Genomic DNA, 67,623 nt, shown 5'->3' on the forward strand with positions numbered 1-67,623 from the left:
AGGTAATAAAACTTTAGATTTTCTAGGATAACAATGTAAGAAATAGTACATAAAAGAACAAATAACTGCATAGTTTTCTAAGAACCTGAAGCGAGGCGACCATCTCTGTCAGCGTCATTTCACTGGAGGTATGTTGAGTGTGTTGGGTCATTGTCCTGGGTCATTGCCCTGTTAAAAACAAATTATAGTCCCACTAAGCCCAAACCAGATGGGATGGCATATCACAGCAGAATGCTGTGGTAGCCATGCTAGTTAGGTGTGCCTTGAATTCTAAATAAATCACAGACAGTGTCACCAGCAAAGCACACCCACAACATCACACCTCCTCCTCCATGCTTCATGGTGGGAACCACACATGCAGAGATCATCCGTTCACCTACTCTGCGCCTCACAAAGACATGGCGGTTGGATCCAAAAATCTACATTTGGACTCATCAGACCAAAAGGACAGATTTCCACGGTCTAATGTCCATTGCTCGTGTTTCTTGGCTCAAGCAAGTCTTCTTCTTATTGGTGTCCTTTAAAAGTGGTTTCTTTGCAGCAATTCGACCATGAAGGTCTCCTCTGAACAGTTGATGTAGAGATGTGTCTGTTACTTGAACTCTGTGTAGCATTTATTTGGGCTGCAATTTCTGAGGCTGGTAACTCTAATGAACTTGTCCTCTGCAGCAGAGGTAACTCTGGGTCCTCCTTTCCTGTGGAGGTCCTCATGAGAGCCAGTTTATCATAGCGCTTTTATAATTTTTGTGACTGCACCTGAAGAAACTTTCAAAGTTCTTGACTGACCTTCATATCTTAAAGTAATGATTGACTGTCATTTCTCTTTGGTTATTTGAGCTGTTCTTGCCATAATATGGACTTTGTCTTTTACCAAATAGGGGTATCTTCTGTATACAACCCCTACCTTGTCACAACACAACTGATTGGCTCAAACGCATTAAGAAGGAAAGAAATTCCACAAATACATTTTTAACAAGGCACACCTGTTAATTGAAATGCGTTCCAGGTGACTACCTCGTGAAGCTGGTTGAGAGAATGCCAAGAGTGTGCAAAGCTGTCATCAAGGCAAAGGGTGGCAACTTTGAAGAATCTTAAATCTAAAATATATTTTCAAATCAAATGTATTTATACAGCCCTTCTTACATCAGCTGATATATCAAAGTGCTGCACAGAAACCCAGCCTAAAACCCCAAACAGCAAACAATGCAGGTGTAGAAGCACGGTGGCTAGGAAAAAGTCCCTAGAAAGGCCAAAACCTAGGACGAAACCTAGAGAGGAACCAGGCTATGAGAGGTGGCCAGTCCTCTTGTCACGTTCTGACCTTTATTTCCTTTGTTTTGTCTTTATTTAGTATGGTCAGGGCGTGAGTTGGGGTGGGCAGTCTATGTGTGTTTTTCTATGTTGGGGTTTTGTGTTCGGCCTGGTATGATTCTCAATCAGAGGCAGCTGTCAATCGTTGTCCCTGATTGAGAATCATACTTAGGTAGCCTGGGTTTCACTTTTGGTTTGTGGGTGTTTGTCTTCCGTGTCAGTGTTTGTTGCCACACGGTACTGTTTCGTTTGTTCATCGTTTATTGTTTTGTTTAGTGTTCTGAGTTTGAATTAAAAATCATCATGAACACTTACCACGCTGCGCTTTGGTCCGATCCTTCTACCACCACACAGTGGTGGGCCGTCAGGGCCAGCAAGGCCTTCTCTGCTGGCCTAAACATCATCAGAATATCTAATTTTTTTTTTATTCATTCATTTCATAGCTTTCCTCTTGGTTGCACTGCTTCCAGCCCCAGGTTGAGATTTGGAGGGCTGGTCTTTATGTTAGATCTTTTATCCAATCATATTCAGCCATCATGTGTTGCCAGGGGTCTAAAATCTGCCCTCAGGCCTTCAGAATCAACAGTGCGGGCGCTTGTAGCTTAAAGTGAAAGGAAATGAAAATTTAGTGTCAACTAATCAGCTTTAGAGTTGGCTATTGTACGCCTGCTGGCTGGCTCCAGTGTTACACAGGAGCCAGCTAGCAGGCGTAGTGCGTGCACGTCTTTTGATTTGATTACCAATATTGAGAGGGAGGTCCTATGGGCAGGTCTATGCAGAACCTCAGAACTAGGAAACTGAATTTGATAAACTAATTAATTCGCGTACTACTAAGCTGTTTTTTCAACCCACAATGGCGGAAGGAGGAGAAGATATCGATTTGGTCGAGGATATAATTATAACGCCATTCTCAAGACGAACTTTTCAAGAAAAGTTAGACATTGTAAGGAGAGGTCGCCCGACGCCGACGCTACAAAGCCTGTCACAGGCGGGAAAGGGGTTCATTCGCCACTTTCAAAGTTCCAACTACGAGCGCTATCAATGGCTCACAGGCTCCGAGAAGCACTGCAAACTGTACTGCTGGGAATCCCTATTATTTGCAAGTGATCGATTTGGTGTTTGTAGCCACACTGGCTTTGCAAACTTGAGTTGTCTAACCAAGGCAGCAACGAGACACCAAAGTACGGCTGGGCACTTACAAGCAATGGTGCTTTTGAAAACTTTTGGGGACACCCGAGTGGATCTACAGCTCAACGAACAAGCGCGCAGGGCAACGGAGCTGCACAATGAAAATGTGAAGAAAAATAGGGAAATATTGAAAAGACTCATTGATTGTGTCGTGTTTTTGGGTAAACACGAACTTTCATTTAGGGGACACGATGAAAGTGCTGACTCCACAAACAAAGGGAACTACGTGGAGCTTCTTTCTTTTCTTTCTGAAAACTCTTCCCCTGCAATTCTCTGAATAAAAATGTCAATTTCAAGGTGACGCAACGCCTGGTTATACTGCGTTTCTGTCTAAATGTATAGTGTCTAGAGCCATGGCATCATAATGATGGTAATAAGAGGTGGATTAATTCGGGTGGGACTGTGTAGGACCTCACTGAAGGCCCAGGCCCCAGGCCCACGGCACGCCACTGCCACCACAGATGATCGTTACACCTCTTCTGGCTGTGCCAGGTGGAGATTATAACAGAACATGGCCAAGATGTTCAAATGTTCATAAATGACCAGCATGGTCAAATAATAATAATCACAGTAGTTGTCGAGGGTGCAACAAGTCAGCACCTCAGGAGTAAATGTCAGTTGGCTTTTCATAGCCGATCATTAAGAGTATCTCTACCCCTCCTGCTGTCTCTAGAGAGTTGAAAACAGCAGGTCTGAGACAGGTAGCACATCCAGTGAGCAGGTCAGGGTTCCATAGCCGCAGGCAGAACAGTTGAAACTGGAGCAGCAGCACGGCCAGGTGAACTGGGGACAGCAAGGAGTCATCATGCCAGGTAGTCCTGAAGCATGGTCCTAGGGCTCAAGTCCTCCGAGAGAGAGAAAGAGAGAAAGAGAGAATTAAAGGGAGCATACTTAAATTCACACAGGACACCGGATAAGACAGGAGAAATACTCCAGATATAACAGACTGACCCTAGCCCCCCGACACATAAACTACTGCAGCATAAATACTGGAGGCTGAGACAGGAGGGGTCAGGAGACACTGTGGCCCCATCCGATGATACCCCCACCCCCGGACAGGGCCAAACAGGCAGGATATAACCCTACCCACTTTGCCAAAGCACAGCCCCCACACCACTAGAGGGATATCTCCAACCACCAACTTACCATCCTGAGACAAGGCCGAGTATTGCCCACAAAGATCTCCGCCACGGCACAACCCAAGGGGGGGCGCCAACCCTTTTTGATTTGTTTAACACTTTTTTGGTTATTACATGATTCCATATGTGTAATTTCATCGTTTTTTTTATCTCTTCACTCTTATTCTACAATGTAGAAAATAGTAAAAATAAAGAGAAACCCTTGAATGAGTAGGTGTGTCCAAACCTTTGACTGGTATTGTAGGTTTGAGGTAGAACGTCCTTGTATGTGTGGTTGAGTGTATTTCTGTCAACCATCCTCTTTAATTGATTCATTAGTCCAAGCAGCATTGTTATGCATCACCATGATGCAGATGATGTCATTTCAGATTAGAAAGCACTGAGATCCACTGATGCAGGCTGACCGATTGACTCTCCATGGCTTTTACACCCCATGGCTTTTGGAAACTTTACCTCTGAAATGGTCATTATTATTTACCATGCTTATGTTGCACTCTGAAACGTCATATTAGTCACGGTAATGTCCTTGGTAGGAAAATTAGAAAGTGTTTATTGATTACATCATACATCACTAGACTTGACCTGGTCAAAACAATTTGACATACTTCATCTGGTAAATCCCTTCCTCACAATTACAAGATGTTGCATATTACAATAAACAATTGTTAAATGGAATGGAGGTCACTCATATGGAATTGTTGTCATTTTTATTATAAATATAGAATTGATTTATTATGATTAAGTTTTGTTTGAACAAAAAGGCCCATGATTATGTAGTTATTACACTATGATAATGATGGAAGACTCTTATAGGAAATTGCTACACCATCATGTTTTTGGAGTATGACAAAACGTTGTTTTGGGTAGGGTTGAAATACATTCCCTGGTTTTCCGGATGATTCCTGAAATTAAGAGGGAATAAGCAGGAAATGGAATCCGCCTTCCTGGATTTCTAGAAAACCTGGAAATTTCTGGAAAGTTACTAGAATTTTGCAACCCTAGTCTCGGGGAATTGCGCTTCTCAATATGTCTACCGAATCACATTGCATACACGCCATTAACAAAATAGACCTATGGGGTAACATTCCAGAAGAGAATACATTTGAACATTGATATAGGCCTAAACCTGAATGGCTGGAGCAGTGAGAGTTCCAACAGACTCAGACACCGTCTTATGGGCTGAAGGGAATGTGGAGGATTCTCTCTGAGCACTTCAGCTCACTGTCATAAACCTCTGGTTCAATCATGCTGAATTTATGAGGCCCACCACAATGCTAGCTGGTACAGTAGATAGAAATGTGGCGGTGCTGGGGCTGTGGGGGGACAAGCTCTTAACCTAACAGAGTTATGGAGCCCTGTGCTCATGACGGAGTATTGAGAGGCAGGCCTTGGTGCATCAATCAGTTTGTCAGAGTTTCCATCACATTTACCTTGCATGTCCGAACCTTACTGTCAAAGAGAATTTGGGTGCGTGCTTATGGACTAATTTACACCCAGTTTGCCATTATATAAAACCATATAGAAATGCATAGCTTGCCCAGTGTGACAATTATTTATCTTCCATGTACTTTAATAAACATTGGCCCCCTCCAGGTCTCCCTTGTGAAAGAGATCTTTCGACCTCAATTGGTCAACCTGGTTTTTCAAGTTTACACTGCTCCCCGTACAGAAATTTAAAAAGCAGATTATGTCCTTTACCCCTCTGATGTTCTCCTAAAACTCAAGGAGAATTTGTTTGGTTGGCATCATATGCTCCTGCCCTTAGTTGATATAGATGTGTTTTGACATTATTTGGCCTGGTAGGTTGCCCTACAAGCAAACCCTTCGAGGCTTAGTTCCAAAATAGAGGAACCGCTTTGTTTCAAAAGTTGGGGAAGTTTCCAAAATGATAACATGAAGAGCAGAGAAGGGAAACATTAAAACATTTAGAAAACATTTGACATATTTTACAGCTTGATTCTGCTGTATATGAGTAAGATTGTACAATTCCTTTACACAATAGTAACATGTCTGTGTTTCCTGACACCAGTTCCACCCAGGATGTTGTATGCACTGGCATGGCCATTTGCTGCCTGGTTACCGTTGACAAGATCAGGAATCTGGTAAACAAAAGCAAAACATAGTTTACAGTGTATACACTTCCCTAAATGTGTCCCAAATGATACATGTGGTTTACAGTTTATGTTTAAAAAAGAGCACAGTAACACTTTACAGCTCTCTCGCACTCTCTCTTTTAGGGTTGTTGGTTCAATTCCCACGCGGGACCAGTACGAAAAAGTACATATGCACTCACTATTGTAAATCGCTCTGGATAAGAGTGTCTGCTAAATGACTAAAATGTAAAATGACTAATAATCTTCAGCTGAAAATGCAATCACCTTGAAATTCTTAGGTTATGACGTATTACAGTTGACTTTAATATTACATTTGTTAAGTTTTATGAGGTACTTCTTACCAGACTCATTACTGTAATGAAAACTAATCAATTACACTGTAAATAAATCATACAGAATAAATTGGCATCTGAACAAATTAATAAATCCACATCTAAATCTAGAGGCCACCGCATGTGTCAATGTATTATTACGTACCTCAAAATGTTTTGTATAGTTAGTCTGGATGTAACCACTGTCGTTGAATTCACTGTGGGTGACACCTGCTGTAAGAAAGATACATCTCAGTATTTTACCATTGGAGTGTTTCCAGGGATAGAAGAATGTGTACACATGTGACAGCATGGCTGTGAACATGTGACAGCAAGAGGCTTATATAAACATACCATGACAAAATTAAAGAATTTTGTTAACATTAAAAATGTGTTCTGTTAATCGAAAAGTCATTATAATCTGTGTGTAGGCATAAGTGCCTATGCGGGCGCATGTGTGTGCATTTGTGGGTGTGTGTAAAGACAGAAATGATAGCTCCTACTTGTTTGGCCGTCTATCACGTATGCAGGGTTTTCCTTGCCCTGTCTCTGTCCCACTGCACCACCACTCATCTGGATCTGGGACCCCGTTCTCCTGGGAAACATCAAACACTTCACTGCAACAATCACACTATAAACCTCACATAATGATCAAGGTAACTGATCTGGTAATTGGGAACAAAATGGTAGCAGAACTCTCTTACCCCATTTCCTTCTGGTAGCTGGATTCTGAAATGAACCCCCGAGAGAAAAGAATAATAAATCAGGTATAGACGTGTTGCTTTAGTTGAATTTAGATGAATCTAGTAGGTCAAACTTTATTTGGATAGTCCATCTGTAGATGCTATCTACAGACTATCAGTAACATTTCAACTAACTATCTACTAACCCTAACACTAGCTCTAACCCTAACCTTACCCTAACCCTTATTCTAAACCTAACCCTAACCTTAGCAAGCACTTGCTTATCAACAGATAGTTTGTTGATAGTATGACCATCAGTAGAGCATCTACAGATGGAAGATCCGGACTATCTAAATAAAGTGTGACCGAATTAATTCTCCAACATTTGTCGCCTACTGGTAGGTGTTATAGACCTATAGTCAGAGTTTTGATATTAGACCTCATGTGTACCCTTTCAGACAGTGAGTAATCTACATCCACAAATGATCATACATTAACCTTTATACTCATTAGAAAGTTTACTGCAAGTCAATCTCTTTGTTGGCATCTCCTCTGTTGCTTGTTGAGCTATCTTGTATGCATCGGACAGATGAGAGGCAAGCAGCGGGAGCCAAACAGTCCTAAAGTCACTATATTTTCTGACTGGTGTGTCCTGTATTTAGATGAAGGCCTCTGCATATATCTCACACTGTCATTGTCCTAATAGAGGACCTCAGTGAGACCTGTCCTGACTCAGTCTACTTGTTTTCTACTTTCTTCAGTGAAACAGAGCAAGAGGCTCGATTTGGGCATGACTCCTGCTCCTTGGACTACATGGGGGTTTGACAAGCTAAAGAAAGGCTTCTTACTTGCTTCTTTTCTGCGTTTGCAGCAGAAGACGATTCCAAGGATGAGCAGCACCAGCAGAGCGAATCCACCGATGGAACAAACGACAGCGATGAGCACAGTCCAGTCATGGGGCTCTGGTGAAACAGTGGTCTCGAGATAAGTAAGAGTTAGTGAGTTAGTATGTATGGTTAGTAAATATCACAATGTAGACTGACATCTTAGCCTTAAACTCAGTTGGCTATTGAGACAGTAGGTTCTATTGTAAGTCCAACCTGCCACTAGTTGTTACAGTACTAAAGTAATCAAATGTGTGACGGAACTACAGAAAATTATAAATGGCAATGTATGGGAGTTTTTCATATACATATAATATGGAGCCTCTGTGCTCTTGGAAGAAATACACAACTTTTATCATGTAAGTATCTACCTGCATAAACAAAGAATTCATTCACTTATTTATTAATGTAATAAGTAATTATGGAAAAATAATCACGGTCCCACAGAACAGTACAAAGGCATATGTTAAGGGAGGTAGCTCTTATCCTTTCTCAGAGGATTTTCTCATATTTTTTGCTCTACAAATTGTAAGGCCAGCCAGGATCATCAGCTTTTAATTGTGATTTTTGGCAGCACCTCAACTTGGCCAGGAACCCATAAAATCCCTTTCCTGACTTCGCAAGGGTTCCCATTTCTGACAGTGTAAGCAGACCTCACTAAATCCTATCCATGTTGAAGGTACTGTCCAGGCTACTGGAAGTGACCAGACAGCTCCGGCACTATGGGCTGGCCGTAGGGGGAATGGCCCGCCCTACCTTACCTCCTTCCCAAATAAAACATTTCAACATTGATCATTTATTTGATCGAGAAGCAAACAGAAAAACTGATCAATCTCAGATAGGTTACCTTCGCACATACCTCACCGGAGAAAGAATCCGAGCGAGCAAAACAGCGCCCCTCTGTCTCAGTATGTGTAGCCAACGTATCTGATGCTGCCTGGCCAAAAAGAGTATTGCATATCATACTATTTTTGGCCAGACAGCATCAGATACATGGGCTACATACAGTAAGACAGAAAAACACTGTTTCGCACGCTCGGATGCCTTCTCTGGTGAGATAGTATTAGCCACTTGCGAATTTAAGGAAAGTTGGCGGGTGCACAGTGTACTGTTTGGATGCTGGAATTATTTTGGACAAACATGCGAAGGTAACCTACTTTTGAAGTGATTTGTTTGACAATCAGATTTAAAACATCAGACTGGTTGTGTTCATGCACATTAAAATGTAAGATCATCAAGGACAACAACCACCTGAGCCACTGCCTGTTCACCCTGCTACCATCCAGAAGGCGAGGTCAGTACAGGTGCATCAAAGCTGGGACCGAGAGACTGAAAAACAGCTTATATCTCAAGGCCATCAGACTGTTAAACAGCCATCACTAACACAGAGAGGCTGCTGCCTACATACAGACTCGAATCCTTGGCCACTTTAATAAATTGATTACTATTCACTTTAAATAATGCCACATTAATAATGTTTACATTACTCATCTCATATGTATATACAGTTGAAGTCAGAAGTTTTCATACATTTAGGTTGGAGTCATTAAAACTCGTTTTTCAACCACTCCACAAATTTCTTGTTAACAAACTATAGTTTTGGCAAGTTGGTTAGGACATCTACTTTGTGTATGACACAAGTAATTTTTCCAACAATTGTTTACAGACAGATTATTTCACTTATAATTCACTGTATCACAATTCCAGTGGGTCAGAAGTTTACATACACTAACTTGACTGTGCCTTTAAACAGCTTGGGAAATTCCAGAAAATTATGTCATGGCTTTAGAAGCTTCTGATAGGCTAATTGGCATCATTTGAGTCAATTGGAGATGTACCTGTGGATGTATTTCAAGGCTTAAAACTCAGTGCCTCTTTGCTTGATATCATGGGAAAATCAAAAGAAATCAGCCAAGACCTCAGAAAACAAAATGTAGACCACCACGCATCTGTTTCATCCTTGGGAGCAATTTCCAAATGCCAGAAGGTACCACGTTCATCTGTACAAACAATAGTACACAAGCATAAACACCATGGGACCATGGGACCGCGCAGCTGTCACACCGCTCAAGAAGGAGATGCGTTCTGTCTCCTAGAGATGAACGTACTTTGGTGCGAAAAGTGCAAATCAATCCCAGAACAACAGCAAAGGACCTTGTGAAGATGCTGGAGGAAACAGGTACAAAAGTATCTATATCCACAGTAAAACGAGTTCTATAACGACATAACCTGTAAGGCCGCTTAATAAAGAAGAAGCCACTGCTCCAAAACCGCCATAAAAAAGCCAGACCGTTTGCAACTGCACATGGGGACAAAGATCGTACTTTTTTGAGAAATGTCCTTTCTTCTGATGAAACAAAACTATTTTTTTATGGCCAAATAGTTCTAACTATAGAACTATTTGGCCATAACGACCATTGTTATTTTTGGAGGAAAAAGGGGGATGCTTGCAAGCCGAAGAACACCATCCCAACCGTAAAGCACGGGGGTGGCAGCATCATGTTGTGGGGGTGCTTTGCTGCAGGAAGGACTGGTGCACTTAGATGATGGAACCATGAGGAAGTAAAATTATGTGGATATATTGAAGCAACATCTCAAGACATCAGTCAGGAAGTTAAAGCTTGGTCGCAAATGGGTCTTCCAAATGGACAATGACCCCAAACATACTTCCAAAATTGTGGCAAAATGGCTTAAGGACAACAAAGTCAAGGTATTGGAGTGGCAATCACAAAGCCCTGACCTCAATCCTATAGACAATTTGTTGGCATAACTGAAAAAGCTTGTGCGAGCAAGGAGGCCTACAAACCTGACTCCGTTACACCAGCTCTGTCAGGAGGAATGGGACAAAATTAACCCAACTTATTGTGGGAAGCTTGTGGAAGGCTACCCGAAACGTTTGACCCAAGTTAAACTATTTAAAGGCAATGCTCCCAAATACTAATTGAGTGTTCTTCTGACCCACTGGGAATGTGATGAAATAAATAAAAGCTGAAATAAATCATGCTCTCTGCTATTATTCTGACGTTTCACATTCTTAAAATAAGGTAGTGATCCTAACAGACCTAAGACAGGGAATTTTTACTAGGTTTAAATGTCAGGAATTGTGAAAAACTGAGTTTAAATGTATTTGGCTAAGGTGTATGTAAACTTCCGACTTCAACTGTACTGTATTTTATACCACGTATTGCATCTTGCCTATGCTGCTCGGTCATCGCTCATCCATATATTTATATGTACATATTTTTATTCCATCCCTTTAGATTTGTATGTATTAGGTAGTTGTTGTAGAATTGTTCGATTATTTGTTGGATATTACTGCACTGTCGGAACTAGAAGCACAAGCATTTCCCTACACTTGCATTAACATCTGCTAACCATGTGTATGTGACCAATCAAATTTGATTTGATACATTTCTACAGTTATATTACATGTATTTACTATAAAAACGCATTTAAAATGTGTGCATGCCCTTGTCCCGTAAACAAAACGTGCCCCCCTATGGAAATCAAATGCCTGTCTAACTGAAGAGTCAGAAGAGTTCTTACCAACCACCAGGTAGAAGGAGCTGGACAGTGGGGTGGTCAGGGCAGATACGCTGGCCAGGCACTTCACTTGGACACTGTTGACCCCACGGACAGTCAGGAGGCTGATGGAGTTATACAGACCGTCCAGGGCCTCACTGCTACTGTTGTAGCTGTTCTGGTCCACCACGACCCCATCCACCACCCAGCTCACTGTGGGCTTAGGAAACCAACCAGAGGCCTCACACCGGAAGATGGCCTGGTGGCCCTGGGCCACTGTCATGTTACCTCCCACAATCCTTACTGTGCCGCTCTCTGTGGAGACAAACAGGAGAGAACAGTCAGCAACCGTGAGGGATGACATCTTACATGAAACACAATGAATATACTGTAGTGTTAATGTTGGACCACCTACAGAGTGGATAATTCTACAAATGTAGGATCTTTTAATTTGAGCCAGTCTGCTACAGCAGGAAAATAATCCTGCATCTATGTGCTAGTATGGTAAATGCTTCCTGAATGTCCTGACTTAACACTGGTCCCAGCTGAGGGTTGGCCACAATGTAAACAATCAATGTAATATCGACATCCATTCAGTTGGATATTACTACTGTCTGCCTAGGAGTATTGATACATGGAGGGGAATATGTTTGTAATCAGGTAGGTCCAAATCAGGGGAATGAGAAGTCCATCCATGCACCATACTGTATATCAGGTGTGAAGGTACAACCCAGATGCAGACCACGTCAAATAAACAATAGTTTAATATTCCAACAGGGCAGACAATGGACAGGTCAAGGCAGGCAGGGCTCAGACAACCAGAGGTGGGGCAACGGTACCGGGCAGCAGACAGGCTCAGGGAGACAAAGGGCTGTGAGACATGGGTTTGACTCTGGAGACATGAAAGGTGGGATGAATACGAAGGGTACGGGGCAACAGAAGATGAACAGCAGAGGGGCTAATGATCTTGGAGATGGGTAACGGGTCGATAAACCGGGGGTAGAGATGGCGAGATTCCACCCGGAAGGGCAGATCCCGGGTGGATAGCCATACCTTCTTGAGGAGTGTTCTCTTCCAGGTACGACGACAGCGGTATACAAACATCTGGCCAGAAGGTATGCCGACCTCCTCTTCCTGCGCAGAGCAGGGAAGGGTGTTGCGGGCGTACTCCACCCACACCAGCTGCTGGCTCCAGGTGGTGGGGTTGGCGGAGACCTGGCAGCGCAGGGTGGTCTCGAGGTCATGGTTGGCTCGCTCCGACTGGCCGTTAGACTGGGGGTGGAACCCAGAGGACAGGCTGGTCGACGACCCAATGAGGGTGCAGAACACCTTCCAGAACCGGGACGAATGAAGTGGGCGGCCTTGGAAAAGCGATCCACCACGGTCAGGATGGCGGTGTTGCCATCAGACGGGGGGAGACCCGTGATGGAGTCCAGGGAGATTTGAGACCTGGGGCGATAAGAAATGGGCAGAGGTTGGAGGAGGCCAGCCGGAGCTTGTCGAGGGGTCTTGTTCCGTGCACAGACCGTGCAGGTGGCGACAAAGGCGGCAACGTCCAGAACCATGGTAGGCCACCAAAAGCGCTGTCGCATGTAGGCCAGGGTCTGCCGGGAGCCCGGGTGGCAGGCGAGCCTGGAGGAATGGGCCCACTCCAGGACCGCTCGGGCTCCGGGTGGTAGCTGAGGGGTTATAGCGGTGAGACAGGGCATCCGGCTTGACGTTCTTGGACCCCGGCCGGTAGGAGAGGGAAAAGTTGAACCGGGTAAACAGCAGGGCCCATCTCGCCTGCCTGGAGTTGAGGCTCTTGGTGGTGCGGAGATACTCCAGGTTTTTGTAGTCGGTCCACACAATGAACGGGTGTTCCGCCCCTTCGAGCCAGTGCCTCCATTCCTCCAATGCCATCTTCACCGCGAGAAGCTCCCGATTCCCCACGTCGTAATTCCTCTCCGAGGAGGTGAGGCGGTGGGAGAAGAAGGCGCAGGGATGTAGCTTAAAACTTCTTTCTTTGTGATAGGTGGGACGGTAGCGTCCCACCTGGCCAACATCCGGTGAAATGGCAGCGTGCCAAATTCAAATAAATTACTATAAATATTAAACTTTCATGAAATCACAAGGGCAATACATCAAAATAAAGCTTAACTTGTTAATCCAGCCAACGTGTCAGATTTCAAAAAGGCTTTACGGCGAAAGCAAACCATGCGATTATCTGAGGACAGCGTCCAGCACACAAATGCATAACAAATCATTTTCAACCAGGGAGTTGCGACACGAAAGTCAGAAATAGCGATATAATATATGCCTTACCTTTGAAGATCGTCTTCTGTTGGCACTCCAAAAGGTCTCAGTTACATTACAAATGGTCCTTTTGTTCGATAGATTTCTTCTTTATATCCATAAAAACTCAGTTTAGCTGGCGCGCTTCAGTCAATAATCCACTCGGTTTCCATCGGTCAAAATGCATACAAAATGAATCCCAAACGTTTCCAATAAATTTATTCTAACAAGTCAATCAACGTTTATAATCAATCCTTAGGTACCCTAATACACAAATAAACAATACAATTTAAGACGGAGAATCGTTATTGTCTTTACCGGAGATAAACAAAAAGAATGCGCTATCTCGGCCATGCGCATGGAAACACTAGAGCCAAAATGGGAGCCCTTAGAAAAACTACTTCTTCTCCCTCATTTTTCCAAAAACCAGCCTGAAACTCTTTCTAAAGACTGTTGACGTCTAGTGGAAGCCCTAGGAACTGCACTCGGGAACGATTTTGCCCTATTATAAAAGTGCCAACCATTGAAATCAGTGGTAGGATGAAAAAAAACAATTGGGGATGGTTTGTCCTCGGGGTTTCACCTACCATTTCATGTTCTGTTATACTCAAAGACATTATTTTAACAGTTTTTGAAACTTTAGATTGTTTTCTATCCACATCTACTATTATTTGCATATCCTAGCTTCTGGGCCTGAGTAGCAGGCAGTTTACTTTGGGCACGCTTTTCATCCGGACGTCAAAATACCGCCCCCTATCCCAAAGAAGTTAAGGTCCAGGGCAGAATGTTGGGACAGAACAGACTCCACTTTGACATCCGAAGCATCGTCCTCCACCACAAACTGACGGGAATGGTCCGGATTAACCAGGATGGGAGCCGTGGTGAAGCGGTGTTTAAAGTCCCGGAACGCCCGGTCAGCGGCCTTGGACCACATGAACAAAACCTTGGTAGAGTTGAGGGCAGACAGGGGGGAGACCAGGGTGAGGTAACCCCGGATAAAGCGGCGATAAAAGTTGGCGAACCCCAGGAAGCGTTGCAGCTGCACCCTGGATGCAGGCTGAGGTCAATCCACCACCGCTTTCACCTTCTCGGGATCCATCTTGATGCTCCCAGCAGAGATGATGTAGCTCAGAAAGGGCACGGTGGAGCGATGGAACTCACACTTTTCCGCCTTAACGAACAACTGGTCCTCCAGAAGGCGCTGGAGAACCTGCTGGACATGAAGCACGTGTTCTTGTGGGCAGCGGAAGAAGACGAGGATGTCATCAATTTAGACAAAGACAAAACTGTTCAGCATATCGCGGAGAACGTCATTCACTGGAGCCTGGAACACGGCAGGGGCGTAGGTGAGGCCAAAGAGCATGACCAGATATTCATAGTGGCCGCTGGCCGTGTTGAAGGCGGTTTTCCACTCGTCCCCCTCTCGTATCCGCAACAGATGGTAGGCATTACTTAGATCCAGCTTGGAGAACATAGTGGCCCCCTGGGGCAGCTCGAAGGCCGCGGAAATGAGTGGAGTGGATGACTGTTCTTTACAGTGATGTCATTGAGTCCCCGGTAGTCAATGCACGGGCACAGGGTCTTGTCCATCTTCTCCATGAAGAAGAACCCTGTGCCAGTGGGAGAGGAAGAAGGACAGATAAATCCAGTAGCTAGGGAGTCCCCAATGTAGTCCTCCATAGCCTTGGTTTCCGGTCTCGACGGCGAGTACAGACTCCCCCGGCGAAGCGTGGTGCTAGGGAAAAGGTCAATCCCGCAGTCATAGGGGCGGTGCGGCGGAAGGGAAGTTGCCCGGGACTTGCTGAACACCTCCCGGAGATCCTGGTACTCAGCGGGAATGGTGGAGAGATCCGGAACCACCTTCAAGGACCCAGGAAGACATCCCGGGGCAGGTTATGCCGACTTCAGACAATGGACGTGGCAGAACGAATTCAAGCCCATGATGGCACCCGTAGACCAGTTGATGAGTGGATTATGTCACTGGAGCCAGGAGAATCCCAAAACCACGAGGATCTGGGGGGACTTGATGAGCAGGAACTGAACGGTCTTGCTGTGATTCCCTGACACACATAGGTGTGGTTGATAGGAGTGGTATTATGGCTGACCCGACCTATAGAGCGCCCGCTCAATGCTCTAACATCCATGGGAATGGAGAGGGGCTGAGTGGGGATATTCAGCTCGGAAGCCAGTGTGGCGTCCAAAAAGCTCTCATCGGCCCCAGAGTCAAGGAGGACCCAAATAGATTTGGACTGGTTTCCCCACAGCAGAATGATATAAAAAGGGTTGTGAGTAAGGAAAGGAGAAAAGTCCCCCAATGGCCCACCAGAGTACTCGCTCCTACTGGTGAGCCTGCGCTTTTACCGTGCACGAGGACACAAAATGACCCGCAATACAAACAGCTCCTTGTGCTGATACGATGTTGCCATTCCGCTGGCGACAGCCCTGCCCTGCCCTGCCTAGATGCATGGGCTCGGGAAACAGTGCCTTGGCCCTCCTCGGTGACTCTTGAGGAATGTATGGAAATCTCGTGTGCTCTCGGCCACGGGACCGTCAAGGACTTCTGGGAGGACTCGGAGGCAAGTTGGAGTCCCTGGACGTGCGAGTGAAATCGAATTTCCTCTCGATCTGTCATTCCCGCAATCGCCCATCGATGTGGATGGTCAAAGCGATGAGGGAGTCAAAAATCTGTGGGTAACTCCCGAGCTGCAAGCTCCTCCTTAACCTCCTCCGAGTTGCTGTGCAGGAACATGTCGAACAGTGGTTCTGGGTTCCACTCACTCTCAGCTGCCAACGTACGGAATTCCACCGCATAGTCGGCCACAGTGCAGGCATCCTGCCAGAGTTGGATTAGCTTCCGGGCAGCTTCTCTCCAGGAGAAAGGGGCATCAAGGACCTCCCTCACCTCTCCCACGAACCCCTCCAGGCTCTCGCATATGGCCGGCTGCTGTTCCCATACAGCGGTAGCCCAGGTGAGAGCCCTTCCAGACATCAGCGTGATGAGGTAAGCTATTTTGGAGCAATCCAAGGGGAAGGAGGAGGGCTGAAGCTCGAAACTGAGGGCACACTGAGCTAGAAATGCCTGAGAGGTGCTCGGCTCTCCATTAAAGCATTGCGCAGGAGGTAAACGGGGCTCCCGAGAAGGTGGAGTGGCCGGTGGGGCGGCGCTGCTAACTGCCAAATTGCTGAGGCGCGGTGGGGTTACCAGCAGCATGTCCAACGCCCGGTCATGGCGCTCAGCCAACGTTTGGACTCCCTCCCTCCTTGGGAGGAGATGGCGTTGCGCAGCTGGTCCGGGTCTGCTGGGTCAGTCATGGCCAGTTTGTACAATCAGGTGTGAAGGTAAGACCCAGATGCAAACCACGTCGAATAAACAATAGTTTAATATTCCAACAGGGGCAGGCAATAGACAGGTCAAGGCAGGCAGGGGTCAGTAAACCAGAGGTGGTAAACCAGATGTATAAATACACAGGGGATAATGGGGAAGATTGGCGACACCTGGACGGGGGTGAGACAAACTCAAAGACATGTGAAACAGATCAGGGTGTGACACCATAGGAAGAAGACCAAATCAATATCCAATAAAAGTAATCCAATAGAGCCAGCAGAAGCCGCAATAAGATAAAGCCTAAAACCAGGTTTAGACCCTCTGTATATTAAAGCACCTGGGTGGAGGGCTGGTGGAGGATATAGCTGGTACATGTTTGATTCAGTTTATAATTGAATGGATGAGGGATCATAATATGCTGTGTGGGTTCTGGGTTTATCATGGTTAACAAGCTTCCCTGGGGGAATGGAATAACGAACACTAAGATGAACAGTAAATTGTAACCGTGAATGTGTAAATGGCATACCATCACCCAAGCAACTAGAGCAAGGAGTATAAAACAGAGTCAACCAGGGACGACCACACTCGCATGATGAGTGCCCTTGCCTGAGATTTGAAGACTTGCATTAGCTCCCTAAGCAAATGCATAGGCTTTAGCTCAGCAGGCTAGCAGGATAGTAGTCATATGGCACACAGGAGATCAGGGTTCAAATTCAGGTCAATCACAAATTTTGCTGAAGTGCTAATAAAAACAGATGTCAGCTCTATAAAACAAAAAATGTCAAAAGAGTGTTCAATAAAGATCAACTGAATTGAGAATATTCATTCCCGTTGCGATTTATAATCAAATACCGAAAAAAAATTGACATCTTGTCTCCAGGCTGGAATCTTTGTCTCAGAACATCTGATGTCAAACTTTATTCCTCTCTTTTTTGTGTGAACTCTACCATGTGGAAATAGGCAAAGTCAAATTTTGCATATCAATGAGCCTCCCCTTATGCATGGTGCAACTCTTCAAGATAGTCCATAACTGCTGAGCCCTACAAGGCATTTGCATATCCACAGTGTGTTTCCCTTATGCTTGGTTGGTTCTTCTATCATTTTGGGGATAGAAAAGTCACCATAAGGATAGTAAAAAAAAGGAAAATTCTCCCTCGTGAGGGACATTTCCAGCATGCCCATGAGGACAAAGGCTATTTTGGTTTAGGGTAAGGGTTGCAATTAGGATTCGGGTCAGAATTTGGGTAAGGGTAAGGGGTTAGTGGTTAGGTTTAGATTTAGGGTTAAGGTTAGGAGTTAGGTCTAGGTTAGGGTTACGGGTTACGGGTTAGGGTAAGGGTTAGGGAACATATTAATTGTAGTTCCCCACGAGGATAGAAGAACATAACGTGTGCGTGCGTGCGTGCGTGCGTGCGTAGACTGGCCTGAGGCTGCAGGAGAAACACGCTGCTCTGAACTGTGCTGACCACTCTGTCTCCCATTCCATGTACCAAAATGCTGCCGTTGGTGAGGACATTCTCACCTTTACTGTTAAGGCGAGGCTGAAAGTTCTACCAACAAAATATAATCTGGCACTCTGGTACCCTGCAAACCATGACCAATTCAGTATTCTACATGAGTCACATATAATGGAGTCTATTGTCCATGTTGTTAATGTACACAAGCATAAACATTATTGTGTAAGGGGAAGCTGGTTTGATGTTGATGCCTTTGCCAGGAAGCTGCTTAAGTACCAGCCCATTGGGGAGATGCTTGGACAGCCTTCGGGTGTAGGTGCAAGATGCTGGTGCTGATATTTGTCAGTCTCGGCCACGTACACAGGATTGCAGTGCATGGCCTCCAGATTGCTGGCCTGACAAAAACAAAGGCAAAGCAGTTGGCTAGGTACTGCTCTGTTTTCGCTGTCGTGGGTGTCATGTAAAAAATCTTCCCAGCGTGAAATAGTTCCCAATCGTTCTGATTGTGAAGTCATGTTGTAACATTCCCAGTCAATAATTGCACGCGCGTCTGTGTGGATGGCTGAGCTCCTGCAGATGTTTCTCTCACACCCCCTCGCCCTTGATTTAGCTAGCTAGCTAACTAAGTAACAAATATATGCAGTGTCAATTGAAAAAGTAGCGCCCAAGTCTTTGCAAACGCAAAAAAATCTCTCCTCACGTCAACCCTCAGCACTTTGACGCGAAAGTCCGGGTATTTATATGCAGACCTCACGCCTCAACAAGCTTCTGATTGGTCCCTGGCCACCATTGATTGGCAGACATGTGAAGCAAATGTTTATGCTGGGAGAGATATTACACACAACCAGAACACTATCAGAATGATCAGAACTATTGGGAACTATTTCATGCTGGGAAGATTTTTAAATGACAGTGGGCAGAAGGAGGTGCTTTCTGTACCCTTGAGTGCCATTCATACAGGGACCTTTGAAATGTTTGGATCCTTTTTTAATGTAAACTTGATAGGTGAATTCAAATAAAGTATATAAAGTGCGTGTGCGTGTGTGCATGCGCACTTGTGTGTGTGACTTGAGGAGATCGCGCTTCAAAGAAATGCTTTCCATCAAAGTAAGCAGTAGAGTACAATTAACCATAATGCAAATCCTACGGCTCCCATCCACTAGTGTGTTTTACCTTACCCTTGTCTAGGAGCCAAAGCATACTTGCTGATTGGAAACAACAGATGCAAGGGTGGTGTACAAAGTATTGTGGTGTACAAAGTTTCTCCGGGATCCGTACACCAGCACTGTATTTTCCCTGCACAATTGCTATTGTGTAGATCAGACCAGTAAGATTTGTGGCTACAGCAATAAGTCTTACGTTACATGGACTTGGTTCATTGGTTATTTATTACACTAATCACCTTTGGCAACTGTGGCAAATTAGCTAGACAGAGAAAACTTGCCTTACCCACTGGGCACAGACGTCAGCTCAACGTCTAGTTTTGATTTATATTTGGTTGTGCTGACTGTCACGCCCTGACCTTAGAGAGCCTTTTTTATGTCTCTATTTGGTTTGGTCAGGGTGTGATTTGGGTGGGCATTCTATGTTATTTATTTCTATGATTTGTGTTTCTATGTTTTGGCCGGGTATAGTTCTCAATAAGGGACAGCTGTCTATCGTTGTCTCTGATTGGGAATCATACTTAGGCAGCATGTTTTGCCACCTTAGGTTGTGGGATGTTGTTTTTTGTTAGCTCTGTGTAGCCTTCAAGACATGACGTTCGTTGTTCTTTTGTTGTTTTGTTTGGTGTTCGGTTTTAATAAAGAAGCATGAACACGTACAACGCTGCACCTTGGTCTCATCCTTCCGACGAGCGTTACACTGACAATTAACGTGAACTCAATGTGAAATCCAACAAAAATGTCACCCTGCCCCAGTTACTCTGCAGTTTATTAATTCATTTAATTTAATCTCCTCAACAATGGTACTCTATCATTTCAGTAAAGGTGATTATTTAAATGAACTCCATATTCTAACCTTGGATTATATAGAAGCTCATCAAAAGTCTTTTAAAGAGTTATTTCTGTCTGAATCAGACTGTTCCATCTGCCTAATACATGGATCCTTGTTCCTGTGTTGGTGATTAGCCAGGACCTGCTGAGAGAACAGATTATTATCCCTTTCTATGCTCAGAGTTTACAGTGTGCTACCACTTCTCTACTCTCTGATCTTACAGTGTATACTACTGCTCTCCAGAGCATAGGTCGGTCATTACACTACTGTCATCTATAGTGATACTGTATGTGCACAGCCTATACAGTGCAGGATGAGATGGGAAACAGACATTATTTAACTACTCTGCACATTTTGATTCCAGTAAAGAGGCCAGTCTTCACTTCTAAGGATTAAATATTGAGGAATTGTTCCCAACCTTGGACAAAGAGCTGAGCGGTCTGGGTCGGCTTTTCCTGGACGCCACAGCTGACGTCACCAGAGTCGTTCCTCCAGACGTCCCGGATGATGAACTCCCAGCAGTATATGTCGGCACTGGAGTCGTTTTTAACGGCGAAACGACGGTTGTGCTCAGACACACCGGTGCCACTGTTGATGGTGAGGACCAAAACAGTTTTAAGCATCCATGACATGGAGTACCATTCCTCAGACAGGCTGATGTTAAACCGAGCCTCTGAGCCCCGCAGCACAGTCACATTCAGGGGCTCCAGCTGAGGGACTCCTGAGACTCCTGAAGAGGAGAGGAGAGGAGAGCAGAGAATCATGGTGTGGTTAGGGTTGGGGGTGAGAGGAGATAATGATTATCTATTTGTCATTTGTTATATTTGAGATCATTAAATGTGCTGACGACACAACAGTGGTAGGCCTGATCACTGACAACAACGAGACGGCCTATAGGGAGGAAGTCAGAGAACTGTCAGTGTGGTGCCAGGACAACAACCTCTCCCTCAATGTGAGCAAGACAAAGGAGCTGATCGTGGACTACAGGAAAAGGCCGGCCGAACAGGCCCCCATTAACATCAACAGGGCTGTAGTGGAGCGGGTCGAGAGTTTCAAGTTCCTTGGTGTCCACATCACCACCTAACTATCATGGTCCAAACATACCAAGACGGTCGTGAAGAGGGCACGACAAAACCTTTTCACCCCCAGGAGATTGAAAAGATTTGGCATTGGTCCCCAGATCCTCAAAAGGTTCTACAGCTGCACCATCGAGAGCATCCTGACAGGTTGCATCACCGCCTGGTATGGCAACTGCTCGGCATCGGACCGTAAGGCACTACAGAGGGTAGTGAGAACGGCCCAATACATCACTGGGGCCAAGCTTCCTGCCATCCGGGACCTATATAATAGGCGGTGTCAGAGGAAAGCTCATAAAATTGTCAGAGACTCCAGTCACCCAAGTTATAGACTGTTTTCTCTGCTACCAGAGTGCCAAGTCTAGCACCAAAAGGATCCTCAACAGCTTCTACCCATAAGCCATAAGACTGCTGAACAATTCATAAAATCGCCACCTGACAATTTACATTGACCTCCCCCTCCCTTTTGTACACTCGCTGTTTGTTTGTTACCTATGCATTCTCCCCCATAAACAACGATTGTTGACAAGTTTCCCCTTGTTGTTCAGTTTAGTCACCTTGGCTGGTCTCCTTGGAGATGGACGTTCCCCTGAACTTATACATCTGTAATGATTCCGAGCCACTGCACCGCTCAAAAGGAGAGCTCAGAGCCACTTCCACTACTGCTACTACTGGGGTCAGACTGCTGCCGCTACGACTTCTGCCGCTGCTACTTCCTGGTCCAAGAGGGTGGAGTGGAGTGGAGTGGAGTGGAGTGGAGTGGAGTGGAGTGGAGCCGAACCGATGGTGCTCCAATGCCCAGATGACTGATGCAACGCATGCTATTTCCCAGAAATGGGATGATTGACTTTCCTAACACTTGTGAGTGATTTGAGGTGCTCTGTGAGAGTGATCTCCTTACCTATGGAGCGATTTCAGTGCCAACAGAAATTGTATTTGAATTCCATAATTTAGAATTTGTATTAGAATATTGAATTTAATATTTTGAATTTGTAATACAGAAATGTAATCATTGAATTCATAAATTGAAATTGCATTTCATGATTTGAAGCTAAGTTGGATGAATATTGCATTCAGTTTTCAAATTCAATTTAAATTTAATTGTATATTCAAATTAAATATTTACATATTCAGTTTCAATATGGTAGATATTGCATTCATTGTCTGTGTATCAAGTTTAAAAACTATAATTTCAAGTTGATCAAAGTTTCATATATTCAACTTCTCAGATGTATTCAGATTCAGTTTTCAAATTCAGTTCTCTAAATGCAAATTCAAAAGCAGAGACAACAGGAAAGGCCAGGAAAGGTAGAGGAGAACAAATAGAATCAAACTCTCTCTGTGGAAAAACAGAAACCTCTGTTTCTAAAGCCAACACCCAAACAGACTCAAAAGAACACAGGGCAATCCAGAACAAACTGTTGGGACTGTTCTTGCGTATGTATCTATGTTGGTGTTTGTAAATGTGCTCACCCAGATGTCCTTGAACGAAATATAAATAAACTACATTTTAAAAACCTTGTCGGTGTGGTGGCCTGGGGCCTTAGTATCTGCATTCTTGTTTTTGCTGCAAGTGCCACACCTTTAGAACAGTAAACCTCGAGAACCCTCTTGACTCATTATTCTGTCGATAGAACAGGTTCCTAAAACAGTCTCAGCTGTTTGGAATGTTGGGCCTGTTTACACTCTGAGGTGCTCATTCATTACATAATAATAGATGTATTTTACATAGCTCTTTTCATAAAGACTACGTCACTTTAAAAAATGCATCTAAGGAGCCCCATGGAGCTCCAATGAGACATGGATAGGCTTTCAGCAAAGTGACTTTCACTTTTACTTGAGTCTTTTTCTATTAAGGTATCTTTACTTTTACTCAAGTATGACTATTGGGTACTTTTTCCACAACTGCTTGTAATGACAGGGTTGTGGGTTCGATTCCCACGGGGGATCAGTGTGAATGAAAACGTATGCACTCACTACTGTAAGTTGCTCTCGATAAGAGCATCTGCTAAATGACAAAAAATGTATGAGGATACTTGTGGCTTCTTTGAAGAATCTAAAATATAAAATATATTTTGATTTATTGCACACTTTTTTGGTTACTACATGATTCCATATGTGTTATTTCATAGTTTTGAAGTCTTCACTATTATTCTACAATGTACAAAATAGTAAAATAAAGAAACACCATTAAATGAGTGGGTGCGTCCAAACTATATAAACTCAGCAAAAAAAGAAACGTCCTCTCACTGTCAACTGCGTTTATTTTCAGCACACTTAACATGTGTAAATATTTGTATGAACATAACAAGATTCAAGAACTGAGACATAAACTGAACAAAAGACAATTAAAATAATGCATAGCTGAACACACTCTATCAGGTGTAAGAACACTAACAATCCAATAGCAGCTCACTTTGAGGAAGCTAACCATCCCATCTCCTCCCTCAAATATAGAGGCATTGAGCATGTTGCTCTACCAAGGAGAGGGGGTAACATGGAGATCCTACTACTACAGAGGGAGGCCTACTGGATATCCCATTTTAAACACATTGACCCCTAGTGGTCTGAATATTGACTTTGATCTCAGGCCCTTCTTATGACCAATTATATTTTCTGTGAACAGGTCTTGTAAATGAATGTATTCTTTCTCCACCTTATCAGAGTACGCCCAATATATTCCCTCTGTTGATCATGTTTATTATGCATTTTGGTTGAACCAAAAGATTACATGTAATAAAATGTTTTATGAAATTGGAAATATTTATAGGTGAAATGAAATGAAACAATATTGTATGTTGATGCTAATGTTATGCTAATGATAATGATAATAATGGCATAATATATTCAATATGCTGTGGGCTGTAGTCTTTTAATAGTTTAGCTCAATTAATTTTTATCAACCTAACAATTACAACACACCCCTCACTATTGTCATTGGTTGCACTAATTCCACTGTTTGTCTACAGTCGTGGCCAAAAGTTTTGAGAATGACACAAATATTAATTTTCACAAAGTTTGCTGCTTCAGTGCCTTTATATATTTTGACAGATGTTACTATGGAATACTGAAGTATAATTACAAACATTTCATAAGTGTCAAAGGCTTTCATTGACAATTACATGAAGTTGATGCAAAGAGTCAATATTTGCAGTGTTGACCCTTCTTTTTCAAGACCTCTGCAATCCGCCCTGGCATGCTGTCAATTAACTTCTGGGCCACATCCTGACTGATGGCAGCCCATTCTTGCATAATCAATGCTTGGAGTTTGTCAGAGTTTGTGGGTTTTTGTTTGTCCACCCACCTCTTGAGGATTGACCACAAGATCTCAATGGGATTAAGATCTGGGGAGTTTCCTGGCCATGGACCCAAAATATCGATGTTTTGTTCCCCGAGCCACTTAGTTATCACTTTTGCCTTATGGCAAGGTGCTCCATCATGCTGGAAAAGGCATTGTTCGTCACCAAACTGTTCCTGGATGGTTGGGAGAAGTTGCTCTCAGAGGATGTGTTGGTAAAATTCTTTATTCATGGCTGTGTTCTTAGGCAAAATCGTGAGTGAGCCCACTCCCTTGGCTGAGAAGCAACCCCACACATGAATGGTCTCAGGATGCTTTACTGTTGGCATGACACAGGACTAATGGTAGCACTCAACTTGTCTTCTCCGGACAAGCTTTTTTCCGGATGCCCCAAACAATCGGAAAGGGGATTCATCAGAGAAAATGACTTTACCCCAGTCCGCAGCAGTCCAATCCCTGTACCTTTTGCAGAATATCAGTCTGTCCCTGATGTTTTTCCTGGAGAGAAGTGGCTTCTTTGCTGCCCTTCTTGACACCAGGCCATCCTCCAAAAGTCTTCGCCTCACTGTGCGTGCAGATGCACTCACACCTCCCTGTTGCCATTCCTGAGCAAGCTCTGTACTGGTGGTGCCCCGACCCCGCAGCTGAATCAACTTTAGGAGACGGTCCTGGCGCTTGCTGGACTTTCTTGGGCGCCCTGAAGCCTTCTTCACAACAATTGAACCGCTCTCCTTGAAGTTCTTGATGATTTGGTTGATTTAGGTGCAATCTCACTGGCAGCAATATCCTTGTCTGTGAAGTCCTTTTTGTGCAAAGCAATGATGACGTCACGTGTTTCCTTGCAGGTAACCATGGTTGACAGAGGAAGCACCACCCTCCTTTTGAAGCTTCCAGTCTGTTATTCGAACTCAATCAGCATGACAGAGTGATCTCCAGCCTTGTCCTTGTCAACACTCACAATTGTGTTAACGAGAGAATCACTGACATGATGTTAGCTGGTCCTTTTGTGGCAGGGCTGAAATGCAGTGGAAATGTTTTTGGGGGATTCAGTTCATTTGCATGGCAAAGAGGGACTTTGCAGTTGATTGCAATTCATCTGATAACTCTTCATAACATTTTGGAGTATATGCAAATTGCCATCATACAAACTGAGGCAGCAGACTCTGTGAAAATTAATATTTGTGTCATTCTCAAAACTTTTGGCCACGACTGTACATAACCTGGTTCAAGCATTTATGACATTACCCTGAAGAAGGCACAGTGATGCCGAAACGTTGGTGTTTTTTTTAAATACTGGGAGGTTATACATATGGAGTGTGCGACTCTCTTTGTTATTATAGTAAAGTACTTAAGTAGAAATACTTTAAAGTACTACTTAGGTGTTTTTTTGAGGTATCTGTACTTCACTTTACTATTTATATTTTTGACTACTTTTACTTCACTACATTACTTAAGAAATAATGTACTTTTTACTCCATACATTTTCCCTGACACCCAAAAGTATTCATCACATTTTGAATGGTTAGCAGCACAGGAAAATGGTCCAATTTACGCACTTATCAACAGAAAATCATTGATCATCCATACTGCCTCTGATCTGACGGACTCATTACACATGGTTCGTTTGTAAATTATGTCTAAATGTTGGAGTGTGCCCCTGGCTATCCGTAAAAAAATATATATACAAACTGGTGCCGTCTGATTTGCATAAAATAAGTAATTTTGATACTTAAATATATTTTATTAATTACATTTACTTTTGTTACTTAAGTATATTTAAAACCAAATCATTTTAGACTTTTACTCAAGTAGTTTTTACTGGGTGACTCACTTTTACTATATATATATTTTTTTTTTTCTTAAGGTACAGTGCCTTCGGAAAGTATTCAGACCCCTTTACTTTTTCCACATTTTGTTACGTTACAGACTTTTTCTAAAATTGATTAAATTGTTTTTTTCCCTCATCAATCTACATACAATACCCCATAATGACAAAAAAAGCGTAATATCACATTCACATACTGTAAGTATTCAGACCCTTTACTCAGTACTTTGTTGAAGCACCTTTGGCAGCGATTACAGCCTCGAGGCTTCTTGAGTATGACGCTACAAGCTTGTCACACATGTATTTAGGGAGTTTCTCCCATTCTTCTCTGTAGATACTCTTCAAACTCTGTCAGGTTGGAAGGGGAGCGTCGCTGCAAAGCTATTTTCAGGTCACTCCAGACATGTTCGATTAGGTTCAAGTCAGGGCTCTGGCTGGGCACTCAAGGACATTCAGAGACTTGTCCTGAAGCCACTCCTGCATTATCTTGGCTGTGTGCTTAGGGTTGTGAACTTTCGCCTCAGTCTGAGGTCCAGAGCGCTCTGGAGCAGGTTTTCATCAAGGATCTCTCTCTGTACTTTGATCTGTTCATCTTTCCCTCGATCCTGACTAGTCTCCCAGTCCCTGCCGCTGAAAAATATCCTTACAGCATGCTGCCTCCACCATGCTTCACCGTAGGAATGGTGCCAGGTTTCCTCCAGAAGTGACACTTGGCATTCAGGTCAAATAGTTCAATCTTGGTTTCATCAGACCAGAGAATCTTGTTTCTCGTGGTCGGAGACCTATAGGTGCATTTTGGCAAACTCCAAGCAGGCTGTCATGTGCCTTTTACTGAGGAGTGGCTTCCGTCTGGCCACTCTACCACAAAGGCCTGATTTGTGGAGTGCTGCAGAGATGGCTGTCCTTCTGGAATGTTCTCACATCTAAACAAAATAAACTCTGGAGCTCTGTCAGAGTGACCATCAGGTTCTTGGTCACCTCCCTGACCAAGGCCCTTCTCCCCCGATTGCTCAGTTTGGCCGGGCGGCCAGGTCTAGGAAGTCTTGGTGGTTCAAAACTTCTTCCATTTAAGAATGATGGAGACCACTGTGTTCTTGGGGACCATATTTTCTGCAGAAATGTTTTGGTACCCTTCCCCAGATCTGTGCCTCGACACAATCCTGTCTCGGCGCTCTACAGACAATTCCTTCGACCTCATAGCTTGGTTTTTGTTCTGACATCACTGTCAACTGGGAACCTTATATAGACAGGTGTGTGCCTTTCCAAATCATTGCCAATCAATTGAATTTACCACAGGTGGACTCCAATCAAGTTGTAGAAACATCTCAAAGATGATCAATGGAAACAGGATGCAATGAGTCTCATAGCAAAGGGTCTGAATGCTTATGTGAATAAGGTATTTATTTTCTTATATACAGTGGGGAGAACAAGTATTTGATACACTGCCGATTTTGCAGGTTTTCCTACTTACAAAGCATGTAGAGGTCTGTAATTTTTATCATAGGTACACTTCAACTATGAGAGACGGAATCTAAAACAAAAATCCAGAAAATCACATTGTATGATTTTTAAGTAATTAATTTGCATTTTATTGCAAGACATAAGTATTTGATCACCTTCCAACCAGTAAGAATTCCGGCTCTCACAGACCTGTTAGTTTTTCTTTAAGAAGCCCTCCTGTTCTCCACTCATTACCTGTATTAACTGCACCTGTTTGAACTCGTTACCTGTATAAAAGACACCTGTCCACACACTCAATCAAACAGACTCCAACCTCTCCACAATGGCCAAGACCAGAGAGCTGTGTAAGGACATCAGGGATAAAATTGTAGACCTGCACAAGGCTGGGATGGGCTACAGGACAATAGGCAAGCAGCTTGGTGAGAAGGCAACAACTGTTGGCGCAATTATTAGAAAATGGAAGAAGTTCAAGATGACGGTCAATCATCCTCGGTCTGGGGCTCCATGCAAGATCTCACCTCGTGGGGCATCAATGATCATGAGGAAGGTGAGGGATCAGCCCAGAACTACATGGCAGGACCTGGTCAATGACCTGAAGAGAGCTGGGACCACAGTCTCAAAGAAAACCATTAGTAACACACTATGCCGTCATGGATTAAAATACTGCAGCGCACGCAAGGTCCCGCTGCTCAAGCCAGGGCATGTCCAGGCCCGTCTGAAGTTTGCCAATGACCATCTGGATGATCCAGAGGAAGAATGGGAGAAGGTCATGTGGTCTGATGAGACGAAAATTTAGCTTTTTGGTCTAAACTCCACTCGACGTGTTTGGAGGAAGAAGAAGGATGAGTACAACCCCAAGAACACGATCCCAACCGTGAAGCATGGAGGTGGAAACATCATTCTTTGGGGATGCTTTTCTGCAAAGGGGACAGGACGACTGCACCGTATTGAGGGGAGGATGGATGGGGCCATGTATTGCGAGATCTTGGCCAACAACCTCCTTCCCTCAGTAAGAGCATTGAAGATGGGTCGTGGCTGGGTCTTCCAGCATGACAACGACCCGAAACACACAGCCAGGGAAACTAAGGAGTGGCTCCGTAAGAAGCATCTCAAGGTTCTGGAGTGGCCTAGCCAGTCTCCAGACCTGAACCCAATAGAAAATCTTTGGAGGGCGCTGAAAGTCCGTATTGCCCAGCGACAGCCCCGAAACCTGAAGGATCTGGAGAAGGTCTGTATGGAGGAGTGGGACAAAATCCCTGCTGCAGTGTGTGCAAACCTGGTCAAGAACTCCAGGAAACGTATGATCTCTGTAATTGCAAACAAAGGTTTCTGTACCAAATATTAAGTTCTGCTTTTCTGATGTATCAAATACTTATGTCATGCAATAAAATGCAAATTAATTACTTAAAAATCATACAATGTGATTTTCTGGATTTTTGTTTTAGATTCCGTGTCTCACAGTTGAAGTGTACCTATGATAAATATTACAGACCTCTACATGCTTTGTAAGTAGGAAAACCTGCAAAATCGGCAGTGTATCAAATACTTGTTCTCCCCACTGTATATATATATATATATTTGCAAACATCTCTAAAAACCTGTTTTTGCTTTGCCATTGTGGGGTATTGTGTGTAGATTGATAGAATAACGCTGTAACGTAACAAAATGTGGAAAATGTGAAGGGGTCTGAATACTTTCCGAATGCACTGTGTCTTAGCTATAAGCTAGCTATAAGTGGTATATTTTCAAAACTCTATGTACAAAACTATGCCGATAACACTTGTAATGACCCCCTATCTTATGTTCAGAACCTTTGTGCATTCATTGGGGTTTCATATCTTTCACCCCTGAGTCATAGGCTCACCATTTAGTAATTTCAACAACCACTTAATCCAATAGCAAAAAACACAAGATACTCATTTCAAAACTGTTATTTTTGAAGTGCTGAATAGAAATAATAATTGATGGTCAATATAATTTTCCATACAGTATTTGACTATTACTTGACATGCACAATTATTATTATATATTTTTTTTAATATAACTTGTATCCAACGGCAGGTTGTGAGCATGTTGATAAGTATTTCAGTCTTAGTTTCATAATCCTTATACAGTAGGCTACACACGTAGGACAAATCATCAGAAATAGGGGCATTGTAAAGCAGTTGGCTACTGTAAAAATGTAGCATGGTATTGTATTCCATTTCTGCCCCATGCAACATTTTCAACTGATACAGTATCGCCTGTCTCCATGCTTGACAAAATTCATCAGCTTACAGTGAGTGTATCAATGAAATTCAGATAATGAGTGGAATATATTTTCATATATAACCAAAGTATTTCAGCAGTGAATTGTACACTACACTCCAAATGGTAGCACACAAGAGTGAAGCACACTGGCTGATGGAGAATGATGTACAGTATTTACAACCACATCCATATATGATTTGGTTTTACCTTCTAACATAAATTGATGTAAAATTAATACATTTATGAGGTACAAATATATAAACGTACTCAGGCAATCAAACATGTGCTTCGAGTTTTGAAACATGAGCCATTTTGATGATCTGTTTAGATTTCTGTGCTTAGAGTTGTGAAAATGTACCACATACTTATGGAAATTGCACCAAAGTGATTGGAGAAAAAAAACTGCACTATCCTAATGATGAGACCTGACTCATAAAGTTTCCTTTTAGAAGGAAGCAATATTATAGCCTGGTGTAGTCAACGTAAAGCCGTAAGCATTAGGCATGTTAAATCCAAGACCTGTATTTCTCTGCATGGCTGTGATAATCACGAGAAGGCCTCCATGTGAAATTAACAGCTTTAATCACTCCCAAACGAGACCAGTCTAACTAGGGCAAGATGAAGCCAGGGATAAATAATATGCTGAGCTGGGTTCTAATGCTCGTTCAGTGAAATAGAGTTTTGATATTTATTCACTAATATCTATTCTCATGAACAGGGAAATGTTTGGGTAATCCCAATTGCGACGTCAACTATGGATTTTGTCCCCATCCTATCATATTCAGTAGATTTGTTTCAATTGTGAGTATATGGGATAGCGCAATGTAGTGTGTCAAATGTGTATATGTGTGCATAAAATATTCAGATCTGCTCACCTGTTGCATAGAGTAAAAGCAACGTGAAGAAAACACTGGCCATGTTGCCCAGGTAACAGTCATGCTAATATTCCCTGCCTGTAATATAAAAACAAAAAAGACAATGGCATGGGAACAACCCAGCGGGCAGCAAAATACTGGACACATTCAGACAGACCTGAGCTCTGAACGCTACATTTTTCACCAAGGAATGTTGTGTGAGGAACTCCCCTGTTCACAAAAACACACACATTCTCTGATTGATCGCTGATCAAAGACTCACTACAGCCCAACCACAGAAACACTATATCTTAATAACTTATCTTCTCGAACAAACATTAATCAAACAAAATATATTATTGAAACAAAATATATTTCAATAAGTGCAGTCTCACAGATCCGTCCATTCAGAGTACCAACAGAATCATACTTCCTCCCTAAGTCTTTCCCTCAACAACAACAAACAAGATCATTCTTAAATTGCATTTTTCTTTAGGAAATATTCCTATTGAGATCCAATGTACATCGACATACATCATTCTAATAACTTACTTGTTGAAGACTCTCAGAGCGATGACTAAAATGGATCCAAGGTTAATTTCCTGTTGAATCAGACCTAGTAAATAGAGGGACTCCACCTTCAGGTGAAACCAAATGTAGCTTCACTCCCCCATATACATCTATCTCTACAGAGAGCAAGGTCCACCCATGTAACAGTCCCCTTATCAGTCACACTTGCATGAGTGAGTGCTTAAGAGTTTGTTTGAGTGTGTGTCACAGTTTCACCTTCTAGCATAGTTATTATTGGCATAGTTAAGCTTGCTGGTAGAGCAGAAGGTTACAAGAGAATCAACTGAGGTAGGTCGTCTACCCAACAGATTACTTTGGGGGGCTTTGACCCCCACATGACACATCTGGGATGTCGTCTGGGGTGATTAATACCACAGAGTGGTGGTGTTGTGACACAAACACACAACAGCCTTTAAGCAGACACACCCATGTGTTGCATTAGCTGCCATGTTTTAGTGTAAGTACAGCAGTTTCAATCTGAGGTTTTTCAACAAGGGGCCACATACTTCTGACCCACATACAGTGACTTTGCAAAGTATTCAGACCCCTTGACTTTTTGCACATTTTGTTACATTACATCCTTATTCTAAAATTGATTGAATAATTAAAAATCAAATCAAATCAAATGTATTTATATAGCCCTTCTTACATCAGCTGATATCTCAAAGTGCTGCCCAGAAACCTAGCCTAAAACCCCAAACAGCAAGCAATGCAGGTGTAGAAGCACGGTGGCTTGGAAAAACTCCCTAGAAAGGCCAAAACCTAGGAAGAAACCTAGAGAGGAACCAGGCTATGAGGGGTGGCCAGTCCTCTTCTGGCTGTGCCGGGTGGAGATTATAACAGAACATGGCCAAGATGTTCAAATGTTCATAAATGACCAGCATGGTCAAATAATAATAATCACAGTAGTTGTCGAGGGTGCAACAACTCAGCACCTCAGGAGTAAATGTCAGTTGGCTTTTCATAGCCGATCATTAAGAGTATCTCTACCGCTCCTGATGTCTCTAGAGAGTTGAAAACAGCAGGTCTGGGACAGGTAGCACGTCCGGTGAACAGGTCAGGGTTCCATAGCCGCAGGCAGAACAGTTGAAACTGGAGCAGCAGCATGGCCAGGTGGACTGGGGACAGCAAGGAGTCATCATGCTAGGTAGTCCTGAGGCATGGTCCTAGGGCTCAGGTCCTCCGAGAGAGAGAAAGAAAGAAAGAGAGAAAGAGAGAATTAGAGAGAGCATACTTAAATTCACACAGGACACCGGATAAGACAGGAGAAATACTCCAGATATAACAGACTGACCCTAGCCCCCCGACACAAACTACTGCAGCATAAATACTGGAGTCAGGAGACACTGTGGCCCCATCCGATGATACCCCCAGACAGGGCCAAACAGGCAGGATATAACCCCACCCACTTTGCCAAAGCACAGCCCCCACAACACTAGAGGGATATCTTCAACCACCAACTTACCGTCCTGAGACAAGGCCGAGTATAGCCCACAAAGATCTCCGCCACGGCACAACCCAAGGGGGGGCGCCAACCCAGACAACAAGATCACGTCAGTGACTCAACCCACTCAAGTGACGCACCCCTCCTAGGGACGGCATGGAAGAGCACCAGTAAGCCAGTGACTCAGCCCCTGTAATAGGGTTAGAGGCAGAGAATCCCAGTGGAGAGAGGGGAACCGGCCAGGCAGAGACAGCAAGGGCGGTTCGTTGCTCCAGAGCCTTTCCGTTCACCTTCACACTCCTGGGCCAGACTACACTCAATCATATGACCTACTAAAGAGATGAGTCTTCAGTAAAGACTTAAAGGTTGAGACCGAGTCTGCGTCTCTCACATGGATAGGTAGACCATTCCATAAAAATGGAGCTCTATAGGAGAAAGCCCTGCCTCCAGCTGTTTGCTTAGAAATTCTAGGGACAATTAGGAGGCCTGCGTCTTGTGACCGTAGCGTACGTGTAGGTATGTATGGCAGGACCAAATCGGAAAGATAGGTAGGAGCAAGCCCATGTAATGCTTTGTAGGTTAGCAGTAAAACCTTGAAATCAGCCCTTGCCTTAACAGGAAGCCAGTGTAGGGAGGCTAGCACTGGAGTAATATGATCAAATTCTTTGGTTCTAGTCAGGATTCTATCAGCCGTATTTAGCACTAACTGAAGTTTATTTCGTGCTTTATCCGGGTAGCCGGAAAGTAGAGCATTGCAGTAGTCTAACCTAGAAGTAACAAAAGCATGGATTAATTTTTCTGCATCATTTTTGGACAGAAAGTTTCTGATTTTTGCAATGTTACGTAGATGGAAAAAAGCTGTCCTTGAAACAGTCTTGATATGTTCGTCAAAAGAGAGATCAGGGTCCAGAGTAACGCCGAGGTCCTTCACAGTTTTATTTGAGACGACTGTACAACCATCAAGATTAATTTTCAGATTCAACAGAAGATCTCTTTGTTTCTTGGGACCTAGAACAAGCATCTCTGTTTTGTCCGAGTTTAAAAGTAGAACGTTTGCAACCATCCACTTCCTTATGTCTGAAACACAGGCTTCTAGCGAGGGAAATTTTGGGGCTTCACCATGTTTCATTGAAATGTACAGCTGTGTGTCATCCGCATAGCAGTGAAAGTTAACATTATGTTTTCGAATGACATCCCCAAGAGGTAAAATATATAGTGAAAACAATAGTGATCCTTAAACAGAACCTTGAGGAACAACAAAATTTACAGTTGATTTGTCAGAGGACAAACCATTCACAGAGACAAACTGATATCTTTCCGACAGATAAGATCTAAACCAGGCCAGAACTTGTCCGTGTAGACCAATTTGGGTTTCCAATCTCTCCAAAAGAATGTGGTGATCGATGGTATCAAAGGCAGCACTAAGGTCTCGGAGCACGAGGACAGATGCTTCGGTCTGACGCCATTAAAAGGTCATTTACCACCTTCACAAGTGCAGTCTCAGTGCTATGATGGGGTCTAAAATTAGACTGAAGCATTTCGTATACATTGTTTGTCTTCAGGACAATGTCCTGAGCCATGTACAGATAAAGCGTCCGGAGAGAAAAAGTTGAATGAAAGAAAGTTGAGTGAGGGAAAAACAAAAAATATAAACGGTAATTAAAAAGTAAAAACCGTAAAGTTGTCAGGTAGCAAAGTAAGGTTGGCAACAAAACGCACAGCAACACATAAACAAGTCTGCAAGTTGTGACCGGAAATGCAACCCAGTCCGCGCGGGTTTCGTGATCTCAGAGCTGTTGACAGTCAGCAATCTACACAAAATACCGCATAATGACAAAACAAAAGAAAGGTTGTTAGCTATTTTTGCAAAACAATTTTTTTTTAAATGAGCTCAGGTATATCCTGTTTCCATTGATCATCCTTGAGATGTTTCTACAACTTGATTGGAGTCCACATGTGGTAAATACAACTGATTGAACATGATTTGGAAAGGCACATGCCTGTCTATATAAGGTCCCACAATTGACAGTGTATGTCATGAGGTCGGAGGAATTCTCCGTAGAGCTCCGAGACAGGATTGTGTCAAGGCACAGATCTGGGGAAGGGTACCAAAACATTTCTGCAGCATTGAAGGTCCCCAAGAACATAGTGGTCTCCATCATTCTTAAATGGAAGAAGTTTTGAACCACCAAGACTCTTTCTAGACCTGGCCAAATTGAGCAATCGGGGGAGAAGGGCAATCAGGGAGGGGACCAAGAACCCGATGGTCACACTGAGAGAGCTCTAGGGAACCTTCAAGAAGGACAACCATCTCTGCAGCACTCAAACAATCAGCCCTTTATGGTAGAGTGGCCAGACGGAAGCCACTCTTCAGTAAAAGGCACATGACAGCCTGCTTGGAGTTTGTCAAACGGTACCTAAAGACTCTCAGACCATGAGGAACAAGATTCTCTGGTCTGATGAAACCAAGATTGAACTGAATGCCAAGCGTCACATCTGGAGGAAACCTGGCACCCTCCCTACGGTGAAGCATGGTGGTGGCAGCATCATACTGTGGGGATGTTTTTTTGTGACAGGGACTGGGAAACTAGTCAGGATCGAGGGAAAGATGAAAGGAGCAAAAGTACAGAGAGATCCTTGATGAAAACCTGCTCAGGACCTCAGACTGGGGGCGAAGGTTCACCTTCCAACAGGACAATGACCCTAAGCACAAAGCCAAGAAAAACCCAGGAGTGGCTTCAGGACAAGTCTCTGAATGTCCTTAAGTGGTCCAGCCAGAGCCAAGACTTGAACCCTATAAAAATCTTTGGAGAGACCTGAAAATAGCTGTTTTAACCTAGGCAGCTGAGAGCCTCCATCGTCTGATTTAGTCAATCACACTGAACAATGGTTCAGAATACAATACAAAAACAACATATCTGATAATTACATATTATACAACGGGTGGTTCTAATCCTGAATGCTGATTGGTTAAAACCGCATTCCAGCCGGTGTCTATTCCTCAAGTTACCACTGGCTAAATCTATGACCTTAAAATGCCTATTTACTCTGTTCCACCTGACTGCGCAATCCACTGTCTCATCAGCCCAGCCAGGCAATGTATAAACTTGATCTCCACTATAAAAAGCATCTGGACGTTATCTCACATTTCTTCAGATTAACATTTAGTTTTCAACTGTGGAGATTTGGATATACCTTGCTGTCTGTCTCTCCAACATTTGCAACATTGTTTACATTTTCAAATTCGATCTCCAGCTGTCCCATAGTAATGAACATGTCGGGAGTCGGGACTAGACACACAGTCAGGCAGAGTTTCTCAGCCAGTGAAATCATGAATCAGCTGGCATCATTTATATGGATATATACAAAGAAATGTAAATTGAAAAGGTCAAACAAGTTTGCAGTCTTTCCAACTTCAGTTTGAAGTGATTGCGTTAGTTGTGCTGTTGACTAGTTCTTTTGAACAACAGTGTCCTGACGAGAGAGCACATTTTCTATGCCAGGCGAAATTGCGCCTCATTAGCTCATTGTTATGGATGTATCCAAATAAATGTCACTAGAAAACAGCTTAAACAAATGCAAATGAAGCTACTGTTGTTATTCTTCTGCACTGTTTGACGTGACTGTAAGTTAGCCGTAGTTGGCTAGCTAGCAAGCAAGGGATAAGAAAGTTGCCAGCCAGTATGGCAATGGAACGTTTCGAACGAATGACTGGGTCGCCTCCATAGACACAGACACAGAAAAAGACTGAACGACTGGGTCGTGCCTGTGGCAACCGACCCGATAGAACGAATGACCAGCCGGCTTGGGTAGCAATCCTTGTGGAAGGTTGAAATAGTATGAATAAATTCATTTAAAAAAATAAAAAATATGAAAATATGTCAGTCATTATTTGAATATGTTGGTAACCTGTTGTGTAAAAGTGATAATGCCCTCGAAGCCGGTGTTTGGAGAATATACTGACACAGTTTGCCGGCCCTCGACATAGTCTCGCGCCTAACAACACTTTTCGGGCATTATCACTTAACCATATGTGGTCAAGTATTTTGGCACAGACAAACAATAATATCAGCCAATACAGTAGATCCAATCAAATATATATTTAACCTACAGCAAACAACATGTATTGTAAAACAACAAGTGAAAAGGCCACATAGGTCAATATCACACTGGACAGGTGGTTCCGCAGTGCAGGTGTCATCATCACCAGAGTCCAACTGAAGAGTTCACACTCCTACTAGGGTGGCATGTGGTGCAGTGACGCACATTTGATGAGTGTGATGGGAGGGATCTGGTCATGTTCAAAGACAAGGTCAAGTGGAGACTGTTTCATGGCTCAGGAGCTGTGTCCATTACTATGGGGTCATTACACAGCAAAGTAGCACACTATTTATTCCCTGATAAATTACCCAATAATGTCTGTCCATGTCCTGGCTGTTACAAATGGAAAGGTGCACATGCAGAGAATTCGTTTTTTGAATCTCTAATTGCTGTTCACAATTATAATATGTCTGGGGAAGCTAACCATATCCTAATAATTATGATAGATCACACAGTATTTCCATCTAAATGAAAGGAAACACCAATGTTGAAGAGTCAAGTTTCAGTCAGAAATCTCTGAGATGCATTTCTCTCCCTCTACCACTAGCATGATCTGTAATGTCCTAGATTGGAAAACACTATTTGCCCCTTTTGCTCACGTCTCTCAATTTTTTTTTAGGAGTATCCTTATGTATTTTTGGGAATAAATGTGTTTATGTAGTATCTTCATTTAATTATGAAGAGACAGAATAGCTTCTCCATTTAAAATTATAGCAAACTACAACCCTGCAAAGGGTAAAAGGACAACATATCCTTGCCTTTTTGTACAATGAAGTATAGAGACCATATCTGAACATACTAGGGCGACATCTGGTGGATCCTACCTCCCCTGTGGGTAGCAGAAACAAGAACCCCATCTGTCTGTCATTGTTAATCTGTGGCTCCAAGCTTTGGCAGGAAAGTGGACTACAACAGAGTTTACGTATAGAAACATAGCTCCCATCAAAATGGGACAAAATTATAGATTCTCTGCAGAAGTATAATACTTCAATTTCATAAATTGAGTATTAATAACCCCATGATGGTGCTAAAACTAGTCACATATTTTTGTCTAGTCACATATTATAGCTGAGCTTGCAGCATCTAATACAACATAAATGTGATTCATCTGTTTAAAATTAGATCATTGTTCCACATAAACTTAGTTTCTTTGGTAATGAAATACCCATACATTGTTATAAAGTATATATTCTTGCTGAATAGGCCTCTACAGCATATTGAAACTGACAGTGCATCGCACTATGATGATGTCAATGGCCCAGTACCATTAAAATAAATAAAACAGGAATTGCATGAAGGTGGCAGCCAAAATGGAGTCCAGACAGGCTTTTATACCTGTGACGTAAAGGGCAGGGTGACATATAGAGACCTTGGAATGTCTCCAGACACAGCTGATATTGTATAGGGAGAGAGGAAAGCAGACAAGCATGAAAACAGAAAATAGGCAGTGGCGTGAGGGAGGGGCGGTAGGTCATGCCCTGGAAGTCCCCTGAATCTGTCTGTATGTTGGTTCTGAGGGATCATTATAGCCCTCTTCTCCATTAAAGGTCCTACTGCTCCGATGTTATCTATACCATAAGTTGTAACTCTTCAACATTTATCCATTGTCTCCGATGGCGTGACTTCTCCTTAAATATCTTCTTACCATTCTGCTTCTTGCTTCTTTTGCGAGTTTGTCACTGCCGATTGGTTAAGTTCAATTACCCCCCATTGTTTTTCACCAATAACAAGCATCGAGACTGGGTTGTGACTAGGAGTTATTTTTCGTAGCAGGTCAGGATAGCCTTTTAGCTAACCCTAACCTTTTCCTTACCTATAGGCGGTGGCCTATAGAAGCCTATTGTCCCATGCTAATTGTCTTGTGGTGTATCTACTAAAAATGTACACTTTAAATTCCAGACAAAGGCTAGAGCAAGTTTGTAAAATATTTCCTTTGAATGATATGGCTCATTTGTGGCAAAAATGGGCCAAATTAATATGAAAAAAAAAGATCAGCCAGAGACAAAACAGCTGATAAACATTACAGTATACTGTATGCCTAGGTTAATACCTAGGTGTCTGGTTAGACTGTAAACTCTCCTTCCAGACTCACATTCCAATCCAAACTCGCATCTCCAATCCAAAATTAAATCTAGAATCGACTTCCTATTTCGCAACAAAGCATCCTTCACTCATGCTGCCAAACATACCCTCATAAAACTGACTATCTTACGGATCCTTGACTTCAGTGATGTAATTTACAAAATAGCCTCCAACACTCTACTCAGCAAATTGGATGTAATCTATCCCAGTGCCATCCGTTTTGTCACCAAAGCCCCATATACCACCCACCACTGCGACCTGTATGCTCTCGTTGGCTGGCCCTCGCTTCATATTCGTCGCCAAACCGACTGGTTCCAGGTCATCTATAAGTCTTTGCTAGGTAAAGCCCCGCCTTATCTCAGCTCACTGGTCACCATAGCAGCACCAACCCGTAGCACACGCTCCAGCAGGTATATTTCACTGGTCATCCCCAAAGCCAACTCCTCCTTTGGCCGCCTTTCCTTCCAGTTCTCTGCTGCCAACTACTGGAATGAATTGTAAAAATCACTGAAGCTGGAGTCATATCTCCCTCACTAACTTTAAGCATCAACTGCCAGAGCAGCTTACCGATCATTGCACCTGTACACAGCCTATCTGTAAAAAGCCCACCCAACTCCCTCATCCCCATACTGTTATTTATTTAGTTTGCTCCTTTGCACCCCAGTATCTCTACTTGCATATTCACCTTCTGCACATCTATCATTTCAGTATTAATGCTAAATTGTAATTATTTCACCACTATGGTCTATTTATTGCCTTACCTCCCTAATCTTACTACATTTGCATACACGGTATATAGATTTTTCTATTCTATTTTTCTATTGTGACTGTACGTTTGTTTATCCCATGTGTAACTCTGTGTTGTTTGTGTCGCACTGCTTTGCGTTTATCTTGGCCAGGTCACAGTTGTAGATGAGTACTTGTTCTCAACTGGCCTACCTGGTTAAATAAATGTGGAAAAAAATAAGGGGAAAAAATGAAATATTACCCTAGTTGTGTCTGTTCTTTTGGCATCTCTACCCATTGAATAGAATTTATTACGTTCTTGTTCGTCGGTCACCCCTACGTTGATCCACACAGAGTACAAAACACACACATTCCTAACACTCAAACACACACAATGCTTTAAATGGCAAAACCACCACTTTTGAACCTCATTTTCATTATCTCCAGCACAATACCAGTGTCTCCATATGTGAAAACGGCACATTTGGTAGCCCTTTCCATTCATTGCCCGTCATCCCGTATACGGGTTGAAAATGGCAGATTTTGTCATTGATACGTGCCTAAATTGGAACGCAGTGGCTGTACAGTAACATGCTAGACAGTAGGTCCTACATGATGTCAGAGCTCAGGTTCTCCGCTTCACAGCGATGTATGGGTTTTGACTGACAGCCAATATAAACTTGAGCACCGCACGCAACAAAAAGATGCCCTCATCCATCCAGCTAATTGGGATACTTTTGCTCATTTGTTATTGACTGAGTGAGGGAAATGTGTTCTGAAAGATGAGACATTGAGGATTTGTCACGTTCCTGACCTGTTTTCCCTTGTTTTGTATTTATTTAGTATGGTCAGGGCGTGAGTTGGGTGGGTTGTCTATGTGTGATTTTCTATGTTGGGATTTTGTGTTCGGCCTGGTATGATTCTCAATCAGAGGCAGCTGTCAATCGTTGTCCATGATTGAGAATCATACTTAGGCAGCCTGAGTTTCACGTGTGTTTTGTGGGTGTTTGTCTACCGTGTTAGTGTTTTCACCACACGGTACTGTTTCGGTTTTCTGCACTTCGTTTATTGTTTTGTATTTCAGTGTTCAGTTTCGGTTTTAATAAATCATCATGAGCACGAACCACTCTGCATATTGGTCCGATCCTTCTCGCCTCTCCTCGTCCGATGAGGAGGACGAAATAGACTATCGTTACAGAAACACCCACCAACAAAGGACCAAGCAGAGTGGAAAAGGGCAGCGACAGCAGCAGCAGCAGCGGAGAAAAATCCAGGACTCATGGATGTGGGAGGAGATTCTGGACGGCAAGGGACCCTGGGCTCAGCCAGTAGAGCCGTCCGTCTGTCCCGAGCCAGTAGAGCCGTCCGTCAGTCAGGAGCCGCTAGAGCCGCCTGTCTGTCCCGAGCCGTCAGAGCTGCCTGTCTGTGCCGAGCCGTCAGAGCCGCCCGTCTGTCCCGAGCCGTCAGAGCTGCCCGTCTGTCCCGAGCCGTCAGAGCCGCCCGTCTGTCCCGAGCAGCCAGAGCCGTCCGCCAGACAGGAGCAGCCAGAGCCGTCCGCCAGACAGGAGCAGCCAGAGCCGTCCGCCAGACAGGAGCAGCCAGAGCCGTCCGCCAGACAGGAGCAGCCAGAGCCGTCCGCCAGACAGGAGCAGCCAGAGCCGTCCGCCAGCCATGACCAGCCAGAGCCGTCCGCCAGCCATGACCAGCCAGAGCCGTCCGCCAGCCATGACCAGCCAGAGCCGTCAGCCAGCCATGACCAGCCAGAGCCGTCAGCCAGCCATGACCAGCCAGAGCCGTCAGCCAGCCATGACCAGCCAGAGCCGTCAGCCAGCCATGACCAGCCAGAGCCGTCAGCCAGCCATGACCAGCCAGAGCCGTCAGCCAGCCATGACCAGCCAGTGCCGTCAGCCAGCCATGACCAGCCAGAGCCGTCAGCCAGCCATGACCAGCCAGAGCCGTCAGCCAGCCATGACCAGCCAGAGCCGTCAGCCAGCCATGACCAGCCAGAGCCGTCAGCCAGCCATGACCAGCCAGAGCCGTCAGCCAGCCATGACCAGCCAGAGCCGTCAGCCAGCCATGACCAGCCAGCCATGACCAGCCAGAGCCGAGCCAGCCAGCCAGGAGCTGCCAGAGCCAGCCAGCCAGGATCCGCCAGAGCCTGCAGCCAGCCAGGATCCGCCAGAGCCTGCAGTCAGCCAGGATCCGCCAGAGCCTGCAGTCAGCCAGGCGATGCCAAAATCGCTCTTCACTCTGGAGCTGCCGGAGGCGTCCTTCACTCCAGCGCTGCCGGAGTCTCCCGCCTGTCCGGCGCTACCGGAATTCCCCGTGCATTTGGGACCCATGGCTAGGGTCCCCAGGCCAAGGTCGGTGGCGAGGATCGCCACTCATAAAAGGCCACGGGGGCGATTAAGGAGGCGGACAAAAACATTGTTTAAGTGGGGTCCACGTCCCGCGCCGCCACCGCGGACAGACGCCCACCCAGACCCTCCCCTAGAGTTTTAGGTGGTGCGCCCGGAGTTCGCACCTTAAGGGGGGGGTTCTGTCACGTTCCTGACCTGTTTTCCGTTGTTTTGTATTTATTTAGTATGGTCAGGGCGTGAGTTGGGTAGGTTGTCTATGTGTGATTTTCTATGTTGGGATTTTGTGTTCGGCCTGGTATGATTCTCAATCAGAGGCAGCTGTCAATCATTGTCCCTGATTGAGAATCATACTTAGGCAGCCTGGGTTTCACGTGTGTTTTGTGGGTGTTTGTCTACCGTGTTAGTGTTTTCACCACACGGTACTGTTTCGGTTTTCTGCACTTCGTTTATTGTTTTGTATTTCAGTGTTCAGTTTCGGTTTTAATAAATCATCATGAGCACGAACCACTCTGCATATTGGTCCGATCCTTCTCGCCTCTCCTCGTCCGATGAGGAGGACGAAATAGACTATCGTTACAGGATTGTAATATCAAATCAACAAAAACAATTGTGCTTGCTTCAGTTTCTTAATGGCAAAGCTAGGAGAGCTCAAAACAGCACCTTATAGTTGAAGGCTCTTTCCTTGAGTCATAAAAGCACATTGAAATTACTTTGGAACTGCGCACAGTTTGGAGGTGTGTGGCCACTTGGAGACACCAGTTAGACCTCTCCCTCAAACACTTGTAATTTCAATGAATATTCTGATCATATTACTGAATGTATCCAGAGTATTTTCAGATTTCATTATTGACAAATACTGTGAAAGGTACAGTAAATGTAAAATGCACATCAAATCAACAGTAATGTTTGGATTCAGTCTTGTGTCAGGTGAACTGTTATGCCTTTGGTCTGATCATTTCCACATAATCTCCAAAGCCTTCTGTTCAATTGCTACCATGGTCATACATGTGTTTTTATAGTTCTTCTGTTGGAAACCGAAAGGTTGCTGGATCAAATCCCTGAGCTGACAAGGTAAAAAATGTGACGTTCTGCCACTGAAAAGGAAAAAAAATCTGTCGTTCTGCCCCTGAGCAAGGAAGTTAGCTCACTGTTCCCCAGGCGCCGAAGACGTGGATGTCAATTGATTCAGGAGGGGTTGTGTTAAATGCGGAAGACACATTTCAGTTGAAGGCATTCAGTTGTACAACTGACTAGGTATCCCCCAATCAGACTTTATGGTAGAGTGGCCAGACGGAAGCCACTCTTCAGTAAAAAGGCACATAACAAGCCCGCCTAAAGTTTGCCAAAAGGCACCCAAAGGACTCTCAGACCATGAGAAAGAAAATTCTCTGGTCTAATGAAATCAAGATTGAACTTTTTGGCCTGAATGTCAAGCGTCACGTCTGGAGGAAAGCTGGCACCATCCCTATGGTGGTGGCAGCATCATGCTGTGGGGATTTTTTTCATCGGCAGGGACTGGGAGACTAGTCAGGATCGAGGGAAAGATGAACGGAGCAAAGTACAGAGAGATCCTTGATTTTTTTTTAAACGTATCCAGAGCGCTCAGGACCTGACTGGGGCGAAGGTTCACCTTCCAACAGGACCACGACCATAAGCATACAGCCAAGAAAAACCCAGGAGTAGCTTCAGGACAAGTTTTTGAATGTCCTTGAGTGGCCCAGCCAGAGCTCAGACTTTAACCCGATCGAACATCTCTGGAGAGATCTGAAAATAGCTGTGCAGCAACCCTTCCCATCCAACCTGACAGAGCTTGAGAGGATCTGCAGAGAAAAATGGGAGAAACTCCCCAAATACAGGTGTGCCAAGCTTGTAGTGTCATACCCAAGAAGATGCGAGGCTGTAAACGCTGCCAAAGGTGCTACAACAAAGTACAGAGTCATACTTATGTAAATGTGATATTTCAGTTTATTTTATACATTTGCAAAATAAAAATAAAATGTTTTTGCTTTGTCATTATGGGATATTGTGTGTAGATTGATGAGAAAAGAAAAAAAACTATTTCATCCATTGTAGAATAAGGCTGTAACGTAACAAGAGTTCTGAATACTTTGTGAATGCACTGTAGCAACTGCAGATTGCCCCTTAAACATTGTTTATTAGTTTTCTATTGCAATCAAATCAAAGTTTGTCATGTGCGCTGAATACAACAAGTGTAGATCTTACAGTGAAATGCTTACTTACAAGCCCTAACCAACAGTGACATTTTTAAGTTAAAAATAGGTATTAGGTAAACAATAGACAATAGACAAGTAAAGAAAGAAAAAAAATGAAACAGTAAAATAACAGTAGCGAGGCTATTGGTGGGGGCACAATGCAAATAGTCTGGGTAGCCATTTGATTACCTGTTCAGGAGTCTTATGGCTTGTGGGTAAAAGCTGTTGAGAAGCCTTTTGGTCCTAGACTTGGCGCTCCGGTACCGCTTGTCATGCGGTAGCAGAGTGAACAGTCTATGACTGGGGTGGCTGGGGTCTTTGACAATTTATAGGCCCATTGATGTACTGGGCCGTACACACTACCCTCTGTAGTTCCTTGCGGTCGGAGGCCGAGCAGTTGCCGTACAAGGCAGTGATGCAACCAGTCAGGATGCTCTCGATTCTGCAGCTGTAGAACCTTTTGAGGATCTGAGGACCCATGCCAAATATTTTCAGTCTCCTGAGGGGGAATATGTTTTGTTGTGCCCTCTTCATGACTGTCTTGGTGTGTTTGGACCATTCTAGTTTGTTGGTGATGTGGACACCAAGGAACTTGAAGCTCTCAACCTGCTCCACTACAGCCCCGTCGATGAGAATGGGGGCATGCTCGGTCCTTCTTTTCCTGTAGTCCACAATCATCTCCCTTGTCTTGATTACGTTGAGGGATATGTTATTATTCTGGCACCAATCGGTAATCGAAATTAAGTAGCGGTTCGTAGTGGAGCAGAGCTCATGGAAAACCACAGGTTCTGCTGGTTTCAGCAGTCAGTCATCTCAGCAGTTTTTCAGATAGCTTCTATACTGAACAAAAATATAAATGCAACATGTAAAGTGTTGGTCCCATATTTCATGAGCTGAAATAAAAGATACCAGAAATGTTCCATATGCACAAAAAGCTTATTTCTCTATAAAAAAAAGGTGTCCAAATTTGTTTTACAACCCTGTTAGTGAGCATTTCTCCTTTGCCAAGATAATCCATCCACCCGACACGTGGCATATCAAGAAGCTGATTAATCAGCATGATCATTACGCAGGTGCTCCTTGTGCTGGGGACAATAAAAGGCAACTCTAAAATGTGCAGTTTTGTCACACAACACAATGCCACAGATGTCTCAAGTTGAGTGAGTGTGCAATTGTGATGCTGACTGCAGAAATGTTCACCAGAGCTGTTGGCAGAGAATTGAATGTTAATTTCTCTACCATAAGCCACCTCCAACATCATTTTAGATGTCAACCCGCAGACAACGTGTAACCAAGCCAGCCCAGGACCTTCACATCTGGCTTCTTCACCTGCGGGATCGTCTGTGAGCGGACAGCTGATGAGTATTTCTGTCTGTAATAAAGCCCGGTTGTGGGGAAAAACTAATTTAGATTGGCTGGGCCTGGCTCCTAGGTGGGTGGGCCTCTGCCCTCCCAGGCCCACCTATGGCTGCTTCCCTGTCCAGTCATGTGAAATCCATAGATTATGGCCAAATTTACTTATTTCAATTAACTGATTTCCTTATAAACTCAGCAAATAAAGAAACGTCCTCTCACTGTCAACTGCGTTTATTTTAAGCAAACTTAACATGTGTAAATATTTGTATGAACATAACAAGATTCAACAACTGAGACAAACTGAACAAGTTCCACAGACATGTGACTAACAGAAATTGAATAATGTGACCCTGAACAAAGGGAGGGGTCAAATTCAAAAGTAACAGTCAGTATCTGGTGTGCCCACCAGCTGCATTAAGTACTACAGTGCATCTCCTCAAGGACCGTACCAGATTTGCCAGTTCTTGCTGTGAGATGTTACCCCACTCTTCCACAAAGGCACCTGCAAGTTCCCGGACATTTCTGGGGGGAATGGCCCTAGCCCTAGCCCTCACCCTCCAATCCAACAGGTCTCAGACGTGCTCAACGGGAATGAGATCCGGGTTCTTCGTTGGCCATGACAAAACACTGACATTCCTGTCTTGCAGGAAATCACGCACAGAACGAGCAGCATGACTGGTGGCATTGTCATACTGGAGGGTCATGTCAGGATGAGCCTGCAGGAAGGGTAGCACATGAGGGAGGATGTCTTCCCTGTAACGCGCAGCGTTGAGATTGCCTGCAATGACAACAAGCTCAGTCCGATGATGCTGTGACACACCGCCCCAGACCATGACGGACCCTCCACCTCCAAATCGATCCCGCTAAAGAGTACAGGCCTCGGTGTAACGCTCATTCCTTCGACGATAAACGCGAATCCAACTATCCGTGATTTTCAGATGTAGAAAGGCCTCTTTAGTGTCCAAAGTTTTCATAACTGTGACCTTAATTGCCTACCGTCTGTAAGCTGTTAGTGTCTTAACGACCGTTCCACAGGTGCATGTTCATTAATTGTTTATGGTTCATTGAACAAGCATGGGAAACAGTGTTTAAACCCTTTACAATGAAGATCTGTGAAGTTACTAGGATTTTTACAAATTATCTTTGAAAGACAGGGTCCTGAAAAAGGGACGTTTCTTTTTTTTGCTGAGTTTATGAACTGTAACTCAGCCAAATCTTTGAAATTGTTGCATTTATATTTTTGTTCAATGTAGAAACACTTTTCTTTAAAGTATATTTTGTGTAGGCCTACCGCGTGACTTTTGATTCACTTTCCGATCGGCATCTAATTTACAATAGACTAGCTAGAGCTTGACCTTGCACTTTCTATAACAGCCTTAAACTTCCGTGACATTTATCATGTATGTCTTAACTTATAAATCCAGGCACAAATAATGTTTGGCATGTTTTTATTGATATGTCAACTACAAGAATAATTCTGGAAGAGGGTTAGAAAAGTAGGCAACCAACAAACACAAATGGAAAGCAGAACACTGTCATGTAGGTAAAATAATGATATGGCTTGAATCCTTCAGAAAACGAACAAATTGTAACCAAAGTATTAAGCCACAATTTTTCACACTAGTTTCATGAAGAGGAATGGATTTGTAAAGAAAGAAAATGCAACAAAACAACCCTGCTGGTTTATCAAAATAAAAGAAACAGTCTCAACACAAAACATTTAAATATCAAGGCCAGTGTATGAAAAATATTTACAAACCTTCTCATTAAATTGAACGAAATAGCAACAAAAGTAACAACAATTGCATAATTTGGTCTCACAGTAGACAGTAAAGTTCAGGCTGTCAAGCCACCGCTTGGAGAATTATAGCCACTACCCTGTTACAAACAACGAGCCAGCATGTGATTCCAACACCACCTGAAACACAGGCACAAGAGCAGGTGAATGAATAATCATTATATTACCGTTTAGATCCAGATCAATGTCATCTAACCTCATTTAAAAGTGTAAACGATCAAGATTCTCAATCACAGATCAAGCCAAACAATTTAAAATCATAAAAATGTGACAAATCCACATGCAGGGATTTAGAAGTGATCCATAGGTATTACTGTTCTTAGAGAAACAGACTTTTGGGTTTAAATAGAGCTGAGGAAACATCTGCTCAAAAATGACTCTTTAAAGATGAGGGAACTGGTATTCATTCTGCTCTCTTTGAGCTTTAAAACAAAACAGACATTGAGTTGAATGGATTGAATAGCACTAATACAATCCTCATTTACCTCCATTACTGTTCAGTTATATAAACAGTAGAGCTATCTGCATACCTAAAGGAAGCTACAGGTGCAAAGTAGTGTAGGCTATACACTGTACAGTAAGTTCTGTTATCCTGAAATATCCCTGTGTGGTGTTAGAGCCCCTCTCAGGGCAGGCGCTGTAATCTGTTTTACCTGCTACTCCAGATGGGAAGGCCACCATTCGCTCTAGAGGAGAAATCCACTTACTGGGCAAGACCGTCACTGGGTCAACATAGTATTTCCAGATCAGAGAGATCATCAGCACAGCCTTGGAGAGACAGAAGAGGGGGGGGGGGGGGGAATCAGTCCTCCTCCCCAGTCCCAAATCTCTATTAAATATTTGCATAGTTTCCTATTGCAAGATTGTGAAATAATCCTAGCTATTGTGAAAATATACCAATAAATGTAAAATTAAAAAATTAAAAATGAATCTGCTCTACTTCACTTACCTGCAGAATATAGTACACTATGTTGACGACCCATTTGATTTTGGTCTGCTGACCAGTTCTGGATTTAACTGAGGGAAGAAAGGAAAATACAAACTTCAGACAACAAACTGACGACTGGGTGTGGTTTCCCCACATGGAGACAATTTGTCACAATGGGACTGTAAAGGTGTCCGCAGGCTTCCCATCCGAAACAGTTTGTGCATATATTATGATGGCATTTTGTGATGTTTTGGTCTTCGGCAGGGGTTTCTTCAGCTGTTCGTGCACACAAAAGCATTTCTTGAGGCAAAGCGAAGTCGGTGAAACCGATTAGTCTCTCGATGAATGACAACAAACACTTCATTGAAGAATCCCTACTGTTGACCAATCACCGACGAAGGGGCATAGACTTCAGCTACCAACTTCGGCTTGCCACTAGAAACATTTGTGTGCACGAACAGCTGAGAAAACCCTTGCCGAAGACCAAAACAAACAAAAACTATAGTCATAATATATATACACAAACTGTTCCAAACTGTCTTTAAGGCTAGCAGGTGAGACTGTACAACAGCTGGTTAGGAGTTGAGCGAGACAGTGACAGAGAGGTCAGCAGAAGTGTTGCCCCTCCCCAAAGAAGCTTTGGTCAAGCCACTGGAAGTGTCTGACGTCAAGGTCTTTGTCTTCATTCATCCTCCACCAGCTCCACCCTGAGGATTATGGGAGATTTCTAATTCAAAACCCTCATGGATTCATACCGATAGCTACATTCACCTAATCACTTCAGCCAACTACCCTAAAGATATGAAAATTTCTACTAAACATTATTTCCCTGTGCCATTGTCCTTGGACTATGAATTTGAAATGATAGGAGGTGTGGTAGAGTTACTGTGACTCTGTAACGGCTGTCGTAGTCGTTCTCCTCCTCTGACGAGGAGGAGCATGGATCGGACCAAGATGCAGAGTAGTTAGTGTTCATTATTTAATGAAAAATCAACAAAACACTTCAAAATACAAAACCAACAAACGTGACAAACCCGAAACAGTCCTGTGTGGCCCAAACATAGTCACAGGAACAAACACCCACAAAACACAAGTGAAACCCAGGCTGCCTAAGTATGATTCTCAATCAGGGACAACGATTGACAGCTGTCTCTGATTGAGAATCATACCAGGCCGAACACCAAATCCCAACATAGAAAATCAACCATAGACCAACCCACCCAACTCACGCCCTGACCAACTAAAATAAATACAAGACAAAGGAAAACAGGTCAGGAACGTGACAGACTCCAGTGAGAACAGGAATATGCAGCCAATACAGCACATTCTACCCTTAAAATAAATGTCTATGGAGTGTAGTACGAACTACTTAAAATGGCCTCTACGAGTATATACAGTGCCTTCAAAAAGTATTTACACCCCTAGGCTTTTTCCCCCCCTCATTGATGTGTTACAGCCTGAATTTAGAATGGATTACATTTAGATGTTATGTCACTGATCTACAAGCAATACCCTATAATGTCAAAGTGGAATGATGTTTATAGAAATGTTTACAAATTAATAAAAAATGAAATGCTAAAATGTCTTGAGTTAATAATAATAAGTATTCCACCCCTTTGTTATGGCATGCCTAAATAACTTCACGAGTACAAATGTGCTTAACAAGTCACATAATAAGCATGTACTATGTGCAATAAAAGGTGTTTAACATTAATGACTACCGCATCTCTGAAGTTATTAATTACACTTTGGATGGTGTATCAATACACCCAGTCATTACAAAGATACAGGCATCCTTCCTAACTCAGTTGACAAAGAGGAAGGAAACTGCACAGGGATTTCACCATGAGGCCAATGGTGATTTTAAACCAGTTAAGAGTTGAATGGCCTTCCAGTTCTCTGCTGCCAATGACTGGAACGAACTACAAAAATCTCTGAAACTGGAAACACTTATCTCCCTCACTAGCTTTAAGCACCAGCTGTCAGAGCAGCTCACAGATTACTGCACCTGTACATAGCCCATCTATAGTTTAGCCCAAACAACTACCCCTTCCCCTACTGTATTTATTTATTTTGCTCCTTTGCACCCCATTATTTCTATTTCTACTTTGCACATTCTTCCACTGCAAATCTACCATTCCAGTGTTTTACTTGCTATATTGTATTTACTTCGCCACCATGGCCTTTTTTTGCCTTTACCTCCCTTATCTCACCTAATTTGCTCACATTGTATATAGACTTATTTTTCTACTGTATTATTGACTGTATGTTTGTTTTACTCCATGTGTAACTCTGTGTTGTTGTATGTGTCGAATTGCTTTGCTTTATCTTGGCCAGGTCGCAATTGTAAATGAGAACTTGTTCTCAAGTTGCCTACCTGGTTAAATAAAGGTTACACATACTGCAAAAAAATGTGGGAAAGAAATTAACTTAACCAGTTAAGAGTCAAGAACGGCAACTTGACACAACTGTGGGAAGCATTGGAGTCATCATCCCTGTGGAAGGTTTGAAAGCTTGTAGAGTCCATGCCACGACAAATTGAGGCTGTTCTGAGGGCAACTCAATATTAGGAAGGTGTTGTTAATGTTTTGTTCACTCAGTGTACATGTGCCTAGTCCCCAATAGAGACATGGAGCAAATTGGTTATTAGAGTTTTCCCATCTACTAAATCAGCTGAGGGGAGAGAAACAATTGGTGATATTCATAACTTGCGCAATACCGCCGCCATGTCTCATTATATTAATATTGTTGAATTTTGTGAAAATCTAAAAGTTTGGGGAACAATGCATACTTGTCTGTGTTGACTGTAGATAATAAACTATATTGGTTATGTTGAATAAGGTGTTGTGTGAGGCCTTTTGGTGTGACATTTCTAGAACATGTACATAAACGATCATAGCGTTGAGAGGGGTAGAGACAGAATGCCGTCCACTATTACCATAAGTCTTCAACTTGTCCGTCATCTTGTTGATCTTGCGCTCGAGCCGTGCGTACCTGGCGAACTCATCCATCATGTTGATGGAAGAAAGCTCCTTCTTCATGGCCTGAATCGCTGCCCTCATCTCCATCTCATCTTCCACATTCTTCTGGAAAACTTTGGACAGCTTCAATAGAAGAAAATACAGCCCAAAATATAAATCTAATGGTTTCTAAGCATGTTATACACAAGGTGCATTCTGATTCACTTAACTACTGGGCAGTGACTGGCTGGGGTAGCCTGCTTAAAAGTGAACTATGCAGTAAGGTATCATCACAGATAATTATGTTATCAAACTGCAGGGTGTTAGCACAAAATAAATGCAGGAATTAGCACTAATCCATGGCTGATTAAGAGGGATTCATGTGTTTTCTCCAGTTATTGATTTGATGGCAACATACTTGTGTATTGACAGTATTCTATTTGCTATTAGTGTTGCATGATAAATCGAAACATATGTACTTTTTTTTTATATTAGACCATGAAAAACGGTTCATACTAGAATTGTTGTTACTTTCGGTACTTCTGTAAAAAGCCTGCACTGGGAGTCTGGGCTGCATTCTGTTAGCTCAACCATCATGTTGCACCGAAGTTAACACACTTAAATAATGTGACACAGCATGTAGAAATGTTTAAACTGTTCATAACTGTTCAGAAAACAATGTCCATACAGGCTAGAACACTTTACAATGCAAAAAGATACAGTAGCTTCAAGCTTTGAAGGCTAACTTTCATTGCTAGCTGACAGCTAAAGCTAACATCAATTCACTTCCCTAGTACTTTGTGTATTATGCAAACCATAACACAAAATATGCTGATTTCAAAGCTGATTGCCTCCAAAAAATGTATTCATTCACTTATTTATTTGGTCTCGGTCTCTCTCTCAAATCTCTCCCAAAGATTATCTATAGCCTCTGCTGCTCTGATTGGCCGGTCCCCTCTTGCCTTTTGAATGACGTCATTAATGATTAAAGCAACAGAGCACATTTTTTATCAAAGAAGCTACTTCTAAGTAAATGTTGATCAGTACAACAAATAAGTCCCAAATGTAAGGGAAACAGATTGTATGTCACCTGTAGCCCTATGAAATCAGCCAAAACAAGCTCAATAACTTAATGCATGCACACACTCCTACTGAATATGCATTCACTTGTATTGTGGATAGGCCCTAAACTACATCTTAATTTACCCAGTTTATCAAGAGATGTACAATTCAAATACCATTATGTTGTTATGTATTTATATTGGTAAAAACAAAGTCAAACGTATTGTATAATGTATTAATGAATGCATGCATACATGGCTGTCTCAGAAAAACTTTGATGTAAAACAATTCTAACATAATGATTTCAAGCATTTCGCTACACCCGCAATAACATCTGCTAAATATGTGTACAGTGACCAATACAAGTTGATTTGATATTGAGCTCAATAGATGCCCAATAATTGAACAGAGCAGTAACTGAATTTATCTGTCTGGATCAAGCGCCATTCGATTACTTTAGCTAATATGCATTCTTGTTTTGTTGTTAAGGTATCGAGTGTCAAGTATATATTAAACTTGAAGTCAAAATGCTGGTATCGTGACTACACTATCTGCTACTGTGGCCTACTATGTGGTCAACACAGGATTTGGTGTTTAAGGATCTGACAAGATTTTACATTAGTTTAAATGTTGCTTATGGAAGAAGAAAAAAAAACTACTTTGAATCAATATCACTTTTCCATAGCACTAAACCCATGAGATATGCACAGCTAGACTCCATTATACACGTGATGTTGTTTTCCAGATTTCAAACTCAAATTTACTACATACCCAAATCTGGCATTTACCGTTGTATCACGGAAATGTCTTTGACTAAAAACGCCTATGGTGCTAAAAAAGAGCAAGGGAGGATCAAGTCAAATAAATTCATAGGGCAGATTACATCGTTTTGGTGAGAGGGAGATGAACAGTCACAACCAGCCATTAACTGCCGGCGGGTCTTTGTCAATCCCTCCCAGTAGAACGAACGTCATGTCATGTCTCTGTGCTAAAATGTTACAGATAAACATGCCGGCGCAACTTAAAAGTTTGAACACACATTTACCGGTACAACTGGGCTACAATTTCTACACAATGTTACCACATGAATGGCATACTCACATAGGAGGAAATTGAAGGTAACAACATTTTGACGAGGTTGCACAAGACCACAGACCCTAAGACCAACAACCAGACGTACACAGTCGCCATTTTCCTTTGATTATTTACAATAGCCGTCGCTAGGGAAGCACACCCCCTTGTCTTTCTACCCGGTGTATATAAAAAAGAAAATACAGATAATTTTGTATTTTTGCCTAGTGACGTTGGCCTGTTTTATTTATTTTCTCCCCAAATCCTACGTGTATCAAAATACTGCATTGTTACTTTGTATTCTGGTAATATGGGGTATTGTGTGTAGGGAATCTCTCCATATGTGGAGCTTAACGTTTTAACCAACATTTTGCCATAAAGGGTATGAGCAAAACAGTATAAGGAGTGGGTGTCGTGGTTTTCCACCCCTCGTCGAAAGGCAAATAAATATAGATCTGATTGGCATGTAAAGATATCCACACAGGTATCTCGCTATGATTTGAAAATGTGTTGACGACTCCTAAAGCCAATCAATGGCCAGGGGCGGAGAGTGGCTTGTCCGTCAGGTTAGCGCTGTAATGAATTGAATAGGGGGGGTGGAATCCAATCCGGTTTGAGCTAGTTTTGTTCCAATGGAACATTAACGTCTCGCTACGCTGTAATAGAACGTACTGTTTGAATCTTATACAGAACAGTATTTTTCTTGCTTCGTTTTGGAACATTGCCCTCTTTTTTTCTTTTAACAAATACGCAAAACAGCCATGCCTAAAAGGAGCAAAGTAAGTATAATATTTTTGTATTGATTGTGTGTCATTTGATAGATAAAAGCACAATTGCATGAAATGCATTTATTTTTGCACGTACAATTGTTGAAATGTAGCCGCAAATGCAAGTTGTTTTGGTCCGCTTCGCTGCAACATTGTTACTGCTGTTGTGTGCAGTCAGGAGTTTTAAAATGTATCACTCTGTTTTGATTTGCGAAGTGGCGGGTTTTCTTCGTCTTATCTCTTTCACGCTGTCATTTTACTCTTCGGAAATTAAGACTGGTTAAATACTTGGTGCTTTATATTTACCTTATCCAGTCTTGTAAATTGGAGGGTTTGTCACCTTTTTTTTCATGGTGGTTGTTTAAAAATGACATTTACTGAATGTCAGACAAAGAGGTGTAGGGAGTTAGCTATGATGGCCATTCTGCAGAAATAAAGTTGGTGACAATCTTTTTTTGGCAAATAGGACTGCGCTTATTGTATAACATTGAATTGTAATTGCATTCCGTTTATCTTTTAGATATGTATCCTTTAGTGTAATACCATTCAAATAACTTCATTTGTTGGGATATATGTTCAACGCTCGGTATGGTATGTACATGCAGAAGACTGCTTCTAGGGTTCTTCCAAAAGGGCACAAAGTCGTGTGTCATGGCTGCCCTTGTGAGGAAGACAAACATTTACGACGTTTTTCTTGCTTTGCAATATCAAAATTCATAGTTACAACGTAATCTGCTTAAAGGTTCACGCATGCCACACTGCATTGTGTAGAATGTGTGTGGTTTGATTTTATTTTCGTGTGCCCTTCATTTTGTTGTTGGCTCGAGACAATTCTGAGTTATGCAATGGCGATTCATCGACATCACAGCTCCGCTCTTGTTGCTGGGGATTTTAGTAGATTCTGTAACCATTGAGAGTCGCTGAGGATCTCGGAGAGTTCGAAATTCGAATGAATGGCGGGAACGCAAAGTAGACTGGCTGGTCTGCGAAGAGGAGGACAGTCATGTTGCTTGGCAAATGTCCATTTATCACGAATGAATGCGTTGGGAGGAGGAGTCGGTATTCCCCTCTGTAGCGAGCCCAAGCAGCATGGAGAAAATGTCAACTGCATACTCCTCGCGTCCGGTCTACTTCTCAAAACCCATTGGAGGAAAAGGTCAGAAGGGCTTTTTCCATCCAATGGTGTTTGAGAAGGAGACCAGGGGCACGCAATTGGCAAGTCAATTGGTACCTTACTTAAATGACTGAAGCAAGTTGACATGTACTGTATTTGTATTAGGTAGTTTATGGATGATGTAAGTGGAACAAACAAGCAGATATATGACAGTGACCATAACACTGTTGCCTCCTTAGGCCCACTTTAGATTACACGTTCAATTCAAGGGGCTTTATTGACATGGGAAGTATATGTTAACATTGCCAAAGCAAGTGAGGTAGATATTATACAATTTCTCTAATACTAATGGCATTTAAATTGCCCCTCCCCAGTAAAACCCACTAAACACGGTTGCCCTGCTGAGTTGTCACTAACATTCATCTCTCCTTTTATCACAGGCAAACGCTGATGCTGAGGCAGCAGAGGTGAGTAACGTATTACTCAAATTTATTGTATTTGTATGTTATCAAGGCACTGGTTCTTTAAGTTTTTAAATGTTGAGTACAATTCCATTGCTTTGCCACCAGGGGTCAGCATTAACCATGTTGTCAAAATCTGCTCCCATTTTTATTAAACAATTGGTATTTTCTTTTGAAATATTTTGCAGCCCAAGAGGAGATCTGAGAGATTGGTAAACGTGAGTATATTACACACCTTTGTAGACACTTACATTTAAGTTGCACCCAAAAACAAGAATTTCAGCTAAGAATCACATGCTAAAATGCCTTTAATTGCAGAAACCAGCCCCTCCAAAGGCAGAGCCCAAGCCAAAGGTGAGGAAGTGCTGACATTAACCATGTCAAATGTACATTTAATAGTAAATTAAGTGCAGTAAAGGACTTACGGTATTGTGTGCATATATACATATATGCATACATACACAGAAGGAGAAGGCAGTACCTAAGCTCAAGAAGGCTAAGGAGGTGAAGAAGGCTGCGCCTGAGGAGAAGGAGGCACCTGCAGAGAATGGAGAAGCCAAAGCTGAGGAAGGGGTAAGGGGCTGATGGGATATTTAGGTATTTCCTCTTACAGATAAATGAAAACACAATCCAATTGATGATATGGCAAGAGGATATGGTGCTATTTTTTTATTTTATTTTTTACATTTATTTATGTTTGATTTTCAGGAACCAGCCACAGAAGAACCTGAACAGAAAGAAGATGCGGCAGAATAACATCTCTCAAACCACATCTTTTATCACTGCTCCCTATTCCTCTTTTTCTTGTACAATTCAGGGGAATATTTTTATTGACTATTTTCTAAATGCAAGTTTTTTAGTAGTTTGATTGTAGAAACATTTTTTATGGAACAAAAAATACATTTGGAGACGGATTTCATCACATCCTACATTTTTACATCTCCGGAACAATTACGGTTATTGTAAATGTCAAAGGTTTTTATTTTTGCCGTGGGGAAGGGGTGGGAATGGGCCAGGTTGCTGCATCAACAACATGCAAGCACGTTGTTTACAGGATCCGGTCAAAACAGAGCTTGCCTGAGAGACTAACATTCCATAGGCTATATGAGGGACGGTATTTGTAACCTGTATTGTGGGGATGAATTACTCAAGGGGCAACACAGTTTTATTGTTTATAATGAGAAATGTTTTAGAATGTTGTAAGCTGTGTTCTGTATGTTAACCATTGTACTCATGCCATTTTTTTCCTTAACCATTCTGCTTAATAAACCTATTCCCTAGCACTGGAGTTCCTCCCTATCAGGCCTGTGCATCGCGTGTAATTGGTTTTGTCTCTGTTCTGTGATAGCATTGCAATAAATGTGTACAGCTGCTGTTTAAAAGGGTTTTCAAACTTTCTATATGCAGTGTGTAATGGTACATTGTAAATGGAATTGTGTTCTTAGCCAAGCTAATGACATAAGTGTGAAACATACTGTTGACTATGGTTCCTTTTGATGCTGAGAAACTGTACATCCACTTGAGCTGTCAAATACACAAACCAGCAATATTCATGTGGGTTTTAGGTATGAAGTACAAGTGTACAGTTCTTGTATTTTTTGTTTATAGATGTATCTGTGTCATGATTGGTATAAACAAACCAATAAAAAATGTGGTTGTAATCGTTTGAGCTTTACTCATTGTGTGACAAATAGACAGTGATATGTGAATCCAAACAATTGTGTAAATACTACACAGTATTTTAAATATGATAGTTTTGATTGTCCACAAATACATATTGCATTAGCTAAAGAAAAACATGTCAGTTTTGAGACTGACATGGCAACAGCTAGTGTCTGTCCTCAATGTGAAAAACTAAAATACATTTAAAGAGCATCTGCCCCAAAAAAGAAATGTCTAGTTTTGAAAACAGCCTTTGTGGCATCCAAGTCAAACATTCTAGTGTCATAATTGAGTACAACTTAAATAGTACCGTTTTTGTAATCAAGTCAGTCTCGACCAAAACGGAATGAAGGTTACTGTTAGTCTTCCTCTGGTTGGGTTTATTTCAATCCTTTCCACAGCAGCACCCAAGTAATCATACATTTGGAGCGCAGCTGCACTTTGGTTCGACATTTGATAACGCTATGGGGCTAGTAAGGGACCATCAGTAAATTGTCAATAGCTCCACATTTCAATGACAAGAAACAAACTATAATTTGTAGAAATGTATAATTAAATATTGAAAGCATTTAATGAGAACTAAAGAATGTGCAACATGAAAATATTGTCATATTTACATTGTAATTTATTGGCAGGTAGCCTAGTGGTTAGAGCGTAGGACTAGTAACCGAAATGTTGCAAGATCAAATCCCCCAGTTTATAAATTAAAAATCTGTTCTGCACCTGAACAAGGCAGTTAACCAACTGTTCCTAGCCTGTCATTGAAAATATGAATTTGTTCTTAACTGACTTGCCTAGTTAAACGTTTAAAAAAATCCAACGTCAAACCAACACCAGGCTAATGATGCTAGCCTGGGCGACTTGAAGACACAGATCTGGTTAGACTGTTTCAAGTTATCTAGAAGGGTGAGTGTCTGTACTGTTTTGGCAGAGTGAATGTAGCTAAAAAATTTACATGGGAGAAATGTGAATACTATGGGGCTGTTGACCTTAGGATGTTTAGATGAGCCAAATGATAACTGAGCAATATATTTCTACCAATCAAAGTTTAAAAGATTAACAAAATGGTAATAATTTAAACAAAAACTAAATCAAACGCAGTTCAGAATTATAGCCTTTTTTAATGAACTTTGAAGATGGCGGCCCTGTGGAAGTCCTTCATCCAAAGGTTGTTGAATGCATGCACTGAAACAATCCGAAAAAAACAGGATACTGAAAACATTTTATATTGGTATCTTAAAAAGGTAGAAATTGAGTTATGCCTAATACGGCAATTCATATTATTTTAACTTCCTTGCTCAGAACATGAGAACATATGAAAGCTGGTGGTTCCTTTTAACATGAGTCTTCAATAATCCCAGGTAAGAAGTTTTAGCTGGTAGTTATTATAGGACTATTTCTCTCTATACGATTTGTATTTCATATACCTTTGACTATTGGATGTTCTTATAGGCACTTTAGTATTGCCAGTGTAACAGTATAGCTTCCGTCCCTCTCCTCGCTCCTACCTGGGCTCGAACCAGGAACACATCGAGCGTTACCCATGCAGAGCAAGGGGAACAACTACTCCAAGTCTCAGAGCGAGTGACTTTTGAAACGCTATTAGCGCGCACCCCGCTAACTAGCTAGGCATTTCACATCGGTTACACCAGCCTAATCTCGGGAGTTGATAGGCTTGAAGTCATAAACAGCGCAATGCTTGAAGCATTGCGAAGAGCTGCTGGCAAACGCACGAAAGTGCTGTTTGAATGAATGCTTACGAGCCTGCTGGTGCCTACCATCGCTCCGTCAGACTGCTCTATCAAATCATAGACTTAATTATAACATAATAGCACACAGAAATACGAGCCTTTGGTCATTAAAATGGTCAAATCCGGAAACTATCATTTCAAAAACAAAACGTTTATTCTTTCAGTGAAATACGGAACCGTTCCGTATTTTATCTGACGGATGGCATCCCTAAGTCTAAATATTGCTGTTACATTGTACAACCTTCCATGTTTTGTCATAATTATGTACAATTCTGGAAAATTAATTACGGCCTTTGTTAGGAATAAATGGACTTCACACAGTTCGCAATGAGCCAGGCGGCCCAAACTGCTGCATATACCCTGACTGCTTGCACGGAACGCAAGAGAAGTGACAATTTCCCTAGTTATAAGAAATTCATGTTAGCAGGCAATATTAACTAAATATGCAGGTTTAAAAATATATACTTGTGTATTGATTTTAAAGAAAGGCATTGATGTTTATGGTTAGGTACATTTGTGCAACGACAGTGCTTTTTTCGCAAATGCGCTTGTTAAATCATCACCCGTTTGTCGAAGTACACATCAACTACACATCAACCATGTGTAGTTAACTAGTGATTATGTTATAATTGATTGTTTTTTAAAAGATAAGTTTAATGCTAGCTAGCAACATACCTTGGTTTCTTGCTGCCCTCGCGTAACAGGTAGTCAGCCTGCCACGCAGGCTCCTCGTGGAGTGCAATGTAAGGCAGGTGGTTAGAGCTTTGGACTAGTATCCGGAAGGTTGCAAAAACGAATCCAGAGCTGACAAGGTAAAAATCTGTCGTTCTGCCCCTGAACAAGGCAGTTAACCTACCGTTCCTAGGCCGTCATTGAAAATAATAATGTGTTCTTAACTGACTTGCCTCTTTAAATAAAGGTGTAAAAAAAAATTGGCGAAGCGGTGTCCAAAAATACCGATTACCGATTGTTATGAAAACTTGAAATCGGCCCTAATTAAATCGGCCATTCCGATTAATCGGCCGACCTCTACTCCAGAGATATTCAATCGGGTTCAAGTCTTGGCTCTGGCTGAGCCACTCAAGGACATTCAGAGACTTGTCCTGAAGCCACTCCTGCATTGTCTTGGCTGTGTGGTTAGGGTCGTTGACCTGTTGGAAGGTCATGAGCGCTCTGGAGCAGGTTTTCATCAAGGATCTCTCTGTACTTTGCTCCGTTCATCTTTCCCTCGATCCTGACTTGTCTCCCAGTCCCTGCCACTGAAAAACATCCCCACAGCATGATGCTGCCACCACCATGCTTCACCCTAGATGGTGCCAGGTTTCCTCCTGACGTGACACTTGGCGTTCAGGCCAAAAAGTTCAATCTTGGTTCAATCTAGGTAGTTGTTGGGGAATTGTTAGATTACTTGTCAGATATTACTGCACTGTTGGAACCAGAAGCACAAAAATTTCGCTACACTTGCATTAACATCTGCTAACCATGTGTATCTGACCAATAAGATTTGATTTGATGCCAAACAGGAAGTGTAAAGAAGGGGCTTTGGAAGATGGGGAAGGAGAGGAGGGTCTCAGCTGAGGTCCAAGCATTCTGATATGTTCTGGCCAGTTGTCCCTCAAACAGGCCTGTAGGTGCCATCAACCAGCCTACATACAGTATTATCTGAGTGAATGAACTGTGAGGATGGCAAAGAGAGAGAGAGAGATCAATAATCACTGTTGGACATTCCATTTAAAAATGGTGTAAAACTGTTCTAGAGTCAGATCGTCTCAGCACTGTATGGTACAGCAGAGTTAGAGAGATACAGTGAGGGAAAAAAGTATTTGATCCCCTGCTGATTTTGTACGTTTGCCCACTGACAAAGAAATGATCAGTCTATAATTTTAATGGTAGGTTTATTTGAACAGTGAGAGACAGAATATCAACAAAAAAATCCAGAAAAACGCATGTCAAAAATGTTATGAATTGATTTGCATTTTAATGAGGGAAATAAGTATTTGACCCCTCTGCAAAACATGACTTAGTACTTGGTGGCAAAACCCTTGTTGGCAATCACAGAGGTCAGACGTTTCTTGTAGTTGGCCACCAGGTTTGCACACATCTCAGGAGGGATTTTGTCCCACTCCTCTTTGCAGATCTTCTTCAAGTCATTAAGGTTTCGAGGCTGACGTTTGGCAACTCGAACCTTCAGCTCCCTCCACAGATTTTCTATGGGATTAAGGTCTGGAGACTGGCTAGGCCACTCCAGGACCTTAATGTGCTTCTTCTTGAGCCACTCCTTTGTTGCCTTGGCCGTGTGTTTTGGGTCATTGTCATGCTGGAATACCCATCCACGACCCATTTTCAATACCCTGGCTGAGGGAAGGAGGTTTTCACCCAAGATTTGACGGTACATGGCCCCGTCCATCGTCCCTTTGATGCGGTGAAGTTGTCCTGTCCCTTTAGCAGAAAAACACCCCCAAAGCATAATGTTTCCACCTCCATGTTTGACGGTGGGGATGGTTTCTTGGGGTCATAGGCAGCATTCCTCCTCCTCCAAACACGGCAAGTTGGGTTGATGCCAAAGAACTCCATGTTGGTCTCATCTGACCACAACACGTTCACCCAGTTGTCCTCTGAATCATTCAGATGTTCAATGGCAAACTTCAGACGGGCATGTATATGTGCTTTCTTGAGCAGGGGGACCTTGCGGGCGCTGCAGGATTTCAGTCCTTCACGGCATAGTGTGTTATCAATTGTTTTCTTGATGACTATGGTCCCAGCTGCCTTGAGATCATTGACAAGATCCTCCTGTGTAGTTCTGGGCTGATTCCTCACCGTTCTCATGATCATTGCAACTCCACGAGGTGAGATCTTGCATGGAGCCCCAGGCTGAGGGAGATTGACAGTTATTTTGTGTTTCTTCCATTTGCGAATAATCACAGAAACTGTTGTCACCTTCTCACCAAGCTGCTTGGCGATGGTCTTGTAGCCCATTCCAGCCTTGTGTAGGTCTACAATCTTGTCCCTGACATCCTTGGAGAGCTCTTTGGTCTTGGCCATGGTGGAGAGTTTGGAATCTGATTGATTGATTGCTTCTGTGGACAGGTATCTTTTATACAGGTAAGAAACTGAGATTAGGAGCACTCCCTTTAAGAGTGTGCTCCTAATCTCCGTTCGTTACCTGTATGAAAGACACCTGGGAGCCAGAAATCTTTTTGATTGAGAAGGGGTCAAATACTTATTTCCCTCATTAAAATGCAAATCAATTTATAACATTTTTGACATGCATTTTTCTGGATATTTTTGTTGTTATTCTGTCTCTCACTGTTCAAATAAACCTACCATTAAAATTATAGACTGATAATTTCTTTGTCAGTGGGCAAACGTACAAAATCAGCAGGGGATCAAATACTTTTTTCCCTCACTGTATGCAAACTGACAATCATGGGGCCAGGCTTTTTGCTTCTCATCAGGGTGTTGTAGGAGGAAGTAGTGTAGGACCTTGAGAGCTTCTGGATAGGGCTGAGTACCTGTACTGTGTGAATGGTCCTGTGAATGAGAGAGAGAGAGAATGTGGGGGGAATCAGTAATCAAGTAGTATCAGACTATCTCTGTATCATTGATAATCAGCCCCCCTGAAAGGTGATAGGTATACATTCAGAAAAGTAGGCTGATTGTCGTAGCAATTCATGTAGTATCCTCGCCATTATACCTTTTCTACAGCTGCCTTTCGGTAAGCAGGAAAGGAGGTTTGTGAATTATACCCATGACCAATAAAAAGGTTGATTTTAACTTAATGTATTGGCTGATGTAACTGGATGATGTTCACATTGATCTGCTCAGATGTCCTTCTCCTGCGGGCACATTCTGAACACACACACCTACACGCACACAATATCAGCATTGACAGTAGCTTAAGATATTGAATGTGTAAGAAATAGCGAGGCAAAGAGCCAGATAGGTAACCATTTACAGTAACTGCAGTTCATTTTTAGCCTACTAAGTCAATAAGCACCAGCCAGACAGAAGATCTAGCTAAGTTAGCTACATAAAGTACTGTAGAAATCTCAACTTTCTGCAGCAGCTAGCTTTGGCCTGGCCGCTTGATCTTGTAGTGTAGCAGGTTGAAGGAACGTTAACTTACTTCCACTAGCTAGCTACTACTATCTAGCATAAGGGACTAACTTACTAGCTAGCATGACTATAGCCAGTAGCAAAGGGTTGGGTAGGTTACTTTCTAAGTGTAATACTTTACAGTTACTCGTTACCTGGACATTGTAATCAGTAACGTAAGTTTTGGATTACCCAAACTCAGTAACGTAATCTGATTTCATTCAGTTACTTTTAGATTACTTAACCCTTAAGAGGCATTAGAAGAAGACAAACATGTATGTTACCAACTGAATGACATCTATTGCCAGGACAAATCAATGTTAAAGTTTACATAGCTGGCCAAACATGGATGTTACATTTTACTTCATGGGTTGGTGATGTAGGCTTCTTCTAACCCATCGCTCTCTACTACATATAATAATATGATTAAATTATATATTTACATTAAAAATCAAAGTCTATCAGAATTCCAGCTTTTCTAATAGATGTTATACCGGTTGATCTTCAAGAATAGGACTTAGAAATATGGAAGTATAGATTAGCCAAATTGTTTTACCTGAGCATAACCCCAAAACTAAGGACTTATTAGCCAGCCCTACTCTGTTGTTTATGATTTTGTTGTCATGGAGGACTGATTGGGCTCATTGATTTGAGTTGAAAAATAAGTGCTGGAATGGCTTGCTTTGAACACTACTGAAAAGTGTTATTTACATGTGAAAAATTAATGTCATATGCTGCATTTGCTATAGGCCTATTGTTAACATTTTTGTTGGTGACACTTTGATATCTTAATATGCAGCTGTTTGAAGGGCAGATGAAACAAAAACAAAATGGACACCACGCCTCTGTTTTGGTAAAAAGCTGAGGGATGGGCCTGGATAAATGTAACCACTCACAGATTAATAGACAGAGCTATGGATGCAAGGACTGACCATCCATGATATCAACATTATTGTTTTAACCATGTTATGAGGCTATGCAGTGTTTGTTACCATTTACAATGTTTACAAACAATGTAGAAAAACAAGCTTATATTTTAGATTCTCATGGAGTGTGACAGTTGAACTAAGGTCATGAGGCATTTCAAAGTTATATTCTTCAAGAAGCAATGATGTATACACTACTGTTCAGAAGTTTGGGGTCACTTAGAAATGTCCTTGTTTTTGAAAGATGTCCAGCGTCTGTGTTCTTTTGCCCATCTTAATATTTAATTTTTATTGGCCAGTCTGAGATATGGCTTTTTCTTTGCAACTATGCCTAGAAGGTCAGCATCCCGTAGTTGCCTCTTCACTGTTGACGTTGAGACTGGTGTTTTGCGGGTACTATTTAATGAAGCTGCCAGTTGAGGACTTGTGAGGTGTCTGTTTCTCAAACTAGACACTCTACTGTACTTGTCCTCTTGCTCAGTTGTGCACCGGGGCCTCCCACTCCTCTTTCTATTCTGGTTACAGACAGTTTGTGCTGTTTTGTGAAAGGAGTAGTACTCAGCGTTGTACGAGATCTTCAGTTTCTTGGCAATTTCTCGCATGGAATAGCCTTCATTTCTTAGAACAAGAATAGACTGACTAGTTTCAGAAGAAAGGTCTTTGTTTCTGGCCATTTTGAGCCTGTAATCGAACCCACAAATGCTGATGCTCCAGATACTCAACTAGTCTAAAGAAGGCCAGTTTTATTGCTTCTTTAATCAGAACAACAGTTTTCAGCTGTGCTAACATAATTTCAAAAGGGTTTTCTAATGATCAATTATCCTTTTAAAATTATAAACTTGGATTAGCTAACACAACGTGCCATTGGAACACAGGAGTGATGGTTGCTAATATTGGGCCTCTGTACGCCTACGTAGATATTCCATTAAAAAATCAGCCGTTTCCAGCTACAACAGTCATTTACAACATTAACAATGTCTACACTGTATTTCTGATAAATTTGATGTTATTTTAATGGATAAAAAATGTGCTTTTCTTTCAAAAACAAGGACATTTCTATGTGACCCCAAACTTTTCAACGGTAGTGTATATAGTACACACCTACTCATTCAAGGGTTTTTCTTAATTCTTTACTATTTTCTACATTGTAAAATAATAGTGAAGATATCAAAACTATGAAACAACACATATGGAATCATGGAGTAACCGAAAAAGTGTTAAACAAATCTAAATATATTTTATATTTGAGATTCTTCAAAGCAGCCACCCTTTGCCTTGATGACAGCTTTGCACACTCTTGGCATTCTCTCAACCAGCTTCACCTTGAATGCTTTTCCAGCTGTCTTGAAGTAGTTCCCACATATGCTGAGCACTTGTTGGCTGTTTTTCCTTCACTCTGCAGTCCAACTCATACCAAACCATCTTAATTGGGTTGAGGTTGGGTGATTGTGGAGGCCATGTCATCTGATGCAACACTCCATCACTCTCCTTCTTGGTCAAATAGCCCTTACACAGCCTGGATGTCAAGGTGTTGGTGTAGCTGGTGCATTGGAAGTCAGGCGCAGGAGAGCAGAGATAAGTGGACAAGGCACTTTACTGAGGCAATATATGAATAGAACGCAACCGCGTCACAAAACAAATGCCCTCAGAACAAGTGAGGCAGCACTAAGTATAAAATAACAAAGTACAGACTGTCAAAAAGCACGGGTGTAAAATATAACCCGGCGCAAACCAGCCGGAAGAGTGCCAACCTGATAATAAACAATTACACACACAGACATGGGGGGGAACAGAGGGTTAAATACATGACAAGTAATGAGGGAAATGTTAACCAGGTGTTTGGGAAAACAAGACAAAACAAATGGAAAATGAAAGGTGTATCGGCGATGGCTAGAAGACCGGTGACGTCGACCGCTGAACGCCGCCCGAACAAGGAGAGGAACCGACTTCGGCGGAAGTCATGACACTGGAGGTGTGTTGGGTCATTGTCCTGTTGAAAAACAAATGATAGTCCCACTACTAGCAAACCTGATGGGATGGCATATCGCTGCAGAATGCTGTGGTAGCCATGCTAGTTAAGTGTGCCTTGAATTCTAAATAAATCACAGACCGTGACACCAACAGAGCACACCCACACCATCACAACTCCTCCTCCATACTTACGGTGGGAACCACACATGCGGAGATCATCCGTTCACCTACTCTGCGTCTCACAAAAGACACGGCGGTTGGAACCAAAAATCTCAAATTCGGACTCATCAGACCAAAGGACAGATTTCCACCAGTCTAATGTCCATTGCTCGTGTTTCCTAGCCCAAGCAAGTCTTTTCTTCTTATTGGTGTTCTTTAGTAGTGGTTTCTTTGCAGCAATTTGACCATGAAGGCCTGATTCATCCAGTCTCCTCTGAACAGTTGATGTTGAGATGTGTCTGTTACCTAAACTCTGTGAAGCATTTATTTGGGCTGCAATTTCTGAGGCTGGTAACTCTAATGAACTTATCCTCTGCAGCAGAGGTAACTCTGGGTCTTCCTTTCCTGTGGCGGTCCTCATGAGAGCCAGTGTCATCATAACGCTTGATGGTTTTTGCGACTGCACAGTTCTTGAAATTGTCCTATTTGACTGAAACTCCATGTCTTAAAGTAAGGATGACTGTCATTTTTCTTTGTTTATTTGAGCTGTTCTTGCCATAATATGGACTTGGTCTTTTACCAAATAGGGCAATCTTCTGTATACCACCCCTACCTTGTCACAACACAAACACTGGTTTGGTTACTACATGATTCCATATGTGTTATTTCATAGTTTTGATGTCTTCACTATTATTCTACAATGTAGATAATAGTACAAATAAAGAAAAACCCTGGAATGAGTAGGTGTGTCCAAACCTTTGACTGGTACTGTATATCTAATCATATCCGACTGGTGTTAGACATTATTGACTATTCTGACCTAATCTTCGAAGATAGTTTTATTGTCTTCTTTGACTTCTATAAAGCCTTCGACACAGTTTCTATTTCTCTCCCTTGAGAAATTTGGTTTTGGGGAATTATTTTGTAATACTATTAAAACTCATCATATGAATGGGACCAGTTCCATTAAATTAAAGCATGGCACTTCTCCTAGATTTGATTTGAAAATAGGAATTAGGCAAGGTTGCCCAATTTCACCTTATCTCTTCCTACTTGCAGCCCAACTTCTTACAAGTTTT

The 67,623-nt window shown here is 42.6% G+C and overlaps 3 protein-coding genes across 8 annotated transcripts; 1 reads left to right on the top strand and 2 right to left on the bottom strand.

The window, feature by feature from the left end:
- Positions 1-4,161: 4,161 nt before the first annotated feature.
- igsf5a (immunoglobulin superfamily, member 5a) lies at positions 4,162-31,719 on the bottom strand. Of its 4 annotated transcripts, none has more exons than XM_071331211.1 (9): positions 31,520-31,719; positions 30,989-31,066; positions 20,622-20,933; positions 11,177-11,467; positions 7,595-7,708; positions 6,768-6,792; positions 6,567-6,655; positions 6,230-6,294; positions 4,162-5,737 (listed from the first exon to the last, which is right to left on the bottom strand). In XM_071331211.1, the coding sequence occupies exons 2-9, from the start codon at positions 31,029-31,031 to the stop codon at positions 5,630-5,632; spliced, it is 1,047 nt and encodes a 348-aa protein (XP_071187312.1). In that variant the 5' UTR covers positions 31,032-31,066; positions 31,520-31,719; the 3' UTR covers positions 4,162-5,629. The 4 variants fall into 4 exon arrangements, with proteins under 4 accessions (XP_071187312.1, XP_071187301.1, XP_071187293.1 ...); XM_071331200.1 differs by having other exon boundaries at positions 6,230-6,297; XM_071331192.1 differs by having other exon boundaries at positions 6,567-6,658; positions 31,520-31,716.
- Positions 31,720-47,250: 15,531 nt separating this feature from the next.
- Positions 47,251-53,827, bottom strand: LOC139533038 (guided entry of tail-anchored proteins factor 1-like). Of its 2 annotated transcripts, none has more exons than XM_071331234.1 (5): positions 53,669-53,827; positions 51,484-51,649; positions 48,567-48,634; positions 48,325-48,385; positions 47,251-47,737 (listed from the first exon to the last, which is right to left on the bottom strand). In XM_071331234.1, exons 1-5 carry the CDS (start codon positions 53,756-53,758, stop codon positions 47,664-47,666), a joined length of 459 nt encoding a protein of 152 aa, XP_071187335.1. In that variant the 5' UTR covers positions 53,759-53,827; the 3' UTR covers positions 47,251-47,663. The 2 variants fall into 2 exon arrangements, with proteins under 2 accessions (XP_071187335.1, XP_071187325.1); XM_071331224.1 differs by having other exon boundaries at positions 48,271-48,385.
- A 239-nt stretch (positions 53,828-54,066) lies between these two features.
- Positions 54,067-57,641, top strand: LOC139533045 (non-histone chromosomal protein HMG-17-like). 2 transcript variants are annotated; one of them, XM_071331246.1, is made up of 6 exons: positions 54,067-54,417; positions 55,960-55,986; positions 56,169-56,198; positions 56,299-56,334; positions 56,446-56,553; positions 56,689-57,641. In XM_071331246.1, the coding sequence occupies exons 1-6, from the start codon at positions 54,400-54,402 to the stop codon at positions 56,734-56,736; spliced, it is 267 nt and encodes an 88-aa protein (XP_071187347.1). In that variant the 5' UTR covers positions 54,067-54,399; the 3' UTR covers positions 56,737-57,641. The 2 variants fall into 2 exon arrangements, with proteins under 2 accessions (XP_071187347.1, XP_071187357.1); XM_071331256.1 differs by having other exon boundaries at positions 54,229-54,417; positions 56,446-56,577.
- The last annotated feature ends 9,982 nt before the right edge of the window (positions 57,642-67,623 follow it).

The sequence above is a fragment of the Salvelinus alpinus genome, chromosome 1 (genome assembly GCF_045679555.1).
Source record: "Salvelinus alpinus chromosome 1, SLU_Salpinus.1, whole genome shotgun sequence".
Taxonomy (NCBI): Eukaryota; Metazoa; Chordata; class Actinopteri; order Salmoniformes; family Salmonidae; genus Salvelinus; species Salvelinus alpinus.

Bases quoted from the DNA above. Each gene is read 5' to 3' on its own strand.
- igsf5a (XM_071331183.1), bottom strand. From the start codon at position 31,031: ATGGCCAGTGTTTTCTTCACGTTGCTTTTACTCTATGCAACAG. The intron at 6,659-6,767 runs GTAAGAGAGTTC...GATGTTTCCCAG, and splicing joins AGCTACCAGAAGGAAATGGG to GAGAACGGGGTCCCAGATCC. The intron at 6,298-6,566 runs GTAGGAGCTATC...TCTTTCTTACAG, and splicing joins CGTGATAGACGGCCAAACAA to CAGGTGTCACCCACAGTGAA.
- LOC139533038 (XM_071331224.1), bottom strand. From the start codon at position 53,758: ATGGCGACTGTGTACGTCTGGTTGTTGGTCTTAGGGTCTGTGGTCTTG. The intron at 48,386-48,566 runs GTAAGTGAAGTA...TGTCTCTCCAAG, and splicing joins TAGTGTACTATATTCTGCAG to GCTGTGCTGATGATCTCTCT. The intron at 47,738-48,270 runs GTAAAACAGATT...CCTGTGTTTCAG, and splicing joins CTTCCCATCTGGAGTAGCAG to GTGGTGTTGGAATCACATGC.
- LOC139533045 (XM_071331246.1), top strand. The intron at 55,987-56,168 runs GTGAGTAACGTA...AATATTTTGCAG, and splicing joins CTGATGCTGAGGCAGCAGAG to CCCAAGAGGAGATCTGAGAG. The intron at 56,554-56,688 runs GTAAGGGGCTGA...TTTGATTTTCAG, and splicing joins AAGCCAAAGCTGAGGAAGGG to GAACCAGCCACAGAAGAACC.